General features: G+C 48.3%; 1 protein-coding gene across 1 annotated transcript; it reads left to right on the top strand.

Moving 5' to 3' along the window:
- Window positions 1-5177: 5177 nt before the first annotated feature.
- On the top strand, window positions 5178-38541 carry Hs1bp3 (HCLS1 binding protein 3). The gene is made up of 7 exons (XM_027424607.2): window positions 5178-5278; window positions 10538-10703; window positions 15207-15414; window positions 17755-17974; window positions 30262-30416; window positions 31676-31811; window positions 36394-38541. Exons 1-7 carry the CDS (start codon window positions 5247-5249, stop codon window positions 36647-36649), a joined length of 1173 nt encoding a protein of 390 aa, XP_027280408.1. The 5' UTR covers window positions 5178-5246; the 3' UTR covers window positions 36650-38541.
- Window positions 38542-71697: the final 33156 nt, after the last annotated feature.

Raw genomic sequence — 71697 nt, forward strand, 5'->3', positions numbered from 1 at the left:
TTTTGCGAGTGCTAGGATTGCAAGACCCAAGCCAAGGCAAGACTGGGCCCCTTCCACTCGGCTTTCTCGCCTTGAGCCCCTTTGGTGGACGGCTCACTAGGAAGTTACAGGGAGCAGCTACAGGGAGATGTTTACTGTGCATGCTTGGTTGGTATTATCTTGGAGCCACAGCCTTCTGAGGATCGCAGTGGGAGGCCAGAGTAAGGAAGAGGCTCTATGGCGAAGGAGTGGCTGGAGGGACAGGGCCGAAAGAGACAGATGGATCCGGAGCGACTGAAGGAAAGGAACAGATTTGGCCGGGGATCTTGGGCCAAAGCAGAAGCCAAACTCTTAAAGGGCTTGATGAATTAGGAAGGCAGCTAGGCAGAGACTAGCCAACTCCCATGCAGAGTGAAGGCTCAGTGTTCGAATGTGCAACCAACGTGGTGACCTCTCTACGGTCTAGGGGGCGGGCGACCACAATTCTGCAAGGTCAGGAGGACAAAAGGCAATGGGCTACTGATTTGTTTGCATGTAGCCACAGCCCAGAAGGTGGGCAGGAGACCCCCAGTGTAGCTCTCTGGTGCCTCTGTGGCCCTTTGAGCATGAGTGGAAAATGTTTTCACCTCACCCCGTCAGTAGGGGACACTGGAGCATTCAGATACACTGGGGGCACTTATTTGGTTAGCCCTGGTTCTAAAGAGAGGACTGTGTGCAGGAGGGAGGTGGACAGCCTGTGTCAATTCAGTTCTGACAAACCCCAGTGTGGAAATGTCCAGAAAATAAACCACCAACTGTCAAGCGGCTTTGAGGGCCGGGACTATACCCCCTCCCTTTACTTTAAAATTGTATTGGTTCCCAAACTGAACATCTAAACCTGGCCTGCGAGTTTGCAGGTCAAGGTGCTATACAAAACCCGCTTCTGGATCAACTATGGCCCAGGGCTCCAGGCTCCCACCCTGCATTACAGATGGACCAGGACACACACACACACACACACACACACACACACACACACACACACACACACACGTACACACAGAGAGGGCAAGCACAAAGACACACAGGTGATTTTTCCCAAGCAATTCCTCCTCCATCCAGACCACCTGGGAGACAAGGGCAAAGCTCAGTCTAGGGCCTCAGGGATGTTTGGGAGCTGGAATGCCCTAACCAGGGTCAATACTTGCAGAGTTGCAAGGGAGGTGGGAAGCTCAGCCTGTAGCAGGCATGCATGCAGCTGGACCAAGGTTTGTGCTGTCTGCCTACTCAGTCTTCCTGCTGTTGGCTTGATAGTGGACAGCTGGGATGACAACCTGCCTTTGGTGCCCAGGTTGGGGAGCAGATGAAAATGCCCTAATTATGGGTTTCCTTCTTTGGGTGCCCTGAGGAAGTGGCTCTGGTAAGACAGAGACTTCCTACTGTAACTCCCTTAACAACAACCTGCACAATGGCCAGCCAGTCAGAGGTCTCTTTGCTCAGAGAGACAATGGATCCTGGTGCCTGGCTGGCCTTCTTTCTACAGTAGGCAGGTATGTCCAGACTGTGTTTCACAAGTCAATTCCATGTTGGAAAAGACTGAGAGCCTTGCATTGTCAATGTCCTGGTTCCAGATCTGGCTTTGTCCACTCACAAGAGACCTGAACTCAAGCCACCTCTTGATCCTCTGGCTGCAAGTCCCTCACCATGCTTCCTGGCCTTGCCTTCTGCCAGCTATAGTGAGACTGACAATCACAGGTCAGCTGAGGGACAGTGAAAGGAACCACAATAGTGGGACCAGGAGTGTGTCCTCTGTATGTCTTCAGTATGACCCACCATGACCTCTGACCTCTAATCCATAGTGGGGGGGGGGGGCATGGAGGGGTACTGGCTTAGGTCTGTCTCCCTGAGGGGAGATGGACAGAGAGACATGACAGCACACTGCAGAGGCATCTACTAGCCTCTTTCCTCTCTTCCCATGACACTGGCTCCTCTACTCAGCCCCTAGGAAGGCTTCAGGAGTCCCAGAAAGACCTGCAACAGCAGAAGGAAAGATTCCAGCAGGTTCTGCCACTGCACCAGTGTCTGCCCTGGGCCAGGCCTCCTCAAGCTGCACGAATTTCCCATGCTTAGCCTATAACTAGGCTGCCCAGGTTGCCCCAAGCAACAGCTCTGGCATTCACACTGGGGTCCTCAAAGCTCTGGCCTCGGGCCTATGGGCGTGGCCTGCTCTGTGGCCCAGACCACCCTGTGGGGAAGGGGAGGAGAGATGATAGGAGAAGGTAGCTTCTTTCCCAGAGGCCTTCCTTAGGGAGTATTTCAGTGCCTCCTAGTTGGGACAACTACAGAGGACTGGTGGATAGTGCCATCTTCTGGCAAGAATATGTAACAGCGCCTGGCTCGTTTAGCAGGGGCCTCTAAACTTCCCTTTTTGGAGGTGTCCTGGGAGAAGAGATGACCACATCCAGTGAGGCCAAGATAAAGACTGCAGTATGAGGGAGGACCCCCGCCTTCAAACCACCATTACTGTGGACTTCCTTTGTGACCCTTATAGAGTTCGCCTCTACCCATAACCCCAGCACTCAGAAGGCAAAGAAATACTGATTTTCGAGAGAGTCTGTGCTGAAAAGTGAGACACTGGCCCTTCAAACATGCAAAGTCTAACATCTCTGCCTCTCAGATGGGAATAGTGTGTGGTTGTTGAGGAGGTGTGTCACTGGGGGTGGGCTTTGAGGTTTCAAAAGCCCATGCCAGGCTCAGTCTCTCTCCCTCTGCCTGATGACTGCAGATCAGGATAGAAAGCTCTCAGCTATGGCTCCAATGCCATGCCTGTCTGCTTCCTGACATGATGGTCATGGACTCACCCTCTAAAACTTTGAGCCAGCTCCAGATTAAATGCTTTCTTTTATGAGTTACCTTGGTCATGGTGTCTCTCCACAGCAATAGAACAGAAGCTAAGACAGCATCCAAAATTAAAAATCAACAAGAACTTTTGTAATCAAAGCTGTCATTGTGTGATAATTTGGAAGGTCCAGTCTTCCAACCTTGGTCAATGAACCCAGGGTTTCTGCTCTACGTACACAATAATGAAGGAAATAGTGCTGGCTAGTGTCTGTCAACTTGACACAAACTATTATCACCTGGGAAGGGGACCTCAACTGAGGAATTGCCTCCATAAAATTGGCTGGTAAAATCAGGCAGTGGTGGTGCATGTCTTTAATCCCAGCACTTGGGAGGCAGAGGTAGGTAGATCTCTGTGAGTTTGAGACCAGCCTGGTGTACAGAGCAAGTTCCAGGAGTGCAAGGACTGATACACAGAGAAACCCTGTCTTGGGAAAAAAATAATAATAAAGATTTATTGTGTGTGCATGTGCATGCACACACACACACACACACACACACACACACACACACACACACACACACACACACGCTGGTGCCTACAGAGACCAGAAGAGGACATTAGATCCTTTGGAGTTGTAGGCAGTTATGAATGACCTAATGTGAGTGCTCAGAATAAAACTCAGATCCTCGAGAAGAATAACAGAGACTCCCTGTGTATCTCAGAAGTGAATCCCATGACTCTGAGCCACAAGAAGTGTGAAAGTTTTACTTTCCTAGCCCTCATAGCAGTCAAAGCAGAAGGAAGGCTGTTGGTGGTGGCTTTTGATCCACGGTGCTTGCTGTACATTTCATCTCGCTCAGTTGCTATGGTCACTCTCAGAATTATGTGGTTCTTTTACTCCCTCCACCCCATCTTCAAGGAGGAAAGCAGAACAATAGCACTCACTTTTCATTCTTGGGTCTGGTACCACCTCCTCCTGGAAGAGTTCTTCATACACCCCTCCTTACCCAGGCTGATACTCATGAGCTCTCCATCTCTAGAGTGTCCTCATGTCCCCAGAGCCTGCATTCTTCTTGAAATCTTTAACTAGCCCCAAGTGGTTAGTGAACACCACTAGACAAAACTGAGTCCCCTTCTTCAGCCCCAGGTCTGAGCTGTGCTGGTGAGCATTGACTTGATGACAAGCAGGATGGTGGTTCTTCCCACTGCACAGTATGGAAATGAGCAGACCCCTGGAGCATCAATTAAGGGACAGAGAAATTGAGCATGTCCTCAGACAACCTACCCCACTAGAAACATATGGGACGCTAAGACATGTCAGGCCAGAGTTCAGACACGCCTCTGCTGATCTGACTTTTTGACAATCCACACAGCACTGGAAGCCTGACTCCCTCTTGGAGAAGTGCACATGAAGCACTCCTCCCAGCCTGGAGAGTGGAAAGTCTTGTGCAAGATGGACTTTGTTACCACTGCCTCAGCCATGGAGCTGAGCAGGAAGCACACAATATCAGATTTAGATCCCACATTCCAGGCATTGTACACAGCTATGCACTGGAGCCTGTGGACCCATGGGAGCAGAAAATGGAATTGCCATCAAGCAAGTGGGTCACTTTCACCAGAATCCTGTGGAACCCTTAGCAGGCATCAGGTGTGCTGAGGTTCCTGTAGTGCACAGGACAAGCCCAAGTCATGGGGAAACCCAGCTTATTAGCTCCAAGGTATTGGCCGCAGGCAGGTTAGCAGCCTGGGATTTCAGGGGGAGTCTTCACTGTGGTCTCTGCTTTCCTAGACCCTCTCAAGGTATCGCTCCAGTGCCCTCATGGGGGAGGGTGTGTCACCTGGACCCTTAGCCTTAATAGTCCCCTTTCTACCCAGCAACCCACAGCTGAATCTTAAGTCCCCAGGTCCTCACCATAGATTCAGTGATATCCAGCATTGGCTGGATGACAAACAAGATGGTGGTCCCTTTCTGCAATGGGCAGAAAAAAGAAGAAAGGGGAATGGAGGAAAGGGTGGGAAAAGGAAAGGAGCGTTTTGGATGGGACAGGAAGGGGGGGGACATTAAAATCTGTTCCTGCCTGTGAGCCTGCTCAGTGAGTGAAAGCACTTTCTGTGCCAGCTTGGTGACCTAAGTTCAACCAATGGTCCCAGGAAGTGGAGAGAGTGCAGAATGGCTGCAGTCCTATCGCCTCTGAGGCCTAAGCATGTACTGGGATAAAATGGCATCAGGTGCCAGGTTTATGAGGTGACTATGGGGGATCTGAGAAGGGTTGAGAAGCAAACTATCACACTATCCCGAGGCCACGGAGCCTGCGAGGTGCAAGGCCTGCCAGCAGGGGGCGGGCCAGAGCCGGGGAGGTGGCTCGGCGCCCTGGCTGGGCGGGGCCAGGACGCAGCGACGCCCGCGTCGCCGGGTCCCGTGACTGTCCACCAGCCTGCCGCCGACATGCAGTCCCCGGCGGTGCTTGTCACCTCCAGGTGAGCCAGAGCCCCGACCCTCGCGTCCCCGGCACCCTAGCTGCCTGAAGGTTTATTCCACTGGACCCCACTATCCCGCGGGGTGGTGGCGCGCCATCTAGCGTCCCGGGTTTTACAGACGAGGAAACTGAGGCCCCCTAGAGGATAAAGCACTCACCCGAGACTCTAGAAAGGCCTGGGGCTGGTGAAATCGGGCCGGCTGGGACTGGGGCCGGTTCCCTGTCTTTGTGTACTTGGGGGTCATTTCTTCCGGACCCCCAAACGTTTCAACGCTAGCTCTGTGTGTACCCGCCCGATGCTAAGCACCAGGGGCAAGGTGAATCAAACAATCTGGTTCTACAGGGGATACCCGCACCAGGGTGGCTAGTGCTGCGGAAGGGAGAGGGCGGTAAGTTCTAGTTGCCTTGCAACACTGCTGTTGGGCGTCACCAGGTAGAGCTGAGACCCTGACAAGTTGGCGCAGGCCAGAGTTCGGGAGCTTCCACAAAGGGGTCAGCGGCATTGCGCACCCATCCAGGACCACACCTAAGGGACCAGCTGGGACGGAATTTAGAAAGGCTGGGAGGGGAGTGGTCCTACTTGTTCCTCATGTTTTAAGTAACTAATAAAATGGCGAACTTCAAGGATATTCGTATACTCCGCCTTTGCTCACCCTACACAAACTCTAGCCAAGACGCCAGCTTATTGTGTAAATGGACGCAACAACCAACACAGGTTCAGCTGTACTCCCAGATCCCAGTCTAGAAAAGTGTGGTTCTGTACATAAACTGGGATGTTGGAAGCTGCTTGCTGTCCTTGGTTTGGTGAATGAGACTGCAGGTCCCATCTGAGATGTCCCTACTGCTCTGTGAGTTGTTTCCTTTCACTGAGCCTCGGTTTCCCTTTCTGTAGATGGTCGTTCTATAGAGACCAGCAATTAATGTCCCCGTTAGCCACACCAAGCAGACTCTTGGCTGTGAATTGGTGCTGGTGCCTAGTTAGGGGAGCGGTGACTTCCCTCAGTGACAGCATGTGCATGGGTGTTACAGGCATAGCTGATGATGATGAGGGCAGAGGAGTTGTAGCCCTGTCCATTCTGACAGTGACAGTGGACCAGGGATCTTACCTTCAAGGAATGCTGACACCTTTGCAAGCACTGAGGTGGCCCTGGACCCAAGACCAACTGATGTTTCCATTCTACACCTGCTGGGCATCTGCCGGGCTTCATGCATGCATCCAGCCAGCAGGGGTTTCCTCATGGGGCTCTTCTGTGCCAGATACTGGTCCAAGATTTTGAATACAACACTGAAGCTTTGATGGGAACGGGACATTTACTGCTGAGAAAGAAGGTGAAATAATGGGAGATCTGGTGATAGACATGAGCTCTTTACTTATTTGTTTGTTGGTTGGTTTTTCAAGACAGGGTTTCTCTGTTTAGCTTTGGAGCCTGTCCTGGAACTCACTCTGTAGACAAGGCTGGTCTCAAACCCACAGCCACTGGGATTAAAGACATGAGTTTTATGCAATGTGGTAGAGGGACATTTTTCTGAGAGATGGCAGGCAAACAGGCACTTGAGAAGTCCCCTGGGGGAGAAAACTATAGTAAGGAAATCTTGACATGTGTGCTCAGCAGAGAAGACAGCAAGAGCCACAGTCCAGAGGTCAGTGTACTCAAGTCAAGGGAGCATGGAGAGAGAGTGCTGGGTGTCCTGGAGAGCCTACAATAGAGAAAATCCACCAGGCTTCATTCCGAGTGTAATGGAAAGCATAGACAGAAAGACCAGGGCTGCTGCCACCCTGTTCTGTAAGCATGTGGAGCTGTGGTGGAGTGGCCCGACTAAGGGGAAGAGGGACTGAGGCCTGTTTAGGTGCTGAGTGTGTTGTGAATGATGAGCTCTGAGGTCTGTGAACGGTGAGGTTGTAGGTGATGGGGAGACATGGAGATCCGTGGCAGAGCTACTACTGCTTCCTGGTACGGGGAGCAGGTGGCACAGGGGAATCGGCATTTGTTCAAACGGGTTCATTTGAAAATATGATTAACAATAAGAGGTGGGATGGCCTGGAGGGAAGAGTCTGGGTCACAGGCAGGAACTGGGGCGCCTTTGACCTGGGATGTCATGGAAGGCCTTGGATCTGGATGAGGCCTGTGGAAGAAGATGGTGCGAGCCAGATCACAGTGAGCCTTGGGAATGAAGTTAATAGGATCCTGAGAGACCTGCACCCACATTGAAAGTGAGCAGCTTGGTTTAGGCCACGGGTGAGCGTACTATAACCCTGAGCCATAAACTGCCAATGGCTTGCTTCTGTGATTCCGGAAAGAGAAAGAGAGAGAGAGAGGGAGAGAGAGAGAGAGAGAGAGAGAGAGAGAGAGAGAGAGAGAGAGAGAGAAAGGCAAAGTGGGTACCTTTTGGCAGGCCCTGCCAAGGTATGCCACTAAACAAACATGCCATGTGCATCAGAGTTAGTGTGAGAGCTTTATTGGGGGGGAGGGAAGGAGGGAGAGAGAGAAGGAGGGAGGGAGGGAGGGAGAGTGGAGGGAGGGAGGGAGGGAGGGAGGGAGGGAGGGAGGAGGGAAAGAGCGAAAGGCCATCTTGGAGTGGGAACATGAAAGAGGCAGACAGACAGAGAACAGGCAAGAAGAGAGCTGAGAGACAAGAAACTCGAGAGAAGCAAGAGATCGAGCTATGCCTGGTGGACACTTTATAGAGGGTGCACATATCCCATAGCTGATGGTGAAAAGGTACCTGGTGCCGGGTGATGATGTAACTGCCTCCATGTCAGGAACTAACAATTTCCAGTTGTATAAGAACATACCCAGTTCGTGCAGGTGTTGTCTGTGGCTGCTTTCCCTTTGCGTCTGAGGGCAGAACTGAACAGATGTAAATGAAGTAAGATAGAGTGCAAAGTTTAAGTTAGTTAAGGTCTGCTCTTACCAACCTCAGTCTTCTGATTCAGTGATTCAAGTGTGTCATCTCTCTCTCTCTCTCTCTCTCTCTCTCTCTCTCTCTCTCTCTCTCTCTGCTTTTTTCAAGACAGGGTTTCTCTGTGTAGCTTAGGAGACTGTCCTGGAATTCACTCTGTAGACCAGGCTGACTTTGAACTCACAGATCTGCCTGCCTCTGCCTCTCTAGTGCCGGGATTAAAGGTGTGTACCACTACTGTCCAGCAAGTGTGTCAGTCTTGCAAATTCCCAGATGATGCTTATTCTGTCCAGGGACCACATCTTTCAAACTCTACATCTGAATGAGATCGTGTTCCCAGGCTTGCTGCTCTTGCCTAAAGTTGGTGGTCAGGAGTTTCAAGGAGAGACAGAGGAGCGTGATTGTGCCAATCAGGCAGAGCTGCCTGGGCACAGGGACAAAGGAAGCGATGAGCTGCACAAGTGGGCTTCTTCTCCAATCCAGCTCCGCCCTAGGCATGAAGACAAGGGAATCAAGCCTGAGATGTAGAGATTCCTGTTGTAGGGATTCCTGTTGTAGTTCAGCTGCTAGGGTCAATACCACAGGGGAAAATGATTGGATATGGAGTTCAGTTCCTGGTGTGGGTGGCTGTGGGTCACCTCCAGGGAGCAGGGTCCATGGGAGGTTCCAGTGGGGGCTCAATTATCCTCTCCTATCGTCTGCCATTCAGGGTGAACAACCTTCCATGTTGTCACTTCCTACTACCTCATTTCATTGTCTTTACAGTCTTAAGGAAAAGTGTGGGTGATTGGTTATGATCTAATAAAGCTTCCCTGAAGATCAGAGAAGCAAAGCAGCCGGTCACTAGAAAGTTCTTACCTCTACCAAGGCTGGGGTGATCCTGTCCTCACCGTGACTGTAACCTGAATACTGAGTGAATATCCTAAGCTCCCGTCTTATATACCTCTCTAGTGCTGGGATTAAGGACGTGCACCACCACCACCTGGCTTCTGTGGCTAACTAGTGTGGCTGCTGGGATTAAAGGTGTGTGCCACCACTGCCTGGCCTCTATGGCTGTGGCTGGCTTTGCATTCTGATCTTCAGGCAAAATTTATTAGATCATAAACAATATATCACCACAGAAAAGATTCCTCATTTTCCTTTCACATTGGCAAAGACTTCCTGGATTATTCCATGGAGCTCTGACACCAAAGACAAGCTACTCCCTTTGAGGGTGTCTGTTCCTATCTTTTAGGAACAGATGAAGTAATTGCACGTATTCCACCTGCTGCAAGTGTCAGATGCTTCTCCCATACCATAGCCTCTAGTCTCCCTCCTCCCTCCTGCTCTTGTGACAGTGGCACATGGTCTCCATCCAGCATCAGACAGAGAACATTGTTGTTTGGCCATTGGTAAAGAAGAGGGCAAGCTTAGTGTATCTCATTGTGTAGCTTGCATCTGCCCTGGATGCCTTGCGATGCTTCCTCAGGGACAGGTTAGCTCAAGCCTGCAGTGGGATTCATGCTTACTGATGCGCCTCACATGGGATGAGAGTTTTCCCCGTGTGTAAAGTCTGTGCAGTCACCGGACACACCCATGCATATTGCATATGTCATGCTTTTAGTAGGCTGCCTCAGCGTGACAGCCTTGTTCCTGTGAGTGTATTCATGACTGCATGTGTGTGTATCTGTGTGTGTGGGTATGTGTATCTGTGTGTGAGTTTGTGTGTCTCTGTGTGTGGCTCTGTGTGTGTCTGTATGTGTATCTGTGTCTCTGTGTGTGTCTGTGTATCTGTGTGTGTATTTGTGTGTATGTGTGTCTGTGTGTATCTGTGTCTCTGTGTGTGTCTGTATGTGTTTGTGTGTCTGTGTGTGTGCCTCTCTCTCTCTCTCTCTCTCTCTCTCTCTCTCTCTCTCTCTCTCTCTGTGTGTGTGTGTGTGTGTGTGTGTGTGTGTGTGTGTGTGTGTGTTGCATTAAAAATACTCCATGGGCTCTGCTGGGCATTCATAGCTCTCTGAGAGCAATAGGTTAACCAGCACCTTTTGCAGTCAGAGAGGATGTTCTAACTGCAACAAGACTGGGGTGTCTGCCCCTTATTATCCAGAGCCACTGTTTCCCTACAGCCTTGAATGTCATTCTAATTCCCCAGCTTCAACAACTCTATTGGCTGTCCCCCTGCCCTCTTTGGAGCTGAGGAGGTATGTCTGTCCAGATTCCCTAGAGGACTTCAATCCTCCGTCTTCACAGACTCAGATGTCTGTCTCAGTCTACAACCCCCTCCCCCCACAAGAATGCAAGGACAGACTGGCAGGGTCACACAACTGAGTGGCCCAGAACACAGTGACCGGGCCCCACTGACCTGCCTTCTTTTGCTTTACAGGCAAGTTCAGAATGTCCACACAGGCCTTGACTTGACAGTGCCACAGCACCAGGAAGTTCGGGGCAAGATGATGTCCGGCCACGTGGAATACCAGATCCTGGTGGTGACCCGCTTGGCTGTGTTCAAGTCTGCCAAGCACCGGCCTGAAGATGTCGTCCAGTTCTTGGTGAGCAGAGGACTCTAGCCATGATACCCTGAGGGTGCCCAGGCAAGGTGTCTGCCCTTCAGGGTGCAGTAGCACCAGAGTCTGACACTTCCCTATACAACCACGTGTCTAGGGGCTGGAGTACTAGATTGTGTGGGAAGACAGGAACACCAGACTATTTCCATGCTTTGAGTCCACAGGAAGGCAGACTTGGAAAGAGACATAGATGGTGACAAGAACACATGGGAGACTGGGAATGTGTAGAGAGAGCAACCTAATACACCTTGGAGAAAAGATTCTGGAAACTTCCTGGAAGAGGTGAAGGCAGGACAATGTTTCAAAGAATAGATGCTGTTACTGGGTGGTGGTGGTGCACACCTTCAATCCCAGCACTTGGAGGCTGAGGCAGGCAGATCTCTGAGTTGGAGGCTAGCCCGGTCTAAAGAGTGAGTTCCAGGACAGCCAGGGCTACCCAGAGAAACTCTGTCTTGGGGAGAGAGGAGGGGGGAGGGAGAGAGGGAGGGAGGGAGGAAGGAAAGGAGATATAGATGGTTCTAAGCAGCAGTGGAGGAGAAGGCTGTCCCGGAAAGAAGGCACAGGAGCTGGGAAGGGGCTTGGAATTGAGAGCCTCTGAGTGATTGAGACTGGTCTTGGGATGACATGGGAGGACACAAGGGTTGGTGACATGCAAGACACAGTTGAACCTGGACTTGTCTTGCAGACATGTAGTTTCAAGCAGGGAAGTGACAGTTCCATCTGTCTTTAACCAGAGTCTAGTAACAGCAAGGCATTGGGATCAGGAGACAGGGAGCCTGGTTTTGGGGACAGCACAGTAAGCCACCAGGCTGGAAGTCCACACAGACAATAGGTGGGGCAAAGGGAGAGGGAGGTGCTTACAGTGTGTAGCTCCCATTGGCTAAGATCAGATATAGATGGAAGTTTCTGTCCCACCTATTCCAACAGCCGTTCAGTCCCAAATAAACACACAGGGGCTTATATTAATTATAAATTGTTTGGCTGATGGCTCAGGCTTCGTATTGTCTAACTTTTAATTATTAACCCATTTCTATTAATCTATGTATCTCCTCGTGGTCTGGGCTTACCTGAGAATGCCCAGGTATCCTACCCTCCCAGTAGCTACATGGTTTCTTCCTGGTGACTCACTCTTGGCATCCCTCTTCCCAGAATTCTCTTAGTAGCCCTGCCTATACTTCTTGTCTGGATACATCTTGCCTGTCTATTGGCCAAAACAGCTTTATTCATCAACCAATAAGAGAAACATGTATTCACAGCATATAGAAACACATCCCCCATCAAACAGCAACATTGGTGAGAAGCAGATTAGGGGCTGTGGTGAGTTCGGTATTCACCCACTGGGTAGACAGACACAGGCAGTCCAGCATAGGATTGGCCCAGGCCTGAGACTTGGGTATTTAGACATAAGTTTGGAAGTCATGTTAAGAGTTGGGAGTGGATAGGGCTGGAGAGATGGCTCAGAGGTTAAGAGCACCGACTGCTCTTCCAAAGGTCCTGAGTTCAATTCCCAGCAACCACATGGTGGCTCACAACCATCCATTATGAGATCTAGTGCCCTCTTATGATGTGCAGATATACATGGAAGTAGAATGTTGTATACATAATAAATAGATAAATAAAAAAGAAAGAAACTCGGTTGTCTTTGCCTCCAAAACAAAATTTAAAAAAAAAAAAAAAAAGAGTTGGGAGTGGATAAAGCTACCCAGACAGCAGAGGTGGATAGCAGGGAAAGGAGCTGAGGGAGAAATCCTAGAGATACCAGCAGGCTAGCAGCAGTTGAGTCTGCCATCAAGGCAGAAAGATGAGACTGGGTGACCAAAGTCACAGAAGCTAAGGGAACAGAGAATTTCAAAAAAGGAGTGATGTGTTCATACATTTATTTACCCTTTGATCTCTTATGGAAGGGGCCCAGACCTGGTGAGCAGGGAAGATGGGATCTTAGGGTAAGATAAAATGAAGCAGAGTCCTCTAGTACCATGAGGGAGCAGCCTGCTGAAGGCTGGTTCCACAACCCAGGCAACCAAGACAAAAGGAAAACAATGAGTGCACAGCTCTGTGACAGCCAGGAACCAAATTATAAGAATAATGTAAGGAGGCTGGAGAGATGGCTCAGAGGTTAAAAACACTGGCTACTCTTCCAGAGGACCTGGATTCAATTCCCAGCACCCACATTGGCAGCTTACAACAGTTTGTAACCCTAGTTCCAGGGGATCTGACACCCTCACACAGACATACATGCAGGCAAAACACCAATGTACCTTTAAAAAAGAACAATATGAGTCACAGAGGAGGAACGTGAGCCCAGAGTTCTGTGTCCACTGTGTTCTGAGAGTGGATCTGCTCTATGAGGCATTTGCAGCTCCTGGTAATCAGACCTGACCTCAGATTGCCCGAGCTCAGTGCACCATGCATTCAGAGAGCAGGAAAAAGGGAGTGAGTGATGCTGGAGCCCCAGAGAGAGGCAGCATCTTGGGAACACTTGGGGTTCGCGTGCAGCCCACTCTGTCCTGTGCGGAGAATTGTATGTCAGAGCAGGGTGAGTGAAAGGTCCCCTGTGGCTTCCACATGCCACACTATTGCTGCTAGCAATGCCTGAACAGTGATGGCCACACCCTGTGGAAAGCATGCTGGGGTGTGTACAAAGTGTGGGCATGCGCGCGTACATGCTGGGGCATTGCAGACCTTGAAGTACCTAAGAGAGCAAAGGAAAACTCATTTATTGCCCCACACACCATGGTATCCAGGGGTGTAGCCCACAGTTATGGCCCGAGGTCTGAAGTCCCCCTGGAATTTCATGAGTTAGCTAAAAGAATAAATGAGTATTTTGTGTCTGTTCCTTAAAAAGGATATATATGTTTTAGTAAAAGCAAGCATTAGTTGCTAGCCTCATGGTAAAGCCAGCCCCTAGGGAGGAACACTATAACCAAGGCCTGGCAGCCACCCTGGGAATCTGCATTGCACAGGCATGTACACATTGCCAGAGGACCGTGAGGTAGCATCGCTGCCAGCCCCGTGCTCTGCAATGCCTGCCACACAGAGGCACTTGGTATTTTTGTGTTCACACCTCAGCTCCGTTGCTCTTGTCACGGTTTCTGGAAGCTGCTTGATGTTCTGCCTAGAACACAAAGGGATGTATGGTGCCTGAGCCCCTCCTGAAAGTTAAAACTCAAACTGCCTGATCTGTGGGTCTGTAGCCTGAGCCTGCATGGAGTAGTTAGGCCAGCAGGGGGCGCTCACTCCCTACTGTGGCCTGGCTGCAGCTGCCAGTGCCTCAGAACAACTCAGGGATTCCTGTAGGAACCTGAGTAACTGGTGCACTGGGGATCCTCCTTACCCTTTCCTTGAGAGTTCTTCCCAGGAAAGTTCCAGAGCCAGGCTGGAACTATGGGCAGCCGCTTCCTATCCCAGGGGACTCCCCTTTTGGAGGGTTCTGAAGCTCCACCTCGTACCCCCACCCTCACTGCACAGCCACCCTCCTGGTGTCTAGGACCTGAAGCTGGGTGCTATGCTGGTTAATGAGCTGTGAACCACACCCTGTCAGGCCTCCCAGAGCCCCAGTGATGGGGACACCCACAGTCTAGTCACACACCAGTGTACATTCTTAAGACAGTGCAGCAAGGCCCCGGGGGTGCAGGTTGTTCATGCCTTCATTGTCAACGGTGCCACATATTTACTGGGGAGATGAGCCTAGCCTCCAGGGAAGCCATTGAGTCTAGGAAACCCAGGGTGTTGGTAAAGGTCAGGCCATAAGGCAAGTGACTTTTGCCTGAGCTGATATGGAGTATACAGCAATGGCACCAAACCCATAGGGCTATAGCTACTCACTGCATGAGGCCCAGAACCAGCTGGGGCATTCTGTGTTAGCAAATGCATAGCAAGAGTATAGTGTATGAAGCAGTGATGACTGAGCTGTGGGAGAGTCAGAACTTGGAGGAGGAGAAAGCAACTATAATGGATCGTGGTGGTTAGCCTGTGACCTACAGTAAGCCAAGTGTTACCTTCAGAGACTCAAGGAACACCTGGTGGCAGACTCCCATGCATCAGTGACTCCTCCTTGATAATTCTGTCACATGTCAGGACAGGCCCCACCAGAAGACCAGTTCAAGTCAGAATGATGAAGATGTCTGTGCTGTGAAAAGGTGACTCACAGTGCTGTCACAAGATAGCCAGTCACTTGCCAGGTGACGAGCTGACTCTGCAAGGGTTCAGAAAGCTCAGAATAGGTGGAGACATGGTTATTTGCAGGCCACATAAGTCCCCATTAAAGCTCTTTCCACAAACCTGCAGCAGTACCTTAGGTCGCTTCATTATTGCATCCTTCCTTTGGTACTTTGAGACTTCTCTAGGGACCAGAGATTGAGGCTGGGGGCGGGGGGAGGGGGGTAGGCAGAGGGCAGCAGGCAGGCCTGCTCCAGGCACTTATCTGGTCAGGGTGAGGAAACTTCTTTGGCTCGCCTCTCAGAAAACCACACACTCCTCTCATTCCAGGTCTCCAAAAAATACAGCGAGATCGAGGAGTTTTACCAGAAACTGAGCAATCGTTACCCAGCAGCCAGCTTGCCCCCGCTGCCTAGGAAGGTCCTGTTTGTCGGGGAGTCTGACATTCGGGAAAGGAGAGCCATGTTTGATGAAATTCTGCGCTGTGTCTCCAAGGATGCCCAGTTGGCGGGCAGCCCAGAGCTGCTAGAATTCCTAGGTACCCGAGGCTTTGTCCCATGTCCCAAGCCCCTGAGGTCTCTGCAACCCAGAACCCCCCTCACCACTGTGACTCAGTGGGAGGCCCATTGCCACCCTCCATGGCCTACAAGCTTTAGCAAAGCTGTTGAGGTAGCTGGGCCTCAGTGACCTCCTGGGCTGGATGGTGAGCAGGAGACCCAGCATTCAAGGAAGTAACCTCTGGATGCCAGCGGGTATTCACAGCGTGACCTTGCCATGACCTTCCTAGCCATCCTTGTTATATATCTCCCTTCACTTATATACTTGTGTGTGCACATATCCCTTTGCCTCTTGCCAACCAGACCTGGCAGCCTGTGACATGCAGAGAACACTGGGTTCCACACCCAGCCTTCTGTCTGGGTCCCTTGTGGGTATCACTCTCAGGCCGTGTCCCACATAGAGAGTATGGGTATGATCTGGCACTCTTATAGCCAACTCTGGGGACCTTGAGCTCTTCTTTATAGCATCAGGGACTCCCCCCACACACACACACACCGAGCCTTCTTTGTTTCATGGGGGTATTCTCCATAAGAGAAGTAATTTACTGATGAAGTGCTTCAAACAGCCTGTTGTGCAGAAGGTAGTGATAAAAAGACAAATGCCCCATCCAGCACCCCTGTCTACTTAAATCCCCCTGGGGGAGCATCTGCACTTCATGCCCTGGACAATGGGGCCAGGCCATACCTGTCTCTCTTCACCACTTCCCCTTTCCAGTCAGTCATTTAACTTTGCTTTTTTCTGACCCATGGATCTCCAGGTCTACAGGCCAGGGCATAATTCCCTTAAACCAAATGTGAAGGAAGAACACTGTTAAGATTTTAACTACAGAGTGATGTTTGTTTGTTTGTTTGTTTGTTGAGACAGAGCTTCTCTATGTAGTTCTAGGTGGTATTCATTCATTCATTTGAGACCAGGTTTCTCTATGTAGTCCTGGCTGTCTTGAAACTCACTACATAGACCAGACTGCCCTCAAACTCACAGAGATCCACCTGCCTTTGCTTCAAAAGTGTTGGGATTAAAGGTGTGCCACCATGCCTGGCTGAATGATTATTTTTTTAAGTGACTGTTTTAAAGGGTAACTACCCAGTCACTGCTCACATACAGATGAACAAACAGTCCAGACCTACGCTTCTCAAACTGTCTGTGGGGGAGGACTAGCTATTTATTCCCAGCCTCTCACAGACAGATATGCTCACAAATATTGCATGCTGGGATGCTGCAATGATGCCAAGCCTCTATGCACATTTCTTGGGGCTTGTTTCCCCTTTCTGAACTGAACTTACCACAGACACCTGCCTCTGATGCCTTGAAAAGAACTGATGTAAGCCCAGTTGTCCTGGGGTGGTGGCAGTTTGTTCTGGAATCTCGCCCACATGCTCACTGCACTCATTCATGTGGCAATCTGATAATGCAGACTCCTGGAGTTACCTGCCTATGGTTAGGTCAGCAGAGTCCCTTACGGGAACTTAACTATTGTGAAACATTCAGAAAGAGACAGTCCTGCTCAAACCCCATTGTACACTGGCTAGTGCACTCCACCACTGGGTTCCTGGGCACCACCGACTTGGCTGTTTCTGTGGAGCGTTAACTCTGGTTTTTATGACATGCTGTCCTCTGGCGTAGCACAGCTGTTGCTCTCTTGAATTCTTAGCAGCTGTGGTCGCTTACCTGGACATGAACCACACAAGATTGGGTCCATTAATCTTCCCTCATGTATGTTAGAGGGACTCAAAAGGGGACAGATAGGGCAGATGGAGGGACAGACAGACTTATAGATAGGTATACAGATGGGTGGATGGATGGATGGATGGATGGATAGATAGACGGACGGACAGACGGATAGACAAGCAATTAGCTGTTAGGAGGGAGTTTTTTTTAAAACATGGTATAACAATTATAAGCTGCCCATGCTCCTGTAAGTAACCCCAGTTAAACTCAATACATCAAGCTAGACATGGGTGGAATCTTCCCTTTGTTCTGCAGTTGGTCCTCTATCTGGAATGAATAGTTGTCCATGTCTCCCTGGGAAAAGTTCACACATCACTGGCCCACAGAAATTCTGAAACTCCTGTCTTCCACTTGTTCCGAGATTTCCCATGACTAGGCCACCTCAGTCTTCCATGGTGCCAGCATCACTGAGGGAGATACCATAGGGCCTGGACCTCTCCCAAATTCTTCATTCAGGATGAAGCAGAACTGGGGTCCCAGGAAGTCACAGGAAGCCCTCGGCCTCAGAACCTGTCTTGGGAGGGTGGGTGTGGTGATGTCTCCTTAAAAGTGGACATCAAGCTCTTACTTTCTTCTTCTTCTTCTTCCATAGGCACCAGATCCCCAGGGGCTGCAGGCCTTGCTGCTAGAGATCCCTTTGTACTGGATGACACAGCCAGCCAGCCAGGGGACAACGATGAGCCTTTTGACTTCTTTGAGCAGCAGGATCAAGTGCAGCCACCCACACTGGGCCTGAGCAACAAGGATGTGGAGAAGTCCCTGGAGGAAGAAGAAGAGGAGGAAGAGGCACTGGATCCCCTGGGCATCATGCGGTAGGTCTCTACTGCCTCCCAGGTGATTTGCTCAAAAGGGGTCTGGATCACGGGGCTTTGACTTGGTGCACTCAAGAGAGTTCGCTCTGCTCCACCTTGCTCAATATCACCTGCCCATACCTACTCATAGCCCCCATCTGTGGCTAACTGTAGAGTTAGCCCCATGATAACTCAGTAGTACAGCCTGCTGGACCCATCTACTGGCACCAGGAGCTGGCTTCCCCTTCTGCTGAGTGAGTGGCAATGTGACTTGTTTGCCCCTGAGCATGCCTCTCCATCTGTAAGGCAGGACTCCCTTCAGCTCCTCCAGGACTGTTGGAAGCCTCCATGAGTATGTGGATGTAAGTCACCTGTGACTGACAGGTGCTGACTCCAGTGACTAGACAGTGTCTTCTTCACATGCTCACACACACTCCAAGTGGAGATGAAGAGCGTTACCAGCTAGGTTCCCCTTTTGCTTCACTCCTCTCTGATGCATTCAGCCAATCACTGAACTGCTCCTGAGCCCTGACTACATGGACCACCCTGATCTGGAGATGGGGACAGGACACAGGTTGGAGAAAGAGATGCACAGCCAGACATCTCCTGCCACAGTCCCCCCAGTGGACATGGGCTGAGAATACATGGCTTTCCTAATTCAGCCATCCCAGAATATTTTTTCTCCTTCTTGACTCAAGCAAAGAACAAGTAATATTTTCTGTGCTGGGCATAATACTCTGTACTTCACATACTGTGTCTCATCTTTTCCTTGCCTTGCACGAAGCAGCTGAAGGTAAAAATCGGTGCTGGACTGACACTGAGTCTGAGGGCTTTCTGCTGGGGTCTGAATTCCGGTTCCATGCTTCAGTAGCCAAGGCTACTCCCTGGCTATCTGCCTCTTTCTTCTGTTTTCTTCACTAAAAAATGGACTCTAGACAGCCCCTACCGCCTGGAGCTCCAGGGAAGATTATCTAGGATGCTTACCACACCGGTTGTCATCATAGACTCCACTTAGCAGAATGCAGACCACGTGCCCCGGCACCCTTCTCCACACTGGGACACATGGGCCATCCTCAGTATACAGACAAGGGAGGCCTGCCTGAAACAAGAGCCACCAAGGAATTGGACAGAGGCATGCTCAGTGTGATGATGTAGAAAATGAGGGTCCCCCAAATGCCGCCCACTCTGCATGGGTTTTCCTCCCCAGGTGTGATATGTGAGACATGCTGCAGGGCTGTGAGCCCAACACAGAGGAGATGAGGCCTCACACTGGGCAAAGGTACCCAGACCAGGGGAATCAGTGTCCTCCCAATAGCCTCCAGCCAGTGTGTATGTTGGGGGGCCAGGGGAGGTGGTCGTCTGGTCCACAAGGGACAGGCAGTAAGGATATCAAGGTGACATGGGGAGAAGCCTATAATATCCACTTCTTATCGGCCTTGCCCAGGCCTGGGGCCTTGCCTGGGCTTTATTTTGTTAAGGATAAAGCATTGTTTGAACTCATGCCATCTGCTGTCCTAAGTAACCACGAGCAGTGCCAGACTGAGATGGACTTGTGAGGCTGCACCAGCCTTTGGCTGAACAACATAGTTAGCAAAGTGGCTCCTTTTTTGGGTAGGAAAATGCTCTTGGGGTTGGCAAGTGCTGCCTTGAATTTCTTAGTCTAGTAGCAGAGTCGGGGTGGGGGGGGCGGGTGTTAGGCAGCATGGCAGCCAGCCTGGGACCACCTGCAGGGAGCTCTGTGCCCTTGGGGGGCCTGGCTCCTGGATTCTGGGAAAACAGCACCAAGAGGTGTTCCTGCCAGATTTTCTCTTAAGGACCCATGTGACACCAGTTGGTATTATCGGCTCTGTCAGGAATAATAAGTAATGTTTTTCGTGAGCTTTGTCAGTGCCCGGAACTGAGCTAATTGGCATTTGCTTGCTCATGTTACCTCTGAGACAGGGCTTCTGAAACTGGCCAGGACCTGCAGCAAATGTGTTGTACGTCAGGCCACACATGTATGTGCTTCATATGAAACCAAGGGAGGCTGAAACCAAGGGAGGCTCAAGAACATAGGAAACCTCACTAAGAGAGAGCACTGCATGCCGATGGCTCCTTCTTTGGAAAAAGATCCATAGCATGCCGAACTGCTTTCTGGGACCATTGCCGGCACCACATGGAAACCAAAGAGGGGGTGGGGGGTGCTGATTTTGTTTTCTGTGGCGGGACACTGGAGTCTAGAGTCAGGTGGCTTGAGCTCATTCATACAGCCCCAAATGGCAGAAGGAGGGCTTGAGGCCACCTGCAATCATCTTTTGGCCATGAACTAGGGAGGCCTTTTACATGTGGAGAAACCAAGACTTATCCGAGTAGGGACTTGTCCAAAGCCTGGTGCTCTAGTTCAGTTTCTTCTGCTATGATAAAGACCATGGCCAAATGCAGTTCAGGGATGGGAGGACAGGATTTACTTGGCTTAATCTCCCAGGTCACAGTCACTCACTGAGGGAGCTGAAGCAGAGACCATGGAGGAATGCCGCTCACTGGGCTGCATCTACTGGGCTTGCTCAATTTGCTTTCTTATACATCCCAGGCCCACCTACCCAAAGGTGGCACTGCCCCTGGGGACTGGGCTCTTCTGCATCAGTCATTATTCCAGAAAATGCCCTACATACTTCCCCATAAGGAATCTGATGGAGAGACATTATCTCAGCTGAGTTTCCTCTCCTCAGGTAACTCTATTTTGTGTCAAGCTGATGTGCACGTGCGCGCGCGTGCGCGCGCGCGCACACACACACACACACACACACACACACACACACACACACACACACACACACGGGCACCAATATGTGATACAGCAGAGACTTGAGGGGTCAGGTTTCCCCCTCATGGACACAAGGGCTGCCCTCCTCACCCTTTGGTGAAGTATTCTTATTATCCACTAGCTTTATATTCTGAATTCCTTTGCTTCTTTGCAGACACAGCACCCCTGCCTCCCAAGCTCTGATCCCCCAGCCCAACCCAGAGCAGCCTTCCTTGTTCTCAACCTCAGACATTCCCTGATGTGGCCACAGGGAGGCGCTCAGTCTCCATTTCAGGACTGTCTGCAAGGGTGGGAGCAATTGGCACAAAGCCGGAGCCCGACTGGCCTGGCTTTTCTTTGTCTCCAACCTGCCTCCAGACTAGGGAAAAGTCAGCTTCAGCACACTGTTGGGGAGCAGAGAGAAGCCCTCACCCTAGCTCATTCAAATAGCATCGCTCCTTGTCTTTTCTGGGGTTTTTCTCTGACCCTGGCCCTTGCCATCTGGACTCTAGACATAGTGTACATACTGTTTCACACTCGGCTTTTCCAATTAACATTCTGTCCCAGGCGTCTTGCTCTGTCATCCAGACTTTCTGTATTTAACTCTATTTTAGCATCTTTGTGGCTCTGAGAAAACTGTGCCTTGTGCTAGAGACATTTTTCATCCTTACTCAAAAACAAACAACAACAACAACAACAACAACAAAACACCCTGGTCATTGGGAACAATTAGAAACACGGGCAAAAGTCTTTCCCCCAGGAACACAGATGGTTTCTAACCTTCACACCTCCCTAACAATGGGATTATTCCATATCTTTGATTCCACAGTTTGGTGTTTTCTACATCTTTGCTAGGTCTCTCTCCAGATGAATGCTATATCTCCCTCAGACTCTGAGCCAGCCCCTCAGGTCCAGGCACTGGAAGTAGCACTGTCAGATCCCAGCTTTTGGTACCTTCCACAGGCTTTTGCTATCGCAGGCAGTAACTTGAAGAACTATGAGTACAGTGTTTTCATCCCATGGAACTTTTCATCTAAGTTATGGACCCAGAGTAAGATCCCTGAAGGTTCTGCAGGGGGCTCTGGCTGATAAAGGCTCTTTGGGGTCTACACCTTTGCCCTGCTAGAGGCCTCTCTTCTCTCCCACCCACCCTGTGAATCAAAACACCACTGCCTGCCTCTTCTGCAGCCTGCTTCCTAGTGACAGAGGATGCAGCTGGCTCCTGCCTCTGCCTGTCTGTGAGGTTGGCCTCTCAGGCTCTCAAATGGGAGGGCCCAGGACTCAAGTGAAGACCTTTTTCCTTGGAGACTGTTTTATCGTTGTTTTTTGTATAGACTTTGCTTTGTCTTCCAGGAAATAACTGCTTGTGTTGAGTATAAAAATAATACTTCTTTTTTTTTGTATTTGGCTGAAGTTTCTACTCTGGGATGATCCATCCATTTTTTGAATGTCCATAGAACCTCTGCTAGTGTTCCTAGATTTGCTCGCCCAGCATATGGACTTGCTCCTAGATTTGCTTGCCCAGGAACTGGTGTGGTTCTAGCCTTGTTGCTACTCCAGTAACTCTGGAATGTCCTTCCTTGGGTGCCTTTTGCTAAATAAATAGCACTGGCATCACTCCTGTCTTGAGGACTTTGAGCCAGGAGACCCAGGCCTCTGTTGGATACTTATTTACAGCAGTTAGGGACTATATTTCTGCCTAGTTCACCAGGTGAAGATACAGATTCCCAGGCCCCCTCGGCCCTTCCATGGAGGCACAGACTCTGTCATGAGCCCTTGTGTGTGAGTCGTGGTCACACTCACACTGCAGCAGTCCAGACACCAACGTATACAGAAGTCAGAGAGATGCCCTCATAGTGCAGAGGGGAAGGATGAACAGGGCACCCTGTCCATAACATCCCTCATCCTAATCCTGCGGCTCATCTTAACTCTCTCTACTGTCTACCCCCTGCTAAACAAGACACCCCCCCCCAGTAGTACTTTCTTGGTTCCAGGCCCTAGCTGGCCCCAAAGTAGTGAGGGAGGCAGAACAAAACATTCAGCCACCCTTCCCCAGGGGCACAGCTATCCCCAGCTACTGTGTTTCCCATGCAAATACTTATTGCTCCTGGCCCAGCCTCAGTGAAAAGGCTCTAGGGACTATGGCTAGCACAGTGGTTTCAGCCCTTTTTATTTCAGTAGCAAAGGCTGCTGTTCAAGAGAAAAGCCTCGCACAGACCCAGAATGTAAAAAACAGATCCAAGTAGAATTACCTTCATTCAAACAGACATGGGAACAAGAGCTTTCTCCTCTGAATTGGTCCTAGATAGCTCTGGAAAAAGGCTAGGTAGGGCCTCTTGTAGCACAGTTTGAAAGCCAGGGTGAAATCTGGGACTCCAAGATGTATGGTCACCCCCAAAGTCCGGTTCAGCATTCAAAGCCTACCTTTGAAGCAGGCCACAGGCAGTTTGGGGGACTCTGAGCTGAGACTTCTTCAGTTGTGAAACAATTAGGGTTTCAAAAGCAAAGGGGTCTCCAGTGGCATGGAGGGAGGGCTGTCTAGCCTTCGAGCAGATTTTATCACTCCCCACCAAATCCCACAAAGGTCTAGGCCCAAGAGTCAAGAAGGAAGAAAGGAAAGTTCTTTGTAAAATGTTGTAACCAGTTTGTATTCCTCCTGAGGTCTTCCTGTGTCTCTCACATCAATCAGATGGCCTATGGAAGGCTGTGGGCCTACTTGCTTTTCTTATGCAAATCTCGGCACCAGGTAATAGTTTGTTTGCATGCAGGGCTTGTACCTCCTGCCAGGTGCACCTGTACTCCTGGAGGCGGTAGGCTTGCCTCCCACAGCTCTGTCCCTGGGAAGAAAGAGCTTGCTAGGTTGAGCTCTTCTTGATGGAACTAACGCTTACCTGATTCCTCAGGGATAGGGGCCATGTCCTCCTGGTCATGGCTGTCCGCAACATCAGACATTCATAGCAGTAGGAGGCTGGACCCAGTGTTCTGGGTAATAGAGCTGAGAAACATTTGTAAGAAGCCATGAGCACCCAGAGAGTAGGCACTTCAGCGACTTGATGGGTGGCCAGCTGAGACCACTACCTGTGCCAGACCTGGTTTGTGCTTGCTTGCTTGCTTCTCTGTATAGCCCTGGCTGTCCTAGAACTTGCTCCATAGACCAGGCTGGCCTCAAACTCAGAGATCTTCCTGCCTCTGCCTCTGCCTCCCCGATGCTGGGATTAACATCTTACACCACAGCTGCCTGGCTGACTTCTCTGTTTTTATCTGTTTGGATGATTCATGTGGGTGATAGACAGTCTTCAACAGTGGCAGCCATCTTCCTCAGTCATGCTAGTAGCTAGAATGCTGTCAGATGCTGATGGGGACAGAAAGAAAGACAGTATACTCAAATAAGAGCAAACAAAGACTGCTCCTCCTTCTGCAGTAGCCAGGGTAGAATTGACCATCAGCACCTGCATTTGCCAGCGACTCGAGGAAGGCAGGCAGGCAGGCAGGCAGGCCGGGAGGAGAAGCCTCACAGGAGGCAAAAGGAATAGGGGTAGGGGCTGTCAGCATGGACATCTTGGGTCTTGGGGAATTCATTAAGGGTGTGTGTTTGGCTTTCTTACTCTGACTGGTCCCACTAATTAGAAGTGAAGGTGACACTTAGACAACCTGGCAGGTATTGGTCATGCTTGGCCATTGGGGACTGACTGTTGCAGAGGCTATTTGCCAGTTTGACTTCCTAGGCTGTTTGCTACAGGCTCCGGTCAGAGTGTCCTTATAAGGTGGCCCTTGACCCCTTGTGCATATTATATCTCTTGGAATAACGGCAACATGAGCAGGGCAGGCAACACCACCTGGTGTCCTGGTGGTACATGGTGGGTCCATGACAGAAAAAATAAAACGGTATCACCCATAGATTATGCTGAGGTACTGGTCCCTGGGATAGGGGTTGGCTCTGGGAACCTGGAGAGTTAGGCTGTTGCTTTTGTGAGAATGACATTGGGATCCACAGCAATGAGGGCTGTCCAGGGCGATTCCTCACCCCGGGTCCTGTCTCCTTGTATAGTTCATGATCATAAGACGGACATCGTGAAACAGCTTCAAGCCCCTGGCCTTGCCCAGTGCTGTCTGCACACAGGCTACCGAGTATTTTCATAGATCTCCCTCATCATTCCCATTTACCCAATTAAGACAATGGTCTCAGAGGCCGTGCTGTTGATGCAGGTGTGCCAAGTTGTCTCATCCCGGCACTTCCTGAGGCCTCTGCCTGTCACAGCTACTGACCTCTGCTCATCTTCTACCCAGTCTCTCCCTGAAGTTCTCATCTACTCCATGAGACCGCCTGACCCTCAGGGTAGGCACCTCTCCTGGCAATCACTGCTCTAGGGAAGCCCCATGTGGAGCTGTTGCAGGAAAAGCTGTCCAGGGATGGAGTTCAGAAAGTCTTTATGGGACTAGGGAGATTGCTCAAATAAATCCAGAACCACATAAAGAAGCCTGAAGTGCAGGTGCATGTTTATAATCCCGGGAAGGGGGTGGAGATGAGTGGATTCCTGGGGTTCACTGGCCAGCCATTCCATCCTGTTTGCTGAGCTCCAGGTCAGCTAGAAATCCCGATTCAAAAAACCAAGGTGGCCAGTGCCAGGGAAATGACAGCCGAAGTTCTCTTTCACACACCTGCACAGGTATGCACACTGCACACACGGAAAAAGATCATTTAGTGGCACCCTGAGCATTTTCTACAACTGGGATAAACAGCCAAATTTCAGGTGAAGATAGGAAAAATGCCTCGTTTTAAAGCAGCAAAGTTGCATCATTGGAAAAGAAGTTTGTTGCCATATTTGGTGAAGCATTGCACCGGCTTTGAAGGTGGTCTATGTCTTGGCTGTGGACTCTCAGCCTTCTGTCCAGACCCAGGCTGGCTGGCTGTGTCTGGAGACCCTCTCCATTTCTCCCTTGCTCTCCAGTCCAGGGCAGCTGGTACCTATCACTGGTTGCTGTGGGAGGTGGATGAATCTGGAATGACTCCACGAGGCCCCTGGGTGGCCAGAGGGGAGACTGCTCTCATGTGTCAATCACTGTCACCAGAAGTGCCTGAGCCACAGGGAGTGAGACACTTCTTGGCCAGGCAGAGCTTAGGAGCTGTCAGCAGCAGCTGCTGCATCTCCCTGAGTGTGCTACATGCCTGCCTCAGAACAGGGCCCGGCTGTGCATCTGTCTCCTGTCAGGCACACAGCAGAAGAACTGGAGTCTGTACACCGGCATGAACATGCTTACACATGGCTACAGCCACCCAGGGGCTCCTGCCTACCTCATACGGCCTATGCTGGGCAAGAGGTCTCTTTAGGCACCCTTCGGGTTCTGCATAGGTTCACCAGGAAGTCAGGGGCTGCTGACCCTGCCCAGTCCCTGGTGATGAGAAGAGAATGAACCTCCTATTGGTTAGAAGTTTTGTCTCCTGCTGTCAGTGCTTAGGATGAGCTCTGTGTGTGTGTGTGTGTCTGTGTGTGGACAGCTGGGTGGAGGTGTTGGCCTAGGGAAGCACGAGAGGAGGGACACTCAGAGCTCCAGTGACTCAAATCCCAGATGAAATGATTGACCCCATCTATCTATCTATCACTTAGGTTACCGATCTTGTAGCTAGTTCCTTCTGGCCCTTATGCTGGCTTTGCCTGCCACTTATGTTGCTTTGTTCCTCAAGCCAGACCATGGTCTATGAGCAAAGTTCCATGAGGGACAGCTTCCTCCTCCTTCTCTTTACCATCATCTAGAAGGTATATGTTCCTGGTTATGCAGAGTGACTGGTGTTGGTCTGCCAGAGACACTCCTTTGGTCTCAACCCACTAGGCCAGCCACCACCCTTTTCCACTACCTCCTCTAGGAATTCCTCCTGAGCCCTCATTAACTCCACCCTGTGTGCTCCAGCTGTGACAGACTGGAGTTTCCTATATGGAATGACTGGTGTCTGTGACTGACTGCTTGGCTCACAGCCTCTGGGAACAGGTGCATATCTCAAGCACATCTGTCTACATCACTTAGCACAAGCACCTTTGTATGGGAGGTGCTTGATGAGGGCCCTTGGCGAGGGCCTTCTGAGGGAATGGAGCTCACAGCTGAAAGGCTGGCAGGGACGTTGTTGGGATAGCAGTGATGGGATAGAGGAAGGGCTTTGTAAAGATGAGCACTGAGACTGATGCTATCACACACACACACACACACACACACACACACACACACACACACACACACACTCCCAGTCTCCTCCCGGGACAAGTAGAAACAGTCTGAATGTGTTATAACTCTGTCCATCTGTCTGTCTGCCTGCTGTTTCTTCCTTCCTTCCTATCCAGTCAGCTAATCTGCCCCCCTCTATCTGATAACTATCCAGCTACACAGAGAACAAATGCCTGTCTGCCTGCCTTCTTCCTTCTAGTATTTGCTGAACACCTTTCTGCAGTTTTAGGACCAATCAGTCAAGATCCAGGGATTTCCCAGTCCCAAAGCTCCGTGTCCCCTGATGTCCCTTGTCTTCCCTTGAGAGGTCTGAAGAACTGGTGACAGACAGGACAGCTCGATGGGATGGGGCAGAGTGCAGACAGTGCCTGACTGAGCACTCCTGCTTTTCTTTGGTTCAACAAAAATCACAGGTATCACCAAGGAGAACAAAGATATGAGTCTAGTTTGAGAGGAAAGCTTGCCCAGGATAGTCTAGCATCATTTGTGCTGTCAAGGCCAAACTGGGTAGAAATAGGGAAACAGTTGAAACCTCGCCTGGCTTCTTGAATATTCTCTCATGCTTCCCTTGTTATTTGGGGTCCCTTGCTCTATGCTTCCTGCTGTTCTTCTGTTCTTGATCCGTAGGGAACTTGGCTTCCCTGCCCTCTGGGCCTTTTGACTGGGTAGCATGTGTGTTTGATCCCCAGAGAAGGTGGTTTCTGGGTAGGGAAGTACAGGACATGAAAGGCAAAGCTACCAGGGTGGCTGAGGAGAAGCCTGAAGTCTGATAGAGAAGTATAGGATGTGGAAGGCAAAGCTACCAGAGTGGCTGAGGAGTAGCCTGAGACCCGGCTTTCTGGAGCTGCTGGGCCAGGTGCTGGCATGGGTATAAATGGAGATCTCTGCCCATCACTGCTGCAGCGCCTGCTGGGTCAGGATCAGGGACCAAGCAGAGGATGCTAGGATAGGTAATCAAGGGATATATTGGTGGTGCCCACAGTTCTTTTCCTGTCCCCCAGGGCTGGTCCAGGGAATCCCAACCCCAACTGATAGTTGCATTCCACAGAGATAGGCACACAGTTCCACTCCAGACATATGGGCACAGGGAGTCTGGACTATGGTCATCCTTTCTAGGACCATGGCCTCTGTTAGCACTTTCTATCAGGGCTCACCAGGACTGTGTTGATTCTGCCTGGTAGATAAGATGAAGGGAGCCTGCCCATGAGAAGCACCTGAGTCCTCCACACTGCAGGATCAGAGTGGACCTAGAGCTGAGACTTCCAGGGGATGCTCACTATTAGCCTAGAGATCCTGGTTCCCTTCACTCACCCCAGCACCACAGGCAGAGTAGAGCACTTCACCCCGGTGGCCCATGTTGATGGGAAAAGTGCAGATACTAGAACAGAGACACAGATGTTGTCATTGCCTTTGGCATGTGTCCCTTCCTCTCCCAAGGAAAGTAAGGTCAATCTTATTCATGGGACATTTGAAGAAAGGAGCAAGAGCATAGGACCATAAGTAGTAACCACCTTGCTGTGAGCCCCAGTCTGCTGTGTGGCCTCCACCATTGTCTATCTGGCCAGTGAGGCTGCCCTCACCGATGACTCCCAACAGGATTGTAACCCAGAGCACCAGGAGCTGTCTAGCCTGCAGCCTTCCAGATAAGTTCCTTCCTGGCTTCCCCAGCTTCTCTGCTCTCAGCTGGGACTGTAGGCTAGGCTGATGACTTAGTTAGGATTTCTATTGCTGTGATAAGACACCCTGAGCAACATCAACTTGGGGAGGAAATGGTTTATTTCATCTTACAACATGTGGTCCATTCATCATCCGGAGAAACCAGGGCAGAAACTCAAGGTAGGAACTGATGAGGAGGCCATGGAGGATGCTGTTGAACTTACTCTCCTTGATTTTTTGTTTTGTTTTGTTTTGGTTTTTTGAGACAGGGTTTCTCTGTGACTTTGGAGGCTGTCCTGGAGCTAGCTCTTGTAGACCAGGCTGGTCTCGAACTCACAGAGATCCACCTGCCTCTGTCTCTGCCTCCTGAGTGCTGGGATTAAAGGTGAGTGCCACCACTGCCCAGCCTCATCCTGCTTTCTTATACAATCTAGGACCACCTACCTGGTGGTGGTACCTCCCACAGTGAGCTGGGCCCTCTCAATCTCAATTAAGAAAATGCCCTGTGAACTTGCCTGGTCAACCAGATGGAGGCATTTTCTCCACTAAAATTTCTTCTTTCCAGATGACCCTGCCTTGTGTCCAGTTGACATAAAAACTAACCAGCATGTGTATCTACCTCTAGACTGTGGGAATAGTGAGTGCACAGTCCCTGGCCTTGCAGCACCCAAGGACCTGCTACAGTTTTTGGCAATCGTCAACCTCTGTGCAGTTTGCCACAGTGTTGCCAACATGAGCTCAGAGATGACCTCAGTCCAGTGGAACTGGCTGCCAGGCATTCAAGCAAAAACAATCCCAGTTTCCAGTAAAAAAAAGAAAAAAAAACTTGCTGTTTGTAGGAATCTTAAAATGGCTAATGTGGGCAGCAGCCCCCAGGCATGAGGTCAACTTGTTAAAATAAAACCAAGTTTGTGATCTGGAGGTAGTGTCACAAAGGCAGATCATGTGATCTAGCTACATGAAGGATGCCTTGTCCACCTGGATCAAGAAATAAAACAGTGGCACACCCCAGAAGCCTCCCAGTGACCCCCCAGCTTCCTGCTGCAAGCATCCCAGGACAAGAGCTCACCAGTTAGTGGACAGTTGTAGCAGAGCCAAGTGACTATGAAGTGTGGCTTTCTGAGCTCAGGCTCCAGAGGGTATCTAGTACCCCCCTTTGAAAAGAAAAGCATTTTATCAAGCCCATTGTCATGTGATGGCACAACACTTGAGTGGACTGTCTGGGTTAGGATCTGCCTGGCCATCAGTGTCTAGTCCAGATAGTCCCTTGCTTCTCCCTATGCTTCCCAATGGCCATCACACCTGAGCAGTGTGACACTGCTTCAGCAGCAGGCATCTCTTCGCTCTATTGTCAGGTTATGACAAAGCTCATTCGGAGCATATGCTCACACCCTCTGCCTTCCATCTCCCTTCTCTTGCCTGCCTGACCCCCTTGGGTCAGGAGAACCTATGAGTTGGAGATTTGAGGATCACTGAGGTTGCTGTACCTGCTAAGACCACTCTGGTTGGGCTGTCCCAGACCTTCCTATGGTCCTCTTCTGACCTGCTCTTCCATAGCCATTGGCATCAGAAGCCCCAGCTGAGCTGGAAACTGGGGAAAACCAGCAGGCCACCTGTGCACTCATGAGACTCCTCACCTTGTGTTTATCTCCAGCTCCAAGAAACCCAAGAAACGCCCAGAAGTGGCCATAAGGCCCAAGCCTTCACCTCGGCTCACCATCTTTGATGAGGAGGTGGACCCTGATGCAGAGCTCTTTGGCCCAGGCAAGAAGGCATCCCCCCAGAGACCTCTGGAGACCACACAGGACTGTAAGTACCAGTTGATGTTGGCCTAGAGTTTGGTGGCTGCCTGTGACCCTGAGCAAGAGGGTCTCATCCTTGTCCTGTTTAGATGGAATACAGGCTAGGTATGTGGAGATTTTCTGCTGGGCAGTTGGAGCCTCACAACCAATGTCCCCACAGGCTGAAATGTTTTTGGCATTATACACTTACTCTAAATGTCCTATACAGGAAGAGAATGACCCTTTTTTGTTGCTTAGAGACCTAGTTCCCTGTTTACATCTGTAGCCCCATGGGCACTGGAGCTCCCTGGACCTGTTTAATGGAAAGGATGCTGGAAGGTGGGCATGTGATACGGGATGTCTATCTGTATTTATATATTTGCAACTCTGTACAATTTTTAATTTGAATGATTGCATGCCACCCATGTAGACGCTGCTGCAAGGCATGGTGCAGGGTTCAGAGGGAATGCTCACTTTTTAGCACTCCTCCACGTGTCTCTCTGACCTTTCCTCATGCCTGCCCAGGTAACTTACTGATTCATCCCGTGCTTGGTGAGCACCCACCAGGGGAAGGTGAAGTTCAGATTCCCCAGCCTTAAATCTAGAGCCCACAGGGAGCTAGCGATACATAGATAGCATCACCGGAAAATTTAGCACAGCACAAATCTCATTCAGGACTGAGAAGAAACACCGGTTCCCATAGGACAGCAGACATCCTGGGAGGGAGTGCAATGGTGGACTCCAGAAGGCCAGGGGGCCTAGCTAGCTCCACTGGGGAAAGATGCTTTCAAGTAGAGACATGATTGACACTCCCAAAGCACAGCCGTGGGTGGCTCAGGTGGGAGAGGACTGAGAAGACCTGGGCTGACTGAGGGTGGATCTATGGGCAGTTCATGTCTGTTGCCTCTGCTCCTCATTCACGACCTTGGCAAGATCTGTGACTGGTGAATGTACCTCCATATCTTTATCTGCTTGTTTGTACCTGTGGGCAAGCTCAGGAGTCCAGTCCTACCAGAACTTTGGGGGTCTGGTGCAATGTACTGAGAAGCCACTTAACCCTAGCAGTGAAAAGTCCTCAAGGACTAGAAGAGAGCACATACCAAGGTGGACAGGCAGCGCAGACCTCTATAGCACTGATAGGCTCTTACCTTCCTGCCCTGTGGGCTCCCACCACTATGCTTTCCTTGCTCACCCACTTGGGGGCAAGAGGAGGCTTAGCAGGCCTGCCCGCTGGCAACTGAGGATAGACCAGCACTTCTTTTTACCATCTGCTCCTTCTTCCCACAGCCCTGAAGCTGTTTGATGACCCTGACCTTGGTGGAGCTGTCTCCCTGGGTGACCCTTTACTGCTGCCAGCTGCCCGTGAGAGTGGAGGGCCCACATCCAGCCCAGAATACAGGGAAGCCTCCAAGGAGCTGTTCAGGTACTGTTGTCCCCAGGAAGACTTCAGTAGCTCTTACCCAAGTATGAGAGTATTTTACAAGCTTCAGCCCACAAGGGAGGGATCCAGGCCTGGCCAAGTCCTGCAGCCATGAGTGTCCACTCATGGCTGAAAGAGAGTGAGGATTTGCTGGGGGAAGGCTATCAGCAACCAGGGCACCCCACTGGTTCCACGGAGAACTACATTCCTTTTCTTTTCACACTTCTATTTTAATAGCTTTTTAAGGGAATAAAATAACTAAATTGTATAACCCATGAGCAAGTATAATTGGCATAAGTGGGTTTGGGAACAAATAAAACTGACCCTTGATATACTATGTGCTCAGAGAGAACAAAGCACAAATGTACTACGGAACAATGGCCAGCCCTCCAGAAGGGTCCTATCAGAGGGAAGGGAAAGTCAAGGTTAATCTATTACCTGAAGGTGGAAGTCAGATGTGAAAAGAATACCAGGTTACTTCCTTAGTGCTTGCTGTGTGTCAGGCGTTGTGGGAGATTTGCCTCACCACAGATGATCTTCCTTTCCCTTCACACAGCCCCTAAGATGGATGCTGTTCTCTGCAGTCACAGAAAATAGTATAGGAAAGTTCACTTGCCCAAGGCCACCACCCCTGTCAACCTCTGTCGCCACCTCTGTGCTCCAGTGGAAGCCCTGAGCCCTTGGAGAAGAGGCTGGGAGATCTGCCTTCCTGCCTCAGGCAGTGGGTTCTCCCTGACTTCATATGCAACCACCTGCTTTCCAGTTGCTTCTATTGTAGTGTCCCTACCTCCCAAGCCACGCCCCCAGGATGCAGCATATGCTGGGTGATGTGCATGGAGCCGAGCTGCCTCTTTCCAGGAATAGTTTATATGGCACCAAGGCCTGTGGTCCTTGAAGGCTGTCATCCGCACCCCTCGTTAGCAGCCCCAGGCTATTACATAGCCCTCTAAGTGCCCGCCAAGCCTGAGTCACCTCGATGGCGTCTTGTATTTACATCTCCCAGAGGCCCCTGGCATCTGTTCATTTTCTCATCATGTGTGCTCACTCCTGACATCCTGATGGCTGGGAGGAGCCAGGATCATTGTTATTCCATTAGGGAGGAAACTGAGGCACAGAGAAGTCTGGCAGCAGGGTACATGCTGGTGGGACAGATGTCATGGGGCCTTTCCAGTGCCACATATTATAAACCCTTTCCTTTCTGTTGCATGTTCCAGGGATCACTGTTCCATGGGTGTGTCAAGGCAATTTTCACAGGATTCCATGGCCAGCTGACATCAGCTTTAAGCAGGCTTGTCATGCACAAGCAAACACTGCCACACAGCATTTCATGGCCTCATTGGTCCCTGGGACCCTTCCTTTTCATTGTGCCTCCCAGTCTTGCACAGCCCCTGGGAATCACAGCTTAAAGAATGTGGGCTTTGCATCTCAGCCTCCATAAACAGACATCTGGTGGTGAAGAATTGCCTTCTTAGGAGCAGGAGCCAGAGTTTATTATTCTTTTTTGCCTACCTTGTTCCTGTTTAGGCAGTACAGTAATTGAACTTCCTCTCGATAGCAGGCTTTCACTCCTCCATCATTCTGCTAGCCACTTACCTCAGCATCAGTTCTCCTGAGGCAGCAATGTTGGAGTTGTTGAGTGAACCAAGTAAGAGTTCAAGAAGTCAATCTGTAGCTGGGTTTCTCCCTCAGTGGGAGCTTAGGAAGGAGGAGAAAGCTATGGCTTTAGGGCACGGAACACTTCAGGACAACCACTTCAGCCGCTCTCTGGTGGACATCATGCCGCCTGGGGCTAGAGGAGAGAGGAGCTGAGCGTCATGTTAGTTAGACCTGTTCTGATGAGCCCATACAACCATCCATACACTGAGTGGTGATGCCAGCCACCCAGGGCATCCCTCCCGACCTTAGCAGACCTGGCTGTGACTTGTTCCAAGGAGTCTTGGCTATGCTTGAAATCGGTCTCAGGCCTTTAGCTGCTGTTTGACTTTCCTAAAGAACTCTGAACAAGCTCTGTCCTTGTGAACTTTTTGTGAGCATCCTTGATGTCCTATAGAGGATGTAAAGGAAGCCAGCCCTTGGCCGAGTGAGTCAAGAAACAGTGGCTGTCTGGAAAAAAGGTGATACATTTCGAAGCTGAGATTGGCAGGAGCAGCCTTCCCATGGATGGTGGCACCTCCCAACATCTCCTTACAGTAGTTGGTCTTTCTAGAAACTGGTTCATCCATTCCCTCTGGGTCTAGACTTTTTGCTCACTTCTCTGCTACTCAGGCAGGCTCTGGAAGCCCTGGACTCTCCAAAAAGCAGGCAGGGTAACCCAGAGCTCCCAAGCAGCTGGTTCCTGGCAGGCAGTCCTCTGGAATCCTGTGCTATGAAGTTATAGAACTCACTCAGGCCTCTTCCAGGCCTTGTAGAACCAGGGCACTGTTCAGACCAAATGCTCCTCTGTCCACTCCTGTCCCCCTACCCTACCCCAGTCCTTCTGGATACTCTTCTTCCTCTGCAAGGACACACTGCCCAGGGCAGACAGCCTGCATCACACTGGCCTGAATCCTTTTCATTCCCACTCCCAGCCTTTGCCCTCCGTCATTCCCTTCTCCAGGATCCTGCCAATTCATGTCAGGGCCATCTTTCTTCTCCCTTTCCTTCGGAACCCTTCCCCATCACTTCTGGCCACACCCTTCCCTAGCCATCAGTGACTACTTCTTGGCCCCTGTCATTATTGAGATCCTCTCGGGCCAGCTGAGTTGGGAATGCCCTTTGGGAGGATCGAGGCAGTGGCTCTATTATAGCTAATGCCTGCTCTGTTTAACATTCCATGGCTGTCAGTCAAAGTCAGTGTGTGCAGTATTCCCTTAGATTTGTGAAGCACTTCCTATGTGTTGTTTTATTTGGTCCTTGTGAGGTTAGGGGAGCACAAACTACCCCTCCTTTACAGATGGGCAGACTGAGAGAGCCAGAGAGGTGGAGTGACCCAAGGCCTGCTGAGAAACTGCAAGATAAGAAGTAGAAGCCAGTTCTGCTCACAGAGGCTGTATAGCACTAATGCTCCTCTCCCCTTCCTGGAGATGAGGAACCAGAGCATGGAGAAGCTAAGCCCCTCCCCCCACACACACATCCTGGTCATCTGCTTCCCACGGCTGTGCTGTGCTTACCTAACCTGGCATGGTTGAAGGACACCTGTGGAGATAACTGTCAGCACAAGCTGGAAAAGGGACCTCCATGCAGGGGTACCCAGGAAGGTACCCCTCTAGAGAGCCAGCTTCCTATGGGTCAGGTACTTTTTATCCTCACCCAAGCCCCGGAGCCCAAGACAGGGCCCTTCACTTCCCTATAGCTCAGTTTTCGCCTCTGTAAAATGGGTTTGTTTCTGTTCCCAGTGTTTTAAGAGCACATCAAATGAACTGAAGAATGAAGAAGTGCCTGGCCTGTGGTGTTTGCCACAGCACTGAGTAGGCTGCCGGGTGGAATGGGTTAACGGAGGTTTGTGTTGCAACCACCAGGAACTCACAACACAAGCTCCCCCAGGCTAAGAATGTTCAACTTCACCCACCATGGAATCTGCCAAGGTCCCCCACACAAGGTTCCTGGTGCTTTATCACAATGCCGTTGGTCTGGCTATTCCATACCCAGGCATGCTCTCCTTGCCAGTCACTACTGAAACTTCAGTCCCATCAGCCAGTGGGCAATCCGAAGGCTATATCCAATCTTTTTTTAATTATTTTTTCATTTTATTATGTTGCGTGTATGTCTGTTTTGCCTGCATTTGTATCTGTACACAACATGTACATTGCTCTCAGAAGCTAGAAGAGGGGTTAGATTCCCTTAGGATGGAGTTACATGTAGTTGTGAACCTCCATGTATGTAGTGTGTGCTGAGGATTGAACCTGGGTCCTTTGGAAGAATAGCAACTGCTCTTAACTGCTGAGTCGTTGCTCCAGAATCCCATGACCCAATCTTGATGAGTGCTGGCTGAGTCCACTGCAGCCATTACAGGGCTCTCTCTAGAACCCCAGTGACTCACAGAGATATACCTCAGCCAGCAGACCCCTTCACACAGCAGCTCAACATCCGTGTCTACTGCTGGTCTGGGTGGAGCTGATTTAGCTTCATGTTGTGCCTCCCAGGTCAGACATCCTTGGTGTGACTCAGGCACAACTGCAACCTAGTGCCCTCTCAGTGAGCTACCCAGCCACTCAGACTGTAGCTCCTGTCTGTAAAATAGACACATATATGTCCCTCCCTGAAGTAGGGATTTGAGAAAGAGAGAATGATTCTAAATTGCTCAGTGGTGGTTAGGAGCCTGGTACCAGGCAGCAGGTAGTGATGTCTAAAGGGCTGGGAGGGAAGTCCCTGAAGATGCCAGCAGGTTTGAAGTCACCACTAAGGGACTGCTCTACCCTGGCTGCTGTGGAGGTGGACCTGCCCTTGGGCTTCTCCTTTGTACTGGTTGGATGGTACGGTGAGCCAGGCCTTGACATGAGGCAAGCTAGGATCTGCTCGATGCCCCTGTGGGGAATGTTGTTGCTCCAGGATCTTGTTCCTTTATGGCTATAGTTATATTCCAGGATTCCTCTCTTTGGTTCCCTAGAGTTGAAGAGGACCTGGACCACATCCTGAACCTAGGATCTGAACCTAAGCCCAAGCCCCAACCTAAGCCCAAGCCTCTAGTCTCAGCTAAGCCAGCACTGCCCAGGAAACCAACTGTGCCCCCCTCTGTGGGTCCATCAGAAACTGGGGCTGGACCACAGAAGCAGCAGCAGATCCAAGCCATGGATGAAATGGACATCTTGCAGTACATTCAAGACCAGGACACACTCGCCCAAGCATCCCCCAGCCTCTTCTGACTTACCCTCTCCCACTGATACTCTGCCTGCCGTTGCATACCCTCCTGGGGAAGAGACCTGAATGAGAATGTGTGGGTTCTACCTGCCAGGCAAGGAGCACCAATGGAAATGGAAGCCTGGATCCCCAGCCCCAGTACCATACTGTATTCTTTTCTCCTGGGCTGTGGGATGCACAAGGACTTTTTGCAGAACGAAGAGTTGGGAGCATCATAGGAATCAAAGTGCATCGTCCCAGCCCAGCTGGCTGAAAAGAGGAGAGTGGGTGTGGGCTTGCCTTACTCAACAAGAGCCTGACCTCAAGGTTGGAATGAGATCAGAGGACAGTGTCTACCAGGGAAGGGACAACTTCTACATGCTTGCATCCACTGCCTCTGCCAGCTCAGTGCAGGAAGGAAGGATTACCTGAGCCTAGGTTGGACTAAACAGGGTTCCTGTGACAGGCTGTTCTGGAGTCTCTACTTAGCATGGCTGCTGAGGCCCCACAGCCAAGGCATGTTCTAAGCAGAAAGCCTTTCTATCCAGACTGCCCTGACCCAAGTCCCTTCTGAGTCTCCTTGGACTTTCAATGCTAATAGGAAAACTTGGGCCCACCATTGCCTCTCTAGGGCATGGAGGGCTTCCATGACCCCAGGTCTTCCATATCCTTTCCCAGGAAGGGCCTGGCCAGCCCATGGCCCCTTTAATGCAGCTATCAATAAAGTGGGTCCTAGCCTCTCCCAGAGCTTAACCCATGGGGTATGAGGCCTTGTCTGCCCTCAGGATCTGAACTCATTAGCCTTTCTCCAGTGAAGCCACCAGCCAAGGTGAGGGAGCTGTGCACCAGGGCGATCCTGTGCCTCCCAGTAGATGGTGTCTCCTGGAGCAAAGACTGCTAGAGTATATTCTTTGCATTAGGAACTAGTTTGGTTTTTTATGAAACACATAGTTTTTTTTTTTTTTAAACGAAATGCAGCCATTTTGTTCCTTGGCTCAGTTGTGCTTCACAGAGGCATTAGAAGGACCCAGTCAGGTCCAAGACCCACTGTCTAGAGCCCACAAGTGGCACCATCCAATTGTTGGCTGCTGTCAGTGTCTGGGGTCCCCAGCTCCGACCTACAAGACCAGGCTGGGAGGATCTGGCCTGTCTTGCATCTTACATGTCCCTTGTCAGCTGCCTAGTTCTGAGAAGGCTGGATGAGAGGGCATAAATGGTTCTAGGTGGAGGACCAGAGTACTCCTCTGCCTTGCCAGGTTGAGGGTCTCCCCAGAGACTAGAGCTGACTCTAGAAAGCCCCCACCCCAATTCTCCTTCCCTTTCACCAGCAGGCCTTCATGCCCTCCTTTCTCTTAGTGCCCAGAACTTCTGGGCAGAATGTCCAGAAGCCCCGCCCCAAAGCCCTCTCCTCACTAACTACAAAGGAAGGCTCAGTAGGTGGGGAGAGGCCACATGGCCCAGTCTTCTATAGAGTCACCCAACTGTCCCCAGGTCTCATTGGACCCTTCTCCCTCTATATTCATTCCTCTGTGCCTTGGCTGCCAGCTCTCTACCTCTCTTACACACACACACACACACACACACACACACACACACACACACACACACACACACACACCTTGCACCCACTTTGGGTGATAGATGACATAGGAGCAGTGGTGTGTAGGGATTGGATGACCATGGGCCAATTCCCAGCTGGGATCCCTAACAGGACCTGATCTACCATTCTCTAGTGTGGTTTTGCCCACTAGTGGGACTTTGTCTTCTGTGGAGCTTTTGGGACACCCTGGCACGGGTGTTATGCTCCACAGAGAGCAGTTTTCCAATCATGACTTGTTTTGATCACAGGTCTGTGACCTACATAGCTAGTCTGTGTCTCCCAGTTATCCAGTAAAGTCTGTGTTTGACAAAGCCAGAATTTTAGTGTTGTTCTTTTCCATGCCTAGACTGATGGGACAGAATTGGCGGCAGCGGCGGCGATGGTGGTGGTAGTGGTCGTTGTGCTCTCTCTCTCTCTCTCTCTCTCTCTCTCTCTCTCTCTCTCTCTCTCTCTCTCTCCCTTCTCCCCTATATCCCCTATGTCCGCTGACTCTGCTCCAGCCCACCCCACTCTTAGCTGGAACCAGGAGGAAGAAAGGGTTCTAGTCTTTCCCACTGTGTAAACTGGGGGTCCAGCGGTCCAGACCCAGTGGAGCCTCTGGCCAGTAATCACTCAGCCAAGCCCTGTGTAGAAGAACCCCTTCTCTCCAGATCCTCATCTTGGGTACCACATGGGGCTTTGTCATGGGGAATTGTCATGATTTCAGCATGCCCTGCCTGGTGGATGTTCATAGGCCTGGCCTTGCAGCCCAGCACCCTAAGGTACTACTTGGCCTTGGGTTCTGCAGCAACAGCTCTGCAGGCTGCCATCCACTGCAGAGCAAACAGCTTCCCAGAGCTTCTCTGGCATGTGCCGAGAGCAGCCTGAGCTGTCCATAGCCTCTCCTCCCCCACGACTTTGATATGAATTCTCAGTCAGGATTGAATTGAAACCTAGGTTCCTGAGGAGGAACTATCTGGATGTTCTGAGGACTCAGACTCGGGAAACTTCCGTTCAAATATCTCCATGCAAGAGAAACTGAGGGTTGAACAGCAGTGTGTGTTTGTTTTGAAGGCTATTATAGGCCCCGTGGGCAGGATGTGTTGCCAGGGGCTGCATCTGCTACTCCCTTCCTCCCATCATTGTTCTTCTTAGAACATCATGAACTTAGGACAGTTCTGGAAAGTCCCAGTTCTAGGACTAATCCTGGCCAGGCTTGCATCTTGGGCTCTGCGGGCAAGTGCCCACCTGCAGAGTAAATGGACTGCTTCTCCAGCTCTGCACATGTCCATGTGCTCAAGGATCTGTTCTGAGGCCAGAACCCTTGCATCAGAGACTAACCACAGCCAAGTCTCGCTGCTCTTCAGGACCTGTGGTTTCTGTTCCCGGCTGTCACCTGGGCTCTGTCACCACAAACTGCCGTGCATTTAAAGCCTGGTGTCAGGCCAAAGTGGAAGGTTGCACTTAGTTTCCTGGATCATTCACCACCCAGCTGTACACATCCCAAGACAGAGGACCACGAAGCCACCAGTATGTCTCCTGCCTGGATGGCAGGCACCTCCCAGTGCAGCTGTATCTCTACACAGGCGGATGGCTCCTCAGAACAGACCTGATGCACCAAGCCCCTGGGAGTGGCTGAGCTCTCAGTTCCAGCCTTAGATGCCCCGAGGACTGTAGACTGCTGTCTGCAGCCACCACCACCCCACTCTGTACCCTACAGAGCTCTGGCTAGGGAAAGGTGGCCTGGGACTGGTAGAGCATTGGCATGGACAGCTAGTAGTTCTCGTGTGACTCACAGCACCTTGGTGAGGAGGTTGTCATCTTAGGGCCATAGAAGCTTCTGCATGTTCATCCACCCATGCTCTAGAAGTGACCCTAACTCCACAGTGCTGGACTACTGTGACCAAAAAGTCTTATCTCTGTGCTTAAAGCTTCAGGAGCTGGTGCTCTCGGCAAGCTGCCTACTAAGGGGCAGTGGCCAGGCAGGGTGGTCAGAGGCCTGTAGATATATGCTGGGCATTGTGCAGTATGTAAACATGACATGCAAACATCAGTCCCTGCCCCATCTGTTGACCCTGGGTCTTAGTTCCCTGACTCTGGCTACTGGTGAGGGGCTAAAGAATACTCCTCTCACATCATACTTGGGATAAAGATGCAGTCTCTAGCACAGAGATCATGAGCTTAGCAAAGGGCTTTCCCTTTGTTGATAACTTTCCTCTGAAAATCCTCATGCTTCTCTTCCAACTGAGCAAATAGCACAGCCTCTGATTCCTGTTTTCAGTAAGTCTGGATTAGCTAGATTCCTCCAGCCAAGCCAGCCCATCATGTCCAATTCCCCATCTCCAGACAGTATTCAATGGGTGCCTACTGTGTGCGGAACTGTGTCCTATCAAACACAGAGCATCAGGTGTCCTAGGGAAACAGGATGGAAGCAGGTCAGTCCTGTTATGGTAGGGCCACATGTAGCAGGAGAGCTGGGAAAGTGAACACATGCCATCCGAGCAAGACAAGGGCACAGAGCATACAGTGTGAGCAGAGGAGATGGAGGCAGAAGTTTGGCGTGCACAGCTCTGGGGCTCAGAGGACACAAGAAAGAACAGGCGGTGTAGATAGTGAACATTCCTGTTGACCTACTATCTGCAGGGCCTGCTCCAGGCACGGAAATGGACCTGAAGATGGAAAATGAGTCATTCAAGATGGCCCTCCCAGAAGCCATCTAGCTTCAATTCCGTTCTTTAGGCTCGTGCCCCAACATCCAACACCACTAACCTGTCCCCTTCCCTCTTCCACCTGCCAGCACATACAGTTGGTTGTGTGCAGCCAGGCCCTGGCTTTTGATCCCTCTTTGAGTGTCTGAGATCATCCCCAACAAACTGTATCTAAACAAAAACACTTCCTTAACAATTCTGGAACATAATGCTTGAGCATTTATAGTCTCCAAGGACTACCTCCTACCTCTGCCTGGCTCCTGGGGACTGCTGAGCAACCCTGGACATTCCTCATCGTATAGCTTCATCACTCTCTACCTTCAGCTTCATGTGACAAGTGCCCCATGTGTCTCTTGTCATCATACAGTGGTCTCTCTCACATCCCTGTGCCCCAATTGCCCTTTATAAGAATTCTAGCCATGAGAGCCATAAGACTATGTTGCATAATATGTATATGATACTCATCATTCTCTCTTAATCATATTTATAACCTCTCTCCCTCAAAAACCATCCTCACGGCTTCTAAATCATTGGTTCTCAACCTTCCTTATGCTGTATCCCTTTAGTACAGTTCCTCGTGCCATGGTGACCCTCAACCATAAAATTATTTTCGTTGCAACTTCTTAAGTGTAATTTTGCTACTGTTAGGAATCATAATTTTTTTTTTTTTTTTTTTTTTGGTTTTTCAAGACAGGGTTTCTCTGCGGCTTTGGAGGCTGTCCTGGAACTAGCTCTTATAGACCAGGCTGGTCTTGAACTCACAGAGATCCGCCTGCTTCTGCCTCCCAAATGCTGGGATTAAAAATCCCAGCCCAGGAATCATAATGTAAATATCTAATATGCAGGATATCCTATATGTGAAAGGGTCATTCAACCCAAAGGGTTGCAGTTCACAGCTTGAGAACCACCACTCTAGGTAGACTTGAAATTTGTGGAGACTTTCTTCAACCCATCATATCCACCTCCTGCCTTGAACATTTGGCATTCACAGGTGTTGCCAGGCCAACTGTATCCCCTCTTCCTTGTCCTGTCACACTGGGTCCTGGTACTGAATTGGGTTCTATGCTGAACCAGTAGTTTGGCATCTATTCTTTGTGTGTCCTTCCAACTAAGCTTCGGTGACCCCCAAGGATGTCTTTGCTGATGGTGGAGACAGTAATATGCCTGCCTTCCTTCCCACAGGGTTGGGCAGGCCAGAGGAAGCCTCCTCTGGAGCCTTACTTGCCATCCCCAACATTATCTTTGTGTGGCTCTGCATCACCCAGCCTTTCCCAGGCAGCTGGCTCCTGGGCATCCGTCCTGACGTCTTTCCATGATCCTGTCACTCAGCCTCAGAGAAGGTCAGCAGAGGCTCTAAGGCAGCCATGGAGGCTAGCGCCTAGCAAAGCATGAAGGCCATGTGCTACTCTCTCAGAACTGGCTGGCCCACACTGCTTTCCTGCCTCTGGGGCACAGGCTCTTGGCATCTGCCCATGTTTGCTTCTCTTTTCATTTTTGGTTTAATGGCCACTTTGCTGACTTCCTCTGACAAGTGCTCCAGGTCCCAGAGGGCTATGTCTTTAGATTAGAAAGTAGGATAGCATTCCTTGGCCACCTGTTTCCCTGGCATCCAAAGCTTCAGAGAAACTAGGCAGCCACCATACAGTAACCTCGCTTCCTGCCCCTGCCTAGTATAAGACCCTAGTGAACTTCTTTATGGTTGTCTGAGTGGCCCTGGGATTCAAACCCAGGCCTTCTGAACTGTGAAATCCCTAGGAAGGAGCTGCAGGTATTGGGTGGAAACAGAAGCTGTAGTGACACTGTAGAGCACAGGTGTGAGTAAGAGGAGAGTCTCATCTCATTAGAAGTGTCATTTTATGCCTATCACTCAGCTTCCCTGAGCCTAACTATTGGTCTGCAGGGTTAGGTAGTGACATGCTTCCCCTCCCTTACTGTGGCTTGGGGAACTTGGAAGATGGCAGCACAGAATCATGTGACCCACTGGGGCCAGGGCTCATGCAGTTTGGGTGTGTGCCATGGAAGATGTGGGAAGGAACACGCTGGAAACCAGCCATTCTGATGAGACTCACTAGGAACAGCAGGGCGATGGGAGCAGCAACCTCATCCCAGTTGAGTCTACAATGTAGACAAAGGAGTTTTCCCAGCACCATGGAGATGAGGAAATAAACACATCTTCCTCTCTCTCCCAGCCCCTGACCTTTTGTTCAGAGCTGCAGGCTGGGTGCCGCTAGAAGGAGGCTGTGGACAGAGGCAGCTGCTTGCATGTCTTCCCCAGTCTCCTCTAAGCTCCGCCATGCCTTGCTCCCCTTGGGTAGCAGAGCAATCATCCCCCTTCTTTCCAGAGGCCACACAAACACTTAGGCACCGATGGTCACTGGTGGTGTTACTCTCAACAGCTTCCTGTCCACAGGAGACAAACCAAATACCCTCGGGTTTATGGGTAATAAGTCATGGTGTATCCATATATGGAATAACACCACTCAGCAGGAGAGGAAGAGCTTCCAGTGACTATGGCAGGGTGGACCTCCAAAACATGCTAAGTCAAAAAAGCCAGACCCAAAAATGCACTGCAGGGTCCCATTTGTGGTAGCACTGTAGTGTGGGTAGAAGGCAGATGGGAGTGGTTGGGGGACTGAGGGCTTGGGGAGAGAATCAGTTGCCAGCGTCCATGAGGAAACGTTTACATTTCAGAGTGGGGAAATGATCTACATGTGAGTGTGCCTGTTAAACATTCACTCAGATTCACCAGGCTGCTCGCCTTACACGGGAAGCTTTGACTGCTTTTAAACCCTGTTCACGGAGGAAACACGGTCCAAAACCAACCCTATCCCAGTGGATTCAGCAATCGTGCACCTCGGTATTCACCCAGAAAAGCTGAAAATTGGAGTCCGCACACAAACCTACTGTTCTTGGCAGCAGCTTTACTCCTAATTGCTCAAACCTGGAAGCAGTCAAATTGCCCTTCTCTGGGTAGCAGATGAAGACCGGAACCCAGGCAGTGGAATATATTCAGTCCTGTGAAGAGATGCACTGGGAAACCTTGGAAGATTAGGGAGAGCCTCACATGTATATTGCTACGTGAAAGAGACAAGCTGAAAGACGGAACTGAGCCATGCCAGTGGGGTAACACAGACAGGACAACACTGCAGGGCCAGTGAAAATATCACTGGCTGCCAAGGGTTCAAGGGGAAGGAGGGATTAGTGGAACAAGGACAGGGATGTTACTCAATCCAATTCTACAATGCAGTGGTTGAGACCACTCTGGGGTCTGATGACCCTTTCACAAGGGTCACCTAAGACCATCAGAAATATCATATGTTTACATTATGATTCATAGCAGTAAATTACAGTTATGAAACAACAACAAAAATAATTTTATGGTTGGGCATCACTACATGAGGAACTGTATTAAAGGGTTGCAGTGTTGGGAAGGTTGAGAGCCACTGCTATGGTGGATACATACATGCATTTGTCCAAACATGTAGACTGTACACACTGAAAATGAGCCTAATAAGATCTAGATTTTCTATAGGATCCCTGGTCAGTCTTTGGAGCACAATATCCACAGTGGGGAAGTTATGCATTGGTGGGCACAGGCCAGGAGAATTTAGGGACTATGTACTGCCTGTTATTTTTCTGCAAACCTAAAACTGCTCTAAAATATAAAATGCGTCTGAAAACAGGGCCTGGAGAAATTATTCAGTTGGTAAAGGGCTTGAGTTCAGATCTCTCGCACCCAAAGAAAAACAGGCATGGCAGTGTGTGCCTATAGTCTCAGCCCTGGAGTTCACAGACCAGGGAGCCTATGCAGATTAATGAGCTCTAGGTTTAGGAAGAAATGGTGTCTCAAGAAACTAAGGTGGAGAATGATTGAGAAGGACATCTAGCATCGACCTCTGCCTCCAGATGCACACTCCCAATGGGTGTACACACCTGCTTGTATACACACCTATAAAGCATATAATAGCCTATCTGAAAAGAAAAAACTCATAAAGGCACCACCCAGAGCAGGTCTCTTAACTCAGAAGACACCCACCACACCTAGATGTTAGCCCTGCCTCCCTACACCCTGACCCTCCCCTGTGGTGTCCCTCATCTGGGATTCAGGTAAAGCATAGCAGACATCTTCCTGATTGTAGTCCAGATAATGACATGAAAGGAAGGATCTTGGGGCATCTGTGGAAAAAAACGAGGTCCCCAGAGCCCCCTGTAGAAACATGGAGACAAAATCCTCAGCAGGCCTGGAAGCCCTGTACACTAACTGACTTTATCTCTGTATGTGTGACTTCCAGCTTTCTGTCACTTCCTGAAGTTGTCAGATGTCAGGCAAGGGTGGGGGAAAATATGTCCAACACTCTCTCTGAAGTCCTCAGTAAGTCCCAGGAGCCCAGGCCACATGACTTTTGAGAAGACAAGCTGTCCTGAGAGTGAAGCCCTCTGGAGCAGGCTGTGAAGCCCCTATCCTGCTGAAGGGCTCCACGAAGCCCTTTTGGTTCAGAAAGTGTTGAGCCTTTGCTTGTTAGCATCCAGAAAGTGCTCTTGTGTGACTCTTAGGAAGCAAAGAATGATAACTTCATCTCTGAGGACTTCACACTGCCCACTGCTATGAGAAGAGCAAGGAGGGGTGCCTGGTGAGTACCAGGGCCTTCCCCTCCCAAAGGCAGTACTCACTCTGCTGCTGATAGTGACCAAGAAGTTCTGGGTGCTTTGCTTTGCTTTGTTTTGTTTTGTCTCATGGTTACAAGAGACAACTAAGCACGTCATCTCCTGTCCCCCTACTTTAAGCCTGAGATGTTCTTGTTGCTAGTAAATAAGAGGCAGGTTCCTGTCGTTGCCCCTGCCTGAGATCATTTCCCCTCCATGGCATTTGAGCTGGCCTTGAGGACACCCCTTAGACCTAAGGCTCAAGGGCCTTAAGTTTAAGGAACAAGTGTGAGAACCTGAATTCAAGAATAGGGTTCCCAGGCTCCTGTGGGGATCAGGACAGCAAAGAGAGCTTTGCAAAAACACCAAACTACCAACAAGGTCCCTTAACAAGCTGCCCACACAACTCCCCCCCCCCATCTTCACCTGTCTGTCACACAGCCATACCCCTTCCTGAGCCCTTATCTGTTTCTTCTATGGATGTTTTCCTAATTCTTTTCCAGTTAACGTCCATCCTTTATATTTATATTTTTTCTAGAAAAGCATCATCCTCTTCTTTAGATTTCAAAAATGCACATTCTCCCATAGCTCTAAAATTATCATGTGCTATTAATCAATCCAGTTTTCAATCTGGGGTTTTGTTTTGTTTGTTTGTTTATCTTTCTTTTGGCACTTGTATCTGTGAGAAGTGAATGCCACTGCTCTTTCTGTTTTAAATGTGTGTAAAGGTGTGTGTGTGTGTGTGTGTGTGTGTGTGTGTGTGTGTGTTTACATGTGCATGTGTGAGTGTGATGGATGCATGTGGTATGTGGACTTGTATATGTGTGTGCATGTGTGTGTGTGCATGCTTGTGGAGGCCAGAAGTCAACACTGTTCTCAATCATTCTCCACCTTTATTATTTGAGTCAGCGTCTCTCACAGAACCTAAAATTCATCATTTCAGCTAGGCTGGCTGGCCAGTGAACTCCAGGGGTTCTCTGGTATCTACCTACCCTCTATGCCACCTAGCACTGGGGTTAGAGGTGTACCCTGCTGTGCCCAGATTTTTATACTTGCATTGCAAGAAATTTAACAATTGAGGCATCTTCCAACCCTTCCACTGATCTTTTATCTTGCCTTTAATCCCAGCACTTGGGAGCAGAGGGAGGCAGATCTCTGTGAGTTCAGGGCTAGCCTGGTCTGCAAAGCAAGTTCCACGACAGACAGGACTGTTACATAGAGAAAACCTGTTTTGAAAAACAAAACAAAACAAAAATAAATAATAAGTATAACAATAATAAGACTGGTCTATCTAGTGATTTCCACAACAGCCAGAGCTACATAGTGAGACCCTGTCTCAAATAAGTAAGTAAATGAAATAAAATTTTAAAAAACAGGCATTTTGGATTTTAAATGTGTATACTACTATTTTTTTTTCTGTTTTTATTTACATTTACTTGTATATGTGCCTTTACCTGTGAAGCCACCTTGTCAGCACCCAGTATTGCCTACCTAATCCATCAAAGCACAGTTCGGGTCACCTCCTATACATTTTATCAATTTAGCATGTCTCAGTTTTGTTGATTTTCAACAAGTATAAATTCAAAGTTTGTCTTTCTTAGTTAAAATACAAAAATATTTTTAAAATGTTTGTGTGTTTATGCTTGTTTCCCAGTTTCTCTCCTTAGTATTACTATCCCTTGGTGATTATCTTTAAATTTCATTGGATTATACCTTGTATGGAGAGAATATATAATTTTAAGTGTATTGGTTATATTTCCCAGGGTTTTTTATTCTAATTTGTTCTGGATTACTTGACCCATCATTTCTGAGAGAGGATATTAATATACCTCACTGTGGTGATTTTGCTAAATGCTTCTGGGTGTCAATTGGGTTTGATGCCAGTTCTGACTAAGGATCTGCAAGGTGGACTCTGGCCTTGTCCCTGAGCAGGACTGAGGACCCCTGTGACAATGTGTCTATGTTGTGCCTCCAGTAGGAAGCAGGAGGGCACTGAGCATGGCCCTAGGTTCCTTCTGTCTTTGTGCTCTAGCCTAGCATGTGGATTCCCACCCATTTAATTCACATAGGTGCTTGGCTCACATATGAGATACTTCTGGCTTCCTCAAGCTGAAAGGGACATGCTTTCAGTTTTTGTGTGGTTTATCAGCAGGTGCTACCTGCCACAGGTCAGGTACCCTCGAACACCTATGATTCTATGACAGCCATCAATCAGTTCTTCTGCCAAGTCAGGCTGGACGGTTTGTCGATTTATTTTTCCTGCACCAAGCATGTTAAGACATAACTCTTCTCAGCAAACCTGGCCTCTTTAAAAAAAAAAAAAAAAAAAAAAAAGTCTAAAGGCTTCCCACATGCTCCCCAGTACTTACAATGTATCCCTGCACTTGTATGTTCAGGGTAGTGGGGAAAAGCCCAGGAGAACTCATGCCAACTGACTAGATGAACTAGGCCCAGAAACCCCTCAAAACATTCTTCATTGTAAACATGGGGTACTTCCTGAGGAAATGGTGGGCAGACATGGGACTAGAGCTGTGACAAAGGTTGAAGAGTGAGCAGGGGTGGGAACCACCCTGAAGGCCACAGAGGGATGACCACACAAGGCAGGAGAGTATTTGGTGAAGCTCTGACCCCCAAACCCCTCCCTCCCTCTCTCTCTCTCTCTCTCTCTCTCTCTCTCTCTCTCTCTCTCTCTCTCTCTCTCACACACACACACACACACACACACACACACACACACGTACATGTACACGCTTAGGTCAGCAACAAGACCATAAGTTCTAGCCAGAGTAATTAGACAAGAAGAGAATAAAGGCACCCACGTGGCTAAAGGAGCAGTCAGCGTGTTCCCTTTGCAGATGACATGATTTTACATGTAGACAGTCTGTCATTTAAAAAATGCATACGGACAGAAAACTATGATAACTAATAAATGAATTCAACAAAGTCAAAGGATAGGATAGAAGCATACAAATCAGCCATATATCTCTACATAATGTGGAAAGAAAGTTAGCAAGCTGTTCCATGCATATAGTGTCCACAAAATAAAATACATGGGAGTGAATTTAATCAAGAAAGTGGAAGACTTTTACACTGAGGACCATGAACCATTGTTGATGGGGCTGGAAAGATGACTCAGCAGCTAAAGCCAGAGTTATGATCACAAGCACCCATGTAAATGTTGTGTGGGTGTGGTGACCCAGCCATAATTCTAGCCTTGAAAGGCAGAGATATGGGATTCCCCAGCAAGCTGACTAGGGAGAATAGCCTTGTTGGTGAGTTCTGGATTTTATTGTGAGACTGTTTCACAAAGAGTAAGGTAGAGAACAATTGAGGACGATTCCTAACATGAACCCTGGGCTTCCCCATCACACACGGTGCACACACACCCACATACTTACACATATGAATACACATACATACATGTGCACCAAATACACACATACCTAGACATAAAAGACAAAAGAACACTGTGAAAAGAAAGTAAAGACCCTAGCCAGGTGGAGGTGATACACACCTTTAATCCCAGCACTTGGGAGGCAAAGGCAGGTGAATCTCTGTGAGTTCGAGGTCAGCCTGTTCTACAGAGTGAGTTCCAGGACAGCCAAGGTTGTTACACAGAGAAACCCTGTCCGGAAAAACCAAAAGAAAAAAAAAAAAAGAAAGAAAGAAATTAAAGACCCAGGGGAACAAAAAGACACTTGTTGAAAGTCTTAATTAATACTGGGGCTAGTGATTTGGCTCTGCCGTTTAGAGCACTAATGTTCTTGCAGAGAACCCAGGTTTAATTCCCAGCACCCACGATGCAGCTCAAACCATCTCTAACTCTAGTCCCAAGAGCTCCTATGCCCTCTTCTAGCCCCTGAGGGCACTGCATGCATTCAAGTTAAACACTTACACATAAAACAATTAAACAAATCTAAATTATTTCAAGGCTTAATTTTCTCAGATGGCAATAGCCCTCAGTTTGATGAATAGGACAATGTCATCCATATCTAAATCCCAGTGGCATTAAAAAAAAAGGAGGAAACATAAGAGCTAATATTAAAATGCATATAGAGCCAGGCATGGTGCCTCATACCTAATCCTAGTGTTTTGGAGGCTTTCCAGGCCAGCCTGGGCTATATAGGGAAACCTTGTCTCATACGAATAAAATATTGGAAGGGACTTCGACAGTCCGAGCAGTCTTGAAAAAAGAGCAGAGTTGAAGGCCTAATATGTCCTGATTTCAAAACTTGCTACATACTTAGACTAATGAAAACAACATTATGGTATTGGCACAAGGCTAGACATGCAGATGTGTGGAATGGAAATGAGAATTCAGATATAAATTTGTACATATAAGGAACTTGATCCCCCCCCCCTCGTGTGTGCCTCTTTCAGGCAGGCCCTCAAATAGCCCAGGCTGGCCTCAAACTTGCTATGTAGCCAAGCATGAACTTTTGATCTTCTTGCTGCTAAGTGCTGGAGTTGTGAATGTGAACCTCCATCCTGGTTTATGCATTGCATGCTAGACACACTCAAAGGAGAAAAACCATAAACTTGATCAGATAGAGAAACTTTTGAACATCTAAGTTCTTCATCGGAAAGCGTGACAAACAACCCAGAAAAGGAAATGAAAGTCGGTAATTTTTTTTTCCCCTGAGGGAGGGTTTCTCTGTGTAGCCCTGGCTGACCTGTCCTGGAACTTGCTCTGTAGACCATGCTGGCTTTGGATTCAGGGATCCACCTGTCTCTGCCTCCTGAGTGCTGGGATTAAAGGCGTGTACCACCTACCTTGGTTTGATGGTTCTTAAAATATTCACCAAGACTTTTAAATAGAAAGTATATGGCCCAGCAATCCCACAGCTAAATATACATGCAAGATGACTGAAGACACATGTATAAATAAATGAAACATACAAAAAATTTCATAACACTATTTTTAATAAACTAAAAGTGGAAAACAACTCAAAAGCCCATCTTGGATGAATGCCTATGACGGGTGATAGAGACAATGTGATATATTCATATAATAGAATATTATTCAGCCATAAAGTATAGCTAAAGTGTGAATGAACTTTGGAAACACGAAACTGAGTGAAAGAAGGCATTCACAATGGCCACACGCTATAGAATATTGTTTATATGAGTTACATAAACATGGAAAAGTCAGAGACAGAGATATGAGATGTTAAATTACCAGAGGCTGGGAGAGGGAGGAATGAGAGGAGATTTCTTGTTGATATAAGCTTCTTCCTGCTGTGATACAATGTTCTGGAAACAGGTGGTGGTGATATTTGTGTGACATGGTAAATGTACTAAATACCACTGATTTGGACTCTTGGAAATGGTTAGGATGGTAAACTTTATGTTATATGCCTTTATCAATCGCCTCCAAAAAAAAAAAAATGTATGAACCTAGAGTGTTATGGTTGTACTCCCTTCCAGATTTCCTTCTCTGCCAAGCCAGGATGCCATGGAGTGATGCATGATGGGAAAGGGGGATGACCTGGGAAGTCTAGCAGCTGGGGGAGTAGAGGATAGACACTTGAAGCCTGTCACAGCCTTGCCAAGCAACTTCTGCAGTCAGTGTTGAAATCCTGCTGAAGAGAGGCCGCTGGGAGTTACAGGCCTCCCAGGTTTGAGATGCTCTCTCGTGTGTGCACGCATTTCCTGTGACTAATGTGGGCTGGGGCTTGTCTGTCTTGGCTGCAGCTAGACTGAAGACAAGCTCTCCTCTGGTTTGGCAGGAAGCTTTTGAAGCTACTGCCAAGACATCTGCTTCATCTTTCTTGGCAACGACAGGCATCCTAAGAGACAGACTCGGGGCTTGGAAGTAAGGAGAGCCATACTTTTTTCTCCTTTTCTCTTGTGGGACTTTAAACGGAAGCCCCCTAGCCTCAGATTAGAGGGGTCACAGTCAGGAAGCCTGTTACAGAGAAGTCAGCACTGGGGTACAGAAATGAGGGGGCTGGAGGTAGGGCTGGGGGACCTGTAAACTTCTGGCTCAGACAAACTGGGTTTGATTCCCAGCATGCCACTGTCTTAATAACATATATGAAGTCAGCTATGTAGAAAAGGAAAACATCTTCAGGGGTTGAACATTGGGATTCTGAGGGAGAACACCCCAGAAACATGAACAGAGTTGAGTGTTCTGGAGCGTTTTGGGAAAAGCTCTCTGGGGCATCCAGAAGAGTGTCCTAGAGAGACCACCATAGTACAGCACCTTGTGTCCTCCACCTTCTAATCACCAGTCAGCAGGGGGCCTGGCATTGACTCATTAAATTTATAACTAAGGCCTCCAGATTTAGGGCCATCTGGTCAGGCTTTAAATGCAATTGCTGCTTCAGGGGCCCAGACGTAAGAATGTAGACTAAAAACCTACTGCTACTCCGGCTAAGGCCCAAGCACTTATGGGCAATGACGTGTGGACAGCTGCCTCAGTACCATTCATGGGCTTCCTGTGGAACAGGGGAAGCTCCTGCCTCCCTCTCCAAGGCTCTCACTCCCATAAACTTTGTGAATTGCTATTTGATTTTTTAAAACATTTGTCAGAGGAGTGCATGTTCCAATGGTGTGTGTGTGTGTGTGTGTGTGTGTGTGTGTGTGTGTGTGTGTGTGTAAATCAGAGGACAATGTTCTCTACTTCCACTGTCTGGATTCTGGGAATTGAGGTCAGGCTTAGCAAACTGTAAACCATCTCTCAGGCCCCCTGCATTGTTAAACATTAGCAAGACCAATGGTAGTTTATTCCTATAAAGGGAATCTACTAGCCCCACTTATTTGCAACAGCTTCCCAGGACTGGGGCCTTAAAGAGACTTGTCTTAGTCTGTTTTGTTGCTGTAACAAAGTACTTGAGACCGAGTAGTAGTTTGTAAAGACTAGATGTTTATTTGGCTAATGGTTCTGGAGGCTGGGAAGTATAAGAGCATGTGCTGTGTCATCTGCTAGGTATCTGACCTTGAGGACACAGGGCATCACATGCTAAGACAAAGCAAGCATGACCACTCAGTTTTCTTCCCCTCCTCATAAAACCACTAAGATTATCATAGTGGCACCACCCTCATGACCTCATGTAGTGTTTAACTAGCTCCCAAAGGCTCCAACTCCAATTATCATTAACATAGAAATTTGGGAGATTGGATTTCCTTCGTGTGTGTGTGTGTGTGTGTGTGTGTGTGTGTGTGTGTGTGTGTGTGTGTGTGTGTGTATCAGAGACCAGCGTGAGTGTCATTCATTAAGAGCCATCACCTTGTTTTGGTTTTGGTTTTGATTTTGAGACAATGTGTCTCACTGTCTCAGAACTTGCTGACTGGCCAACCAGCCCAAGGGATCCACCATTCTCTGCCTCTCCTGTTCTGGGTTTACAAGAGCACAGAACTGCCCCTAGCCTTTCCTAAAGTTCTGGGGATGGGGCTCAGATCTTCATGCTTATGCAGGAAGTGTTTTACAAACCACCATCGTGTGAGCTCTGGGGGACACATTCAAACCATAGCAGGCCTTTCAGGACACACCCTTCAGTTCCTACCATGCGAGTGCTCACACCTCCAGATCCACACAAGCACCCTGTGCCTCAGGGTCACTGTCTCCCAAGTAAGGGCACAGAGTGATTGTCTGAGAATGTTGCACTGTGGGCTTGTGCAACTCAGACTAGTGGCTGAGCTGGAGTTTGAACCCACTTAGGGTCATACCTGAGTTCCCATCCGTATCCCCAGCCTTCTAGGTGGGCCAAATTGGATAAATACCAGGTGCTTTCCCTCCTTTCCTCCCTCCCTCCCCTTCCCCAAGACAGGTTTTGTGTGTGTCTCTGTGTAGCCCTGGCTGTCCTGGAACTCTCTCTGTAGACCAGGCTGGCCCTGAACTCAGAGATCTGCCTGTCTCTGCTTCCCAAGTGCAGGAATTAAAGGCGTGCATCACCACACCCATCTACCAGATGTTTTTCAATAGCTTTATCAGGATATAATTTGTATACCATATAGCACACTCTTGTGAACTGTACAACTCAATGGGTTTTATTACTTCACAGAGTACACAACCACCACCACAATTTTAGAACACCCCTCACCTCAGAAGAAACCCCAAGGCAGGTGTGCTAATGCAGACCTCTCTAATCCCAATGCTCAGAGGCGGGGGCATGGGGCACATGAATGAGCTTGAGGCCAGCCTGGGCTACATGCAGAGAACTTGTCTCAAAAAGAGAGAGAAAAGGAAGGGCTGAAGAGAACAAGGGAGAGAGAAGGAAGAGAGCTTGATTCCACACTACTGAGCTATCACATTTCAACCCCCATCTTCAAAGCTCTAGGTGGACATTTTCTGTTTTTATTCCCCACTGGACATTTCCTGCAAACAGAATGGTGTTTACACACGGCCTTGGGTAATCCCAGCTTCCTCCACATCACATACAGATCTCAAGGTTCATCTCTTGACAGCATTATCCATAGTGATTTTATTCCTTTCTGTGGATAAATATTATTTCTTCCTGTGGATGCTGTATTTTTTTGTCCATCCATTCTTCAGTTGTTGGGTTGTTTCACCTATTGTCTCATAAATAATGCTTTTAATGGGTTTTGCATGCATTTATGCTGTCATTTTTTTATGTGCCTAGAAGAGGAATTTCTGGGGCATGCAGTGACTCCATGTTGAATGTTGGAAGAACCTGGCATACCATTTTCTGAAGTGCACCATTTGATATTCCCACCAGAGAAGCCCAAAGGTTTCTATCTGTCCCCTCTTGGCACTTGCCACTATCTGTCTTTTGATCTTAGCCATTGAAGTGTATCTCGTTGTGACTTTGGTTGACATCTCCCTAAGAGCTAATGATGTTGACTATCTTGTCATGTGAACATTATTAGACACTTGCATATCATCTTTGGAGAAACAGCTGTTTAAATCTTATGTCCATTTTTTAATTAGATTATGTGTCCTTTTAGTTTGAGTTGTGGTGTTCCTTATGAATATTAGATATAAATCCCTGATCACAATTTGCAAATACTTGTTCCCATTGTGTGGGCTATCTTTTCACTTTCTTCATGTGTCCTTTGAAAGCCAAAAGACTTAACTTTGTATTGCTTTTGTTTGTACATTCACAATTTTTCATTTATTATTCTAAGGCAATTCCATACACGTATATAATAGATTTTCATCATGTTCACCCTAAATTAGCCTCGATCACCCCTCTGCCACTCCCATTGAACCCATTCTTTTTCCCAACAAGTTCCCACTCCTGTGTGTGTGTGTGTGTGTGTGTGTGTGAGAGAGAGAGAGAGACAGAGAGAGAGAGAGAGAGAGAGAGAGAGAGAGAGAGAGAGAGAGACTTTAAGGTTGCTTGTTTTAGCATGTATGGGGGCTTTCTTACTTAAAGCAAAGGCAATTTTAGCAATGATGACAACAAAGAAAGTTACTCTCACCAGGCATTGGTGGCTCATGCCTTTAATCCCAGCACTCAGGAGGCAGAGGCAGGAGGATCTCTGTGAGTTAGAGACCTGCCTGGTCTACAAGAGCTAGTTCCAGGACAGCCTCCAACGCCTCAGAGAAACCCTGTCTCAAAAAAAAAAAGTTACTCTCTACCCCAAAATAACCACTACCTACCTGCCAATAGCCTTAAAAAAGAGATTGGACCTTATCGCCCTTCCCCAACTTGCCCAATCTTGCATGTGTCTTATGCAGGTAACCACAATTGCTTTGTTTCTTGAGTGCAACACACATGTCATTTCTGGAAAACAGCATATCATGGCACTCTTTCCCATCCTTTGGCTGTTATATTGTTTCTCCCCCCTCTTTTGCAACGGTTCTCGAATTCTTGGAGGGGGTGATAGTGATGTCCCCTTTAGGGTGGAGCATTCAATAGTGCTTATTCTCAGTCCAAAGTGTTTTCAGTTTTGATACATTTATCCCATTTTTTCTTACAAGTTTTGCTTTTAGAATTGTGGACTTTCCAGATTTTTAAAGTAATATTTGATATAAACTCACACTGAAACAATTATTGGATTAAAAAAAAAAAAAGACTGAATGAGAAATTGGAAGTATTTGAGCCAAGAACCCTCGCTTTTGCAAGCCCAGGCATTTCAAACATCCTTTCATTATATTCTGCTTCATCCCAGAGAGGATTTGACACCACATTAAAAACATCAGGTGAAACAAAATACCACAAATATAGAGTTATGAGCTAGGCACAGTGGTTCATTCCTGTGATCTCTCATGCTCACAATGCTGGAGCAGGAGGATTGTAAGCTTAAGGCCAGCCTTGGCTGCACACCAGACTATGCCTCCACAGCAATGAAGTATTCTGGGCACATGGAGAACATGCATCTAAGATAATCTGGAGTGGGAAGTAAAATTATATACACAGAGATTCCACAGGACCACAATATAGAAACAAACCCACAATATGGAGGAGTTGTCACTTTCTCTGGCACCAAGGCCAGAAAGGCCTTTTCCCCCTGCCTCCTCTTAAAGCAAACATGCATTTGGGTTTCCAGCTGAAAGAGAGCATCCATGCAAGGCCCCTGATAACCCATCATTTCACAGCCTGTTTCCAGGGATGTCTCTGATCACAGTCATCTTTTCAAAAATGAAATAAGGGCTGAGGGTATAGATCGGTGGTGGAGGGCATGCATGTATGGGGCTCAGCTTTGCTCCCCCAGCACCAAAGACTTAAAAATTAGTAAACAAAATCCATACATCTGAGCACCCTGCTTCCCTTGTTGAAATTCCTCAATAATTCTCAGCTGCTGTCAAGATAAAAGGCAACAGGAGTCCATGTCTGTAACATGACTTTCATGGTATTCCATGGTCTAATTCCTGCCCCAAAAGAGTCATGGCCTCTACTCCACCTTGGGTCTCAGCTAGGAGGTGGGTGCCTTCACTTCCAAGCCCTCAGACCCATGTTCTGATACTTTATACATTATATCAAATAGATGCATGTTTTCTAAAAATATGGTAAATGAGACACAGCAGACCAGAAAGAGAGGAAAAGAATAGCAACAGGTAGAATATTGAGATATTGAGACTGACAGTCTGTTTGCAACAGACTGCAACTTTATTTTTTAATTAGTTCATTTGTTTTTGTGTATGGGTGTTTTTCTTGTATATTTGTGCATCATATGTGTCTCTGATGCTTGCTGAGGCCAGACAAGAGTGTGGGACCCCCCCCCCCGGGAGTTACAGATAATTGGGAGCTGTTGTGCAGATGCTGACAATTGAACTGGGGTCTTATGGAATAACTGCCAGAGCTCTAAACCACGGAGGTAGCTCTCGAGCCCCCAAACTGCAAATTTATAAAGAGAAAACCTACATGCTCAGCAAGTCAAGTCATCCCAGGCCATTTAATGTATCTACAACTGTTCTTCTCACCCAGTAGCCTTGAGAACCACATGTTCTGTGATACAGTTGGGATTGGGTCCTTCATCATGATAAAACTTATGATGAACTATTTTATAATACTCTATTATCAGGCATAAGCTGGCAGAGCTGTTTAGAATAATATGCTTACAAAAGCATCCCTCATTATCCATGGGGTTTAGTTCCAGGATCCTCTGGAATTCAGTGCCAGGATGCTTAAGACCCTCCAAGTGGCAGAGTACTGCCCATAACCTATGTACATTCTCCCATATACTTTAAATTGCCTCTACTTCACTTTTAAAAACCAATACACTGTAACTACCTTGCGCTAGTTCTTAACTGTTCTGTATTGCTGGAGAAATAATGATAAGAAAAAGCCCATACATATTCATTAAAGTCAAGTTTCCCCCTAAACATAGTCCATTTCTGGTTGTTTGAATCTGTGAAGGCAGAAAGCCACTGGTGGACGTGAACATTAATTTTTTAGAACATTTTTGTTATTGTGTGTGTATATGTGAGTGTCATAGTACATGTGTGAAGTCAGAGGGCAACTTTCAGGAGTTGGTTCTTGCCTTCCCACTTGCTCAAGGCAGGATTTCTCTTGCTGTTCTTACTCCAGGCTGGCTGGTCTATAAACTCCTAAGAAATTCTCCTGTCCTCTCCTGCTGTAGGAGTGCTGGGATTACAGGTGCACACCACCACATCTGACTCTTTTTTTTAAAAAAAAAATATGGGTTCCAGGGACCAGATTTAGGTGATCGGGTTTGCACAGCAAGCACTTTCACTCAGCAAACCTTCTTGCCAGCCTAATAAATTTTAAAGTATTAGTACTTGAGCCAATAAAAATGGAGACCAAAAATCTTGACTTTTCAAAACAGGACCTTTTCGTGAGTTTCACTAACATAAGCTAAACTCCTGAGAAAGAGAATGACAGCCTCTTAATTCTCTGCACAGATTCATAAGGAGCTAAAAAGATGCTGCTGGGCATTAGTGGTGCACACCTTTGATCCCAACACTCAAAGGCAGAGGCAGGTGGATCTCAGAGTTTGAGGCCAGCCTGGTCAAGAGCTGGTTCCAGGATAGTCAGGGCTACACAGAGAAAGCCTGTCCTAAAATATATACATGCAAAGATACATACATACATACATACATACATACATACATACATACATACATACATAGACACACATGAGAAGGACCAAGGAGATAGCTCATCCAGTAAATGCTTATAGAGGATGCATGAACTTGATCTCCAGAACACTGTGACAAAGACAGACACTCCTGTGACCCCCAGGTTCTGGGGAGGCAGGAACAACAGGATCCCTGGGGCATGCTGACCAGGCACTCTAGCCAAATTCTGAGCTCTAGCTTTACTGAGAGACCCTGCCTCAAAAAGTAAGGTAGGATGGGGCTGATGTGGTGGTTCAGCAGTTAGGAGGGCTTACTACTCTTTCAGAAGAACGAAGTTGAGAGTTCTTAGCACCCACATTAGGCAGCTCACAACTGCTATAACTCCAGCTCCTGGGTGATCCAAAGCCACTGATCTCAGACACCTTCACTCACATGCACACAAACACATACTGCACACACACACACACACACACACACACAATTATAAAATAAATCTGACAAATAAGACAGAGAATAATTTAAGGAAGATCCCTACTGTCAACCTGGCCTCTACATGCATCTAAGCACACACAAAAGAAAAACAAGAGAAATACATGTTCATTATAGAAAATACAGATAAAAAACAATATTATGTATCATCTCAGTTTTCAGACTCAACTGCTGCTAACAACTTTGAAGTGTTTTAGACTTTATTGTATATGTGTATTTTGTTTTTTACAAAAATGTCATCCTGTGATACATGAACTTGTTTGCATGCATCATGAAGAGTTTAACAAATCTAATCGACACTCACTTGAAGCCTATGCTTTGACAGCTATGGCAAGCCTTAGGAGATGGCTGCTTGTTTGGTATTCGGGTTATTTCTATTTGTTTCTATCCTTTGCTGATTCTAGGTACCATGGTGACTTGGAGGACCATGCTGGGAACGTTCTCTTTGGTTTGCCAGGTTCTCTGTGACTTGAAAGCATGATGCATCTTCTGGTAGAGCCCTTGTAGCTTGTCATAATGGCACTCTGTGGCTTAATGAGAACAGGGCTCTATTAATCCCTCTTTGTCTGACCTCAGCCAACCTCATCCTCTGTGGAAGTGGGATTCCTAAGCCCTTGGGGCCTATTTGAGCTGTTGTCATAGTGATCAGTGCAGGATGGGGGCAGGGTCACTAGGCCAATATCCCTAACCAGACCAACTCTGTCTTAATGACATCCTCAGACCATGGCTGCTCAGTGGCTGGTGTGACAAACCAAACAGTAGGGGCAGCATGGGATCTGACAGCACTGAGGCTTGGGGAGCTCTCTGGGGCCCAGTATAACTTGTCCTATAAGGAATCATAGCTGACTTTGTCTGGAGAGTACAAAAGGGTGTGACGTCACCATTGCCCACGGCCCTGGAGCTATACCCATACCATGCAAGCATCTAAGAGGACACTGTATCTGAAATGCCCTTTCATGCCTACAGTGGATGTTCACAAGGAACCTAGGCAGACAGGCTACTCATTACTGTATACAGCAAAGCTCTTTGTTGCTGTCTCTCAGTGGGATGGTATTGATGGGGAAACTAAGACTCATGAACTGAGTTTATTGCAAACCCATCAGCAGTTTAGAAGCATAGTCTGAATCCAGAGCTCTTCCTTCACTACCACTATCATCACCACACACACACACACACACACACACACACACACACACACACACACAGACACACTGCTGGAAAGGCCCTTGTTTGGAATCTATTTAAAAGCAGTATTTTTACTGGCAGTTCTTTATGTCTGATCTTTAAGGGGGGAAGTGTGTGTGTATGTGTGTGTGTGTGTGTGTGTGTGTGTGTGTGTGTGTGTTCTGTTGCACAAGTTGTCCATAAGTATATTTTCCTTTGGAAAAAAAATAGAAAGAAAGAAAAAGGCTAAACTTGTCGGCCTCTGTTGACAGTTCCAGCACCCTCCCCCTCCAGACAGAAGCCTGGCTTGGACTATGTTCAAATCTGATTTTAAATCATCTAAATCTCATTTGCTTGACTCAAGTGGCCTGGATGATTGGGGTGACGCAAATTTGTGTCCCCAGCTGGGCCTTAGCCCAGGCAGCTCACTGGGTTGTGGGCGTCCCTTTGGCTGCCTGAGGTCAGTAGCACTGCCAGCAAGGGATGTCCTTTCCTGCCCCCTGGAGTAGACACAAGAGAGGGATGTGTGGAGCTCCTGTGCCATGTCCTCACTCAGCCTGGAGCCCTGACAGGTCTTCCATCTTCTTGCCCTAGTTGTGGTTTCAGAATCCCAACAGCCTCTGCCTGGACTGGATGCCAGGAGTTTGCACAGATAAACAGGGATGCCTTCTCTAGGTTTAGCAGCCTCTTCAGCAAGCCTCAGAACCCCTGGGACAGTGATGAGACCTTCGGTTCCAGGCTTAATATCTATTTTCATACCAGCTCACTGTGCCCATCTGACCACTTTCTCCCCGCCTGTTTTCCTAATGTCTGTCTCTTCCATCCTGATCCCTCTGTCCCTCACCACAGAGACATTCAGTTGGCCATCTTCGAACCCCTGAAAGACAAAGAGGAACATTTCCAAGAATAATTTAAAGATCATGATGGTGGTCAGAGAAATGGATCCAAATGCTATTAATTCTGACAGAACACAGAAGGTTTCCCTGACACAGCAAATCAGTACCACACCCACAATTCTGAGCTGCTGAACTTCCTGGCTAGGTCACTGCCTCACTCCCAGTCTGGACCTGGCACTAGGCAGGCATCATCTAGCTAACGAGGCAGTCTGCTCCCCACCCAGCCCTCTAGTCAGAGTACAGTCATAGAAGTCCGGGAAAATCCTGGAGACACAGATAGGATTTGCCTTCTAGGAAAGAGAAAACCAGTCAGCTCTTATATGTCCCCACTCTTAATCTCAGAACAGACTGACCTATCAGAGCATGCTCTAGATTCCCGAATTCAGGGAAATCATAGCCAGCAGATTTGGGATGGTTGGTTGGTTGGTTGGTTGGCTTAGTCGGTGTTTGTCTCGCCCACTTCAGTTCTTATCCACAGTTTTAACACCTGTGATCTATAAAATCAGTTAAGAGGGCTTCCCCAGGTAAAGAATTCTCTTAGCAGTATGTGACGAGAGCTTGCAGGTTAAGATATCTTTATTCAAATAATACCGGCCAGCGCAAGCCAGAGCATGCCCAGAGGCAGCAAGAGAGGGAGGACAGAGAGACAGAGCTCCCACATGTCTGCCGCACCTTAAGAACCCCCCATGCGCATCATCCTGAACATCCCCTGACCATGCCCTGACAGGTGTGGTTAAGCACACCTGTAGCCAGCCCTTAGGAGGCATGGTTACGGTGTCTCCCTAGAGCAGTACATCCGTGTTCCATGGAATCCCTAAGGTTCCCACCACTCACTTTCATCTTCTCTTTAAAATTAACTCCCATCATTGGCAGCCATAGAAAAAAAGGCTATCGGCATAGTGGTGCCCCGGCAAATGGGTGGTGGATCATGGTCACAAGGAAATCCATCCAGGCCACTGAACCTACACAGACCTTCCTCAGCCTGCAAACCATAAAACTGGGGCAAAATTAGAACTGCTGAGACCTGTTACTTGTGTAGGGCTGCTGGAGACTGGTTTACAGTGACCCAGGAAGTGACCTTTGGCTCCAGTCATGGGACAGATGCCTATGTTTTGCTGAGCGGTAACCAACTGCCTTACCCTGCTCCTGACTGTAAACGCCATGAGGGAGCCTATGGTAGCAGTCTGGGACCATATGGGTAATTTCAGTCTCATGGCCCAAGTCTGTCCTGGGCCTCCAAAGGGAATTGATGACAGGTAACTCCAGCTCAAGCCTCTTTATGTGTCCTTCAAGGTAGCCCTGAGCTGGGTCCTAAACACACTCAAGTGATCCAAATCCCACCAAAGGTCCCAAGAGGAGAATCTATGGAGATCCAGCCCAAGGATTTCAGAGGTAAAACAGACACTGGGACCCACCATAACAGCAAAGTTATTTAAAAGCAAGTCTGGAGAGGTAAGAGCGCACAGGAAGGGGTGGAAGTGACCATTCTGCCACCACTATCCCATTGGGCTAAATATCTCAGCCCTTCCAGACTGCAATTGAAAAAAAGAAAAAAAAAGTACTGTAGACCAGGTGGCTTATGTAGAGCAGAAATGTGTACTTCACTGTTCTGGAAGCTGGAGTCCAAGTTTAAGGCACCGCTGACTGGGTGCCTGGATCTCCTGTGCGGTCGTAGACAGAGTTTCTTACTGGGCCTTTTCATTGTAAAAGGGGCAAGTCAGTCTCTACGGCCTCTTTACAGGAACATGAATCCCCTCCCCAAGGCCCCAACTTCTACTATGTAAATTCAGGGAACACAAAGATTTAGGCCATTGAGAAGCTCTCCAGAGGAAGTAATATTTTACGTAGAATCTTAGATGAAAACAAAACAAAACAAAAAAAAACAAAAAAACAAAAATGAGAGAGGTGCCATTCTAAGATGACAAAGCAGCTATTTTCAAAACATAAGAGTGGGGCAGGAGCACTGTGTGTGTGTGTGTGTGTGTGTGTGTGTGTGTGTGTGTGTGTGTGTTGATGATTTATGGAGGTCAGAGGACAACATGCAGGAGTCAGTTCCCTCCTTCTACTATATAGGGGTTGAACTAAACTCAGGTTATCAGGCTTCCAGTGCCTATGCCAGCTGAGCCAACTCAGCAGCTGATCATGGTTTTAAAGGTATGGATGCTCACGTACCTTTAAAAGTCCAGGATTGATAGACGTGCTTCACAATCCCAAAGGGAAGGGCTTAAAGGAATGCTGGGTTTCATATTCCAGGCTCCACACAGGAAGACTCCAGAACCAAGATATTAAGTAAATCTTGGGTAAAGCAGCTGTAAGCATGCCAGAGTTCATGTTAACTGTCATGCCTTAGCCAGGTAATGGTATCTCCTTGCCAGTCGAAGGTATCTTGGCCACAGGTTTCACCTGGCCAAGCCTGAAAGGAGCACTATGGCTTATAGATAAAGTCACCCTCTGCCTGGCAGGGGACTTTGAGGACAGTCCATCCCACAGCTTCTTTGGCTTTGAAGTTAGTGTACTGTCTCATTTGCATATATGTCACAGAGCAGTCGGAGAATGGAAAGCATGGATGTAGGAAGGAGAGCAGCCATGCCAAGAAGGACCACATGCCCCCAGGCAAACCACAGAGTCGGTGGTTGCCATAGGCACAGCTCAAAGTTTCCTTCTCCCTCTCTGTTCCTTCTTCTGTGCATAACTGACTCTAGTGCCCATGGGAGGGGGGAGGAGGAAGAAGCGGGGGATGACAGCTTTGAGGAAGTTAACAGTGTGGAGCCAGGGATACCTGTAAGGCTGGGTCATTTCTGTGTAAATTAGACAAAGGTGCTGAGGCAGGAGAGAAAGATGGAATATTACAAGGGCATGGGAAAAGAAAGGGGTCTCTTATACCAGAGTGTGGCTAAAGCCTGCTGCCTGCTGATAGTCAAAGATTCAGTTACAAAGGCTTTTGTTCTTTCCTAACTGTACACACCTGCAATTTTCTAGGAATCTCACCAGAAAGCCCTCATACAGTAAAGAGATACACCCTAAACACCTTATGCAACCCTGGTGGCTCCTGGTTTTACCTGAACAGATTACAGTCCCCCTCAGCACACCTCATGAACCACCTCATAATCTCATTTGTTAGAAAGTCATAGGGAGTTTCTTAGCAACCCTTTCAGATGTAACTTGTGAGCCACCAATATGGTATGTTTGTCTCCTGCTGAGACAGTTTGTTACTACCCTTAGGAAGATCATACCCATACTGGTATTCTTTTCCTGGGGTCCTCTCTCTCTCTTTCATTCCTATGACCTACACTTCCAATTAGAAAGGAGGTCTAGTAGTATTGGGGTGGTTCTTCCCAGGCTGCTGAGACATTTGTTCCCTGAAGTCTCCTCTATTCATAGATCAGGTGTGGTAGGCTCTGTGTCTGACCGGAAGAGGTCTTCTGTCTCAGTGCTTGTACCCCACTCCCATTCATATGTTGAAATCCTTATCTTGATGGAGGTAAGGATATTGGAAGGTAGGGCCCATAAGAAGACATGTCATCACAGCACAGCGGTGACCATGACAAGGACTAGTGTGATTATGCATGGGGACAGAGAGAAAGAATTTCTAGCCCCTTGTAGTCTAGCTGTCACCCAGAGAGAAGATCCTCAACAATCTGAGTCCAACAGTACCTGATCAAAGCACTTCTTCCCTGCCCCCAGAACTATGGGAAATAAATCTCATTTGCTGTTAGTACCCATATATAGTACTTGGTTGTGGAAAGGGTTAAGACAGGAGCCCTCAGTCCCATAGAGCTTCAACAGATGCTTGGTCAACCTCAGCTAGCACTTGGCCTTCTTGATCCAAGCTCAAAGTCCCACCACCAATCACTGTAGTCACACAGCAAACACAACTCAAAACTATTAACTGGCCTGTGACCTCAGTCTAGGTGTAAGGGAAAAACAGCCTCCTGCTACTCACGAAAGTCTTCCTAGCCAACAGCCCACACTTGTGATCTCAGAATCTCCTGACCTTAATAAGGATTTTTGTTGCTAGCAGATACTCATTTGGGACCTACTTGCTTCCTCTGTCATCTTTCTTTACTGCCATCAATCACCCCTAGACTACCACAGTCTACACCCCAGAGTGCCCTCATGTGTCACTCACCCACCTTAGCACACCAAGCCCTCATATTCCTGTCTGCACCCATAGCAGACATCACTAATGGAGCACTGCACTTCTTTCCTGTTACAACTGGATCAAACCTTGATCAGAATTCTTAGCAACTTGGTTCTCTAGGCAGCTATAGCAGAGCTAGCTGAGTCCATATATAAGATGCAACTTGTTTCAGCTAGCCCTGATGTAATGGGTTGTCCCAGTTTAGAGACAAGAAACAAGGGGACCAGCTGTAGAAAAGAGATTATGAGTATATGGTCATCAGCAGTGTCCTCTACCTTTGGGGCCCAGGATGCTACTATCACAGTGATCTTACATCTTCTAAAAATAGTTCTCTTTTGGGTTGTTAAGCAGGGGAGAGGAGAGTTGTCCCCTCACAATTAATGATACAAGGTCCCTGGCCTGTGTGCATTCCTCCAATGCCTGCCCAAGACTCATTCTAGGCCTGAGTTCAGCAGAACAACTCCCTGAGAACCCCAAGGGAACCCAGAGATCTGCTGGACTATGATTGAGAGAGCAGGGTTACCCTGGGACAGCATGCCCCCCCCCCAACATTCTTACCCTCCAGTAAACAGAGCAGAAAAGGGGAAGCAAGCTTCCTCCACGATCAATTTCTGATCCCGTGCTCTTTGACTATACAAGGAAATGATGTTCCCTGAACTTGCTAGCTGGGATCAGATTTACAGCTTCCTCCACCTGGCTGCCTGAAACTGCATTTGCATTTTACAAGGCTCCAAAGAAACAGAGGTGACAGGCCTCACATACCATGGGTACAGAGCCTTATAAGACAATAGACTTATCAGCTTTTTTTTTTTTTTTTTTTTTTTTTTTTTTTTTTTTTTTTTTTCCCATGGCAGCTGCTAACTCCTGAGAATTCCAGATTCTGAGTGGCGGTGACTCCTGTGATAGGTGAAGAAGGCAAGCTCTTTCTCTGAGGTTTTTTGGAACCTGATGATGCCTGGTGGGACCAAGATAGATTTGCGCCTGTCTGGTGGAGGGGCTTGGAGTATGTAGCTTGAGTGGTACTTCCCCAGGGAGATGATAAGGAGCTCTCTTCACTGGCAGCTCCTAGGAGGGAAGACGCTGGTGACATCATAGGCACTAGATACTGATGCAGAGGTCCCTCTTGGTTTCTGGCTCCTGTATTGATTGGATGACCGGTTGCAAACTGTTGGAGCCCAGCTGCTGGTTGTGTGCCCCACAGCTCACATCTAAAGATCAGAGGACAATCTCAGGTGTCAGTCTTCTTCATCTCCCACCTTGTTTGATACAGGGCTTTGTTGGGAGTGTGTACACCAGGCTAGCTGGCCTATAATCTCCAGGGAATTCTCCACCTCCCATCTCTTTATAAGAGCACTGGGATTACAGATGCCAGCTTTTGCAACTAGCTGTTATATGGATGCTGGGGGTCTCAGCTCAGGACCTCATGCTTTCTTGACAAGCATCTGGTTTCCATGAGAAGTCACAAGACAACCATGGACTGTTGGGCTTCTCTCTATGGAGAGATCAGATACTTCAACTGCATAGCATACCTGAGGTGGCTTGAATAGGAATAGCCCCCATAGACTCATCTATTTGAAGACTTGTTCCTTAGGGAATGGTGCTACTTGAGAGAGATTAGGGGGTGTGGCCTTGTTGGATTGGGTGTGGCCTTGTTGGAGGAGGTATGCCACTGAGGTGGGCTTTGGGGTATCAGAAGCCCAAGCAAGGCCCAGTGTTTCTCTCTTCCTGATACCTTCAGATCTGGATATAGAATTCTCAGCTCCTTCTCCAATACCGTGCCTACTTGCTGCCAACCTTCCTGACATGGTGACAACGGTCTAATCCTCTGAAATAGTAATGAAGCCCCAATTAAATGCTTTCCTTTGTAAGAGTTGCCATGATTGTCCAGTAGCGGTGTCGCACCCCTTTAATCCCAGCACTCAGGAGACAGAGGCAGGTGGATCTCCATGAGTTTGAGGCCAGCCTGATCTACAGAGGATCTACAGCCTGTGTCAAAGCTACACAGAGAAACCCTGTCTTGAAAAACCAAAAAAAAAAAAAAAAAGAAAAGAAAGAAAGAAAAAGAAAAGAAAAGAAGAAAAATAGCATTTGAAATGGCTATGTAATCCTACAAATGTATTATAATACATGTAATTACATATTTTAGAACATCTGGGTTTCTACCATTTTGGTATTCAACATTGTCTTTATTGATCATATCTGAACATAAATTTTTGTCTGAAAGTCTTATTTACTCAGAGAAAATTCCAAGGTATTTTTTAGTTATATTTCCTGGATGCATTTGTCAGATGGTTTCCACAGGGCTGCCCCTGACCTGCAAACCTCCCTTTGAGGGGATTGTTGTCTATCCCAGCTTAGGGTAATACCAGTGGAGGAAAAAATATCTTATTACCTGAAAAGCAAATAATGGTATTTCAGTGCTATAATCGTGTGTACTATAATTTCAGTACAAGCAACAACAACAAAATAAAAACGTAATTATTAAGTCAGTATTTTTTTAAAATATCCTCTTTCCTCACCATTTTTCAGGCCTGGGGCTGTGTAGTTCCTGGTAGAGTCCTTCCCTCACATGCTTATGGGGGGGTGAGGGAGTATGGGGGGGCAGGTGGATGACATACCTTAGTTGTTTGTCTAACCTGGTTTTTGGTATATAGGTATGGGTTCGTGTGTGTACATGTAAGTGTGGAGGGCAGAGGTCAATTTCATTGTCATTTCTCTGGAACCAACCACCTTGCTTTTTAAGACAGGTTCTCTCATTGACTGCTGAGAGGCAAGGCTGGTTCCCAGTGATATACCTGACTCTGCCTCCCCAGTGTGGGTGCTGGGACTGAACTTAGGTCCTCATGCTTGCAGGGAATGTACACCATTGGCTCATCTGTTGTTCTAGCCCCTCTAGCCAGGTTTTGACAGAATGATTGAAAAATCATTTCCAAGCTACACATTATCATTTTGATATTTGTTTAATTCATTCTTTTAACATGTATTTACTGTGTGTGTATGTATGTGTGTGGACATGCTACTCCATACATGTGTAGGTCAGGGGACAACTTGCAGCAGTCAGTTCTCTCCTTCTACGATGTGGGATCCAAAGACAGACTGTCAAGCTTGGCAGTATGTGTTTTTCCCCACTGAGGCATCTTATTCGTCATTAGTCCCTATATTTGTGTTTTACTAATGTGTTTCTGTCATTTTGCGTTCTATGGTTTTTGGTGTGCCAGAGATTTACATTTTTATGCCAAAGCTATCGGCCTTCTCCTTCTACAACTTAGAAAATCCTTACTGGGAAATGGCGCTTTAAGTGGGTCAGAGGTTGCCTTTTCCTCTTCATTTCTCTATTTTTGGTAACTTTTGAGAAAACATCCTTTTCCTAAATATGTTTTCTTGGGAACATCTGGAATGTGCTTGCTTTATCCTCCTCCCCAGAGGCCTGTATGTTGAGGTGGGAGGGGTAGAGTGGATCCACCACAGGAGGGCTGGGCTTCAAAAATCACCCATTCTGAAGCAGCTTGGAGATGTCTATGCTCTGTTCTGAATGATGTCTGACCTCCCCTAACCAAGAAATGCAAACACTGTCCAAGCCTCTTCTCCATGAAGACTGGCTCAAAAGGTAGAGGACCCTGCTTCCCAGTAGGAGGAGAGGCCTAGGGGTCCATACATGTATATAAAGCCATTTGTATCTCTGCTGTGGTACCAGAAGAGCGCTACCCCTTGGGACCAAAACAGGACCCATTGCCAAGCTCCACACTGCATCATATCGCTATAGAGTTCACTCCACTCAAAGCCTAGATCTCGGCTAGGCAGTAGCGGTGCATGTCTTTAATCCCAGCACTCTGTGAGTTCAAGGCCAGCCTGGTCTACAGAGTGAGTTCCAGGACATTCAGGGCTGTTACACAGAGAAATCCTGTATCCAAAAAAAAAAAGGTTGAGACCTCTGAATGCCAGCCTCCATCCTGCCTCTTTCCAGGAGTTTCCAAACACCCAGCTTGCTGGTTTGGTGTGGAGATCAGGCGATGGGTCCTTGTGCAACCCCAGCCACATGGTAGGCACAGCGATGCTTCTATTGTCATGCTATTGCCACTACTGTGCAAAGCAGCACCTTTGCCCACGCCATCCCTCCGGAAAAGGAAAAGAACCAAGTGCCAAGAGTGGGGCCAGGAAGAGAGTTAACTACAGGACCACTGTATCTTCCCAGCATTTGGAGATACCCACTCTAGGTCCGTCAAAGTGTCAAGTGAAGAATCTTAGAAGTTTGCTTGCCTGGCTAGCAAAAGAGCTCTGAAGTCAAGAACTGAGTTCTGACCATTTCCAGATGTGTCCCTTGTTGACTGTGTGCTCTTGGGCAAGTCACTTCACACAGCCTCAGTTTCTTCATGGTGAATGGTGATCTTTCCCAGTCCCTCTTTGTCAGGTACTGTGAGGCTCGAATACAAAATAATGTAAGACTGCCCATTAAAGAGAGGCAGGTATAGAATTACCTTCCAGCTGGAACACTGAGAAAATCATCCATCAGCTGAGTTTCCCAGAATAAAGCCACACCTATGTAAAAGACCGCAAGACTGGCTGATTGACTCGAACTTCCTGATTGTGGAGAATTGGAATGTTAGAGATTTGAAGTTACCATGGACTATCTGTAAGTCCTAGTAGCCATTCATTTGGTCTGATCCAACATCCTTTCAACTATCAGATAAAACCTTTGGAATGTGCTGATTTAACAGATCCTGCCTTCTACCAGCCTTTGGATGTCATCAGATACATCTGAAACCAGTAATGGAGATCTCCCCACTATGCTGTGACCTAACCGCCTGCAGTTCTCTTAACCATATTTGGAAAATGCTTTCCTTTATGTCTATTGTCATTCTGTGATTATAAATGCTCATGTAATTGATTCTGCTGCAGAACACGCTATTCTGGGTCACCTGAATCCACATTCCTGGGCCATTGGTGTTTGGCTGAGAGTAATCTCATACCCTCAAGGTGAGAGCTGCATTTTTCTCCACACACCTTAGTGACCCGCAATTGTCCCACCAAGCCAGAGCATGTGGCCACTCTGTGAAAGGCCCAGCCCAGTACTTAGCCCTTCCCAATTTCTCAGTGATGACAGCCATGGGGGACTGTTTTCCCAGCAGCAGTGGCCTGGACCTAGCTTAAAAACCATGAACTTAACAGCAATGTTCTGAGGAGAGCCTGTGCTGCCAGAGTCTCGCCAAACCATGATCTCTGGTAGCCATAAAAGGAGGGAGAGGGAACTGTTCCCTTTACTATAGGAAAAGCCCTGCTTGGCCTGGCTCCTCTTCATCCTTTGTCTCATGAGAGCAATTAAAGCCAGCTCTAAACAAGGCAGGAACTTTGTGGTAACTTGGATCTGATCCTCCCCTTAGACAGGTCTTGTGGCAATATCCTAGAGCACCGGTTTCCAACCTTCCTAATGCTGTGACCCTTTAATACAGTTCCTCAAGTTGTGGTGACCCCCAACCATAAGATTATTTTCCATGCTACTAAATAACTGCAATTTTGCTACTTTTATGAATCGTAACATAAATATCAGATATGCAGGATATCTGATGTGCAACCCCTGTGAAAAGGGCACCCAACCAAGGAGGAGGGAGACAACCCACAGGTTGAGAACCCCTGTCACAGTGGCTTCAAAGTCACAGCTTGGGCCCCTCCTTCTAGATAAGAGCCCTCAGCCTTTGGCCCTGGGGTTAGCCTGATAAGAGTAAGCAGAAGTCCTTGTTTTCCCTGAAGCCAGGTGGCCCAAATACAATCCAGAAGCTGGAGCCCCAGCTAGTCATGACTCAGGAATGTGTAATAATGGGATTCCTTTCCCAGGGGTGGATTCCTCACCCAAAGGTGAGCTCACAGCTGGCCTAACTGAGAAGTCAGAGGGGGCCCCTGCTTCCCTAAGCAACAATGACTGGCCTTGGCCAGGCTCCCAGGAGGACAGCCTTGTGCCATTGCTATGTCACACCCCTAGAGTCTGATGTGTGGGTAGGTAGGGCTGGGGAAGGAAGGCATAGATGAGGGAGTTCTAAGAACAGGTTGAGTACTCCAAAGAGTGGAGCAGACAAGCTGAGTCAGCAGGGGCAGAAGCTGAGAGCTAAATAGTTAGGGATGGTTGGTCAGTCAAGGCCTTTCCTGGCCAGCCCGAGAACACAGATAGAGACAGGGTGCCCCTCGATCCAGAACTGGATCTCCTCTGTAAGCTTGCCTGAGCCAGGCCATCCTGGCCTTCTGAGGCCCCAGAAGCCTCAGGGATGATAGCTGCCATCAAGGTGTCAGGTAGCTAGACCTGCATTAGCAGGTGTGAAGGCCATTAAGGACAGACCCATCCTTTATTGATAACATTAGGACTCCACCTCTCATTTCCACAACAGTACTCTCATTTGCAGAAAAGGAAGCATCATAAATCCTTAAGATACCAGCCAGGGTTGGAAGTAGCGCATGCCTTTAATCTCAGCACTCAGGAAGCAGAGGCTGGTGGATCTCTGTGAGTTTGAAGCCAGCTTGGTCTACAGAGGGAGTTCAGGGCATCCAAGGCTGCTACACAGAGAAACCCTGTCTCAAAAATAAAATAAAATACAATAAAATACCATATGAAGCTGGGCATAGTAGCACACCTTTTTAATCCCAGTACTGGGAGGCAAGGCCAGCTGATCTCTGAGAGTTTGCAGCCAGCTTATTTATATAGAGCATTCCAGGATAGCCAGGGTTACATATAAAGACTCTGTTTTGATAATCAATTAAGAATATGTGAATAAATAAAATGTTATATGAGAAGGTGGAAGTGTCAGGGTGTTGTTGAATAGCATCTGAATTTCTCTGCTGGCCCTGGGTTGGAGACATGACATGTGGTTCTGCTCCAGAGATTACAGTATTACCCATTACTATCCACTCTCTGCAGTTAATCCAACTAGGCCTGTCCATCAGCTGGCCAAGAGACCACCCCTGATGACATGCTGAGATGGGAGGAGTAATTATCTTCTTAATGAGATAATGAACTTA

The sequence above is a fragment of the Cricetulus griseus genome, chromosome 7 (assembly GCF_003668045.3).
Source record: "Cricetulus griseus strain 17A/GY chromosome 7, alternate assembly CriGri-PICRH-1.0, whole genome shotgun sequence".
Lineage (NCBI taxonomy): Eukaryota > Metazoa > Chordata > Mammalia > Rodentia > Cricetidae > Cricetulus > Cricetulus griseus.

Coding starts and splice junctions, on each gene's coding strand:
- Hs1bp3 (XM_027424607.2), top strand. CDS start 5,247: ATGCAGTCCCCGGCGGTGCTTGTCACCTCCAG. Junction 10,704..15,206: donor AAGATGTCGTCCAGTTCTTG/GTGAGCAGAGGA, acceptor CTCTCATTCCAG/GTCTCCAAAAAATACAGCGA. Junction 15,415..17,754: donor AGAGCTGCTAGAATTCCTAG/GTACCCGAGGCT, acceptor CTTCTTCCATAG/GCACCAGATCCCCAGGGGCT.